Source organism: Hyaena hyaena, unplaced genomic scaffold, assembly GCF_003009895.1.
Source record: "Hyaena hyaena isolate Hyena2069 unplaced genomic scaffold, ASM300989v1 scaffold_50, whole genome shotgun sequence".
Lineage (NCBI taxonomy): Eukaryota > Metazoa > Chordata > Mammalia > Carnivora > Hyaenidae > Hyaena > Hyaena hyaena.
Window position 1 is genome coordinate 156,560 of NW_024080682.1, and position 69,921 is coordinate 226,480.

The 69,921-nt window shown below is 48.8% G+C and overlaps 3 protein-coding genes across 6 annotated transcripts; 2 read left to right on the forward strand and 1 right to left on the reverse strand.

The window, feature by feature from the left end:
- Window positions 1–6,774: 6,774 nt before the first annotated feature.
- Window positions 6,775–15,476, reverse strand: TMEM176B (transmembrane protein 176B). 2 transcript variants are annotated; one of them, XM_039230675.1, is made up of 7 exons: window positions 15,402–15,476; window positions 11,163–11,383; window positions 9,357–9,467; window positions 8,950–9,006; window positions 8,473–8,703; window positions 7,467–7,586; window positions 6,775–7,124 (listed from the first exon to the last, which is right to left on the reverse strand). In XM_039230675.1, the coding sequence occupies exons 2-7, from the start codon at window positions 11,373–11,375 to the stop codon at window positions 7,032–7,034; spliced, it is 825 nt and encodes a 274-aa protein (XP_039086606.1). In that variant the 5' UTR covers window positions 11,376–11,383; window positions 15,402–15,476; the 3' UTR covers window positions 6,775–7,031. The 2 variants fall into 2 exon arrangements, with proteins under 2 accessions (XP_039086606.1, XP_039086607.1); XM_039230676.1 differs by having other exon boundaries at window positions 11,163–11,379; window positions 15,402–15,454.
- A 432-nt stretch (window positions 15,477–15,908) lies between these two features.
- On the forward strand, window positions 15,909–20,869 carry TMEM176A (transmembrane protein 176A). Of its 3 annotated transcripts, none has more exons than XM_039230670.1 (7): window positions 15,909–16,020; window positions 16,737–16,938; window positions 17,634–17,744; window positions 18,839–18,895; window positions 19,066–19,287; window positions 19,824–19,931; window positions 20,286–20,869. In XM_039230670.1, exons 2-7 carry the CDS (start codon window positions 16,741–16,743, stop codon window positions 20,313–20,315), a joined length of 726 nt encoding a protein of 241 aa, XP_039086601.1. In that variant the 5' UTR covers window positions 15,909–16,020; window positions 16,737–16,740; the 3' UTR covers window positions 20,316–20,869. The 3 variants fall into 3 exon arrangements, with proteins under 3 accessions (XP_039086601.1, XP_039086603.1, XP_039086604.1); XM_039230672.1 differs by having other exon boundaries at window positions 16,741–16,938; XM_039230673.1 differs by lacking the exon at window positions 15,909–16,020 and adding an exon at window positions 16,103–16,160.
- Window positions 20,870–51,792: 30,923 nt separating this feature from the next.
- AOC1 (amine oxidase copper containing 1) lies at window positions 51,793–55,282 on the forward strand. The gene is made up of 4 exons (XM_039230662.1): window positions 51,793–53,377; window positions 53,979–54,264; window positions 54,588–54,720; window positions 55,013–55,282. Exons 1-4 carry the CDS (start codon window positions 51,793–51,795, stop codon window positions 55,280–55,282), a joined length of 2,274 nt encoding a protein of 757 aa, XP_039086593.1.
- The last annotated feature ends 14,639 nt before the right edge of the window (window positions 55,283–69,921 follow it).

Below are 69,921 nucleotides of genomic sequence, written 5' to 3' on the forward strand. Positions count from 1 at the left end.
CCAATGTAAACTGAATGTAAATGGCTCAAACAAACTCTATGCACAGCTAGAAAAAATAATTCATTCCATTTATTGATCCATCCAACAAATCTTTAGAAGCTGTGGTCCCAACTCTCTCTAATATCACTCTTGTATATATAAGACAGGAAGGCTTGTTTACCATTACAATTCACTGCTGACTTCCAAATTTACATTTACAAACCAAACTGTCCATCCACAGGAGAGTGGCTGAACTAAATGTGTTATGTGCATATAGTGGAATATTATTCATGCTTAAACAGGAAGGGAAATCTGACACATGTTACAACATAGGTGAACCTTGAAACAAGCCAGTCACAAAAGAACAAATATTATATGATTCCACTTATATAAGGCACCTAGAGCATAAAATTCATAGAGGCAGAAAGTAGAATCCCGGTTTCCAGGGGCTGGAAGCCAGGAGGCAGGGTGTGCATGTGGGCAGGGGTGGGTCGGGGGGGAGCTAGTGTTTCTTGGGGACAGAGTTTCCTTTGGGGAAGATGAGATGTTCCAGAGACAGAGGATGGGAATGGTCACACAACAATGTGAATGTACTTAATGCCACCGAACTGTACACTTGGTACTGATTAAAATGATTTTAAAAATTTGTAAATAAAAATAAATTAGATATTGGTGGTGAGAGTAGGTTAAGAGAAAACAACAAAAACTTCAAACCTTCAAACGTTGGTATTATTTCCTACAGAAAATAAAACAAATAAAGCAGTAAGCTTTTAAAGAAATAGAAGAGGGGCGCCTGGGTGGCTTAGTCGGTTAAGCGTCCGACTTTCACTTAGGTCATGATCTCGCGGTTCATGGGTTCAAGCCCCGCGTCGGGCTCTGTGCTGACTGCCAGCTCAGAGCCTGGAGCCTGTTTCAGTCTGTGACTCCCTCTCTCTCTGACCCTCCCCTGCTCACACTGTCTCTCTCTCTCTCCTAGAAATAAATAAAACATTAAAAAAAAATAAAGACATAGAAGAGATCCTCAGTGGCATGGCTGAAGGACAAGACAGCCAGAAGATTTGGGTCCCCTGCGTGGTTCAGTCAGTAGACTTGACTCAGGTCATGATCTCATGGTTCATGAGTTCGAGCCCTGCATCAGGCTCTCTGCTGTCAGTGCAGAGCCTGCTTCAGATCCTCTGCCCTTCCCCTCTCTCTGCCCCTCCCCAGCTCATGTTCTGTCTCTCTCTCTCTGTCTCTCTCAAAAATAAACATTAAAAAAAGAGAAAAGAGGAAGATTTGAAAAAGAAGTGAATGTAATGTCTAGAGATGTTTAATAAGAATGTTAAATGTAATAGAATAGTTAAAAGCCCATTGTTATAGGGATGCTTGGGTGGCTCAGTAGGTTGAGTATCCGACTCTTGATTTCTGCTCAGGCCATGATCTCGTGGTTCATGAGATCGAGCTCCTCTCCGTGCTGTCAGAGCAGAGCCTCCTTGGGATTCTCTCTCTCTCTCACTCTCAAAAATAAAGCAGATCGTTATAACTTAGGCAGTAATGAGTGAACTTGGCAAATAATTATGAAGCATGTATCCGGAATGCAACAAGTAGAAACAAAGAGATAAAAAATGGAAATCAAGAAGGGAACAGGAGATCCCTTCACACACTGGGGTGAGAAGGTTGAACGCATGTCTCATTTTGATTTCAGAAGCAGTTACAGGGGAGAATCCAGGAAAGAGATTGATCAAAAATGTAATTCAGACAGTCTGTTGTGTTTCTTAAATTCCATATAGGAATGAAATCATATGATATTTATTTTTCTTTGACTGACTTATTTCACTTAGCATATTTCACTTTCGTTTCATCCACATAGTTGCAAATGGCAAGATTTCATACTTCTTGATTACCGAGTAATAGTCCATTGTATGTATATACCATGTCTTCTTAATCCATTCATCAGTCAATGGACATTTGGGCTCTCTCCATACTTTGGCTATTGTTGATAGCACTGCTATAAACATTGGTGTGTATGTGCCCCTACGGATCAGCATTTTTGTACCCTTAGGATAAATACCTAGTAGTGCAATTGCTGGGTCATAGGGTAGTTCTATTTTTTTAAAAAATTTTTAATGTTTATTTATTTTTGAGAGAGAGACAGAGTGCAAGCAGGGAAGGGCAGAGAGAGAGGGAGACACAGAATCCGAAGCAGGCTCCAGTCTTCCAGCTGTCAGAACAGAGCCCAACGCTGGGCTCGAACTCACGAACCGTGAGATCATGACCTGAACCGAAATCAGACGCTCAACTGACTGAGCCACCCAGGCACCCCCAGGTGCCTCTATTTTTAACTTTTTAAAAATGTTTTATTTATTTCTAGGAGACAGAGAGACAGCGCGAGCAGGGGAAAGTCAGAGAGAGGGAGTCATAGACTCTGAAACAGGCTCCAGGCTCTGAGCTGGCAGTCAGCAAAGAGCCCGACGCGGGGCCCAAACCCACGAACCGCGAGACCATGACCTAAGCGAAAGTCGGACACTTAACCGACTAAACCACCCAGGCGCCCCTCTATTTTTAACTTTTTGAAGAAACTCCATACTGTTCTCCAGAGTGGCTGCACCAGTTTACATCCCCATCAGCAGTGAAAAAGTGTTCCCCTTTCGCATCCTCGCCAACATCCGTTGTTGCCTGAGTTCTTCATTTTAGCCATTCTGACAGATGTGAGGTGAGACCTTTACTTTTGAAGAAACTTAGAAAGGATGTAGCTCAAGAAGAAAAGCAATATCAGGAAGAAGGCCTGAATTACAAGAAGAAAAGGAGAGCATTCTGTTCTTAGTAAAAACATAAGCAAATCTGAACAAACATTGAGCACACCAAAAAAAAAAAAAAAAAAAGATATCCAAAGTATGAGATTAAAATAAATCAGGATTGAACTTAAAATTCAAGACAAGAACTTCATGTAGCCGGGAACACTCAAAAGGTATTGTCTTTTTCAGACAGAAGATAGGATACTGATCACCTTCTGGTCAAGTGCTCAAGTGTTTTGTTTTGTTTTGTTTCGTTTCGTTCCGTTTTGTTTTGTTTTGAGATGTCAAGGGAATCTACACACACACACACAAAAAAACAAAAAACAAACGAACAAACAAGAAATCATGCATGAGGAGGGGGCGCCTCAAGAGGGGAGAGGCAGAAATGACCTCAGCCAGAAAATACGGAAGACGGTCATAGCGGCCCCTAGCGGTGAAAACTAACAGTTGTCCTGTCTCCTTCCTACTTTTCAGGAGGAATTTTTAAAATAAAGTCAGTTTTTCCTAAACGTTCATTGCACATTTTGTGTGCGTGAGAGAGAGACAGAGACAGAGACAGAGAGAGACAGAGAGAGCGCAGTTCTTTGGATCCGAGGCTCCAGGGCTTTCTTTGTGCGGTTTGAGTTAACAGGGTTTGACCCCATTCCCGGAAATGTATCTGAAGAGACTGTGCTTTGCAGGGGCGAGAAACAGTTAAGGAAGATGGCCACTGCCTGAAAGCCTTCCCCTTCCCGCCCTCTCAGCGCTCTGTCCTTTGGACATTACTTTTCCAGGAAGTTTTCCCATTTACAGCTAATGGAGCAGAGGGCGGGGTGAATTGCCTGGTGCCTCCCAGATTGAGCAAGAAGACACCACCCACCACACGGGCCTCCGCTGGACCTCGCTGAGCATACGAAGTCCCAGCACCCTCCCCCTCCTGAGGAGGCTTTGCTCTTAGTCCCTCTTCCCTGTCCCAGGCGGGAGTGGGGTACACTTCCTTCCAGCCCCTCCCAGTCTAGCATCCTGGTCTACACTGGAGCAGGCAAGTCAAGCTCTGACGAGGGAAGTTTTTAAAAATGTGTAGTGGGGTGCCTGAGCGGCTCAGTGGGTTAAGCATCCAACTTTGGTTCAGATCATGGTGCCCTCATTCATGGGTTCGAGGCCCCATATCCGGCTCTGTGCTGACAGTGTGGAGACTCCTTGGGATTCTTTCTCTCTCCCTCACTCTCTCTCAAAATAAATAAACATTTTTTAAAAATAATAATAAATAATGAAAATGAACAAGACTGGGTCTTGAACATCAAATATGTTAGGTTTGTGCAGGTTAGGGAATCTGGGACCTGGTCCTGATGCTGAAGGACCTCATATCCAAAGGGGAAATGAGGAGTTGACAAAACACAGTTAAAAGCAGCGATTAGAAAATAAAAATAGAACTATTTCCTGTTTATACTCTGGTTTTAAATCCTTCAACAAATATAAATAAAGCCTGGGATTACTTGCCTGACCCCATGTCAGGGTCATGAGGTCATTTCCGTCTATCAATACAGTTTCACCACCAAGACCAAGCTGTGCAAATAGACCAATAGTTGTTGGTTTTTCTAAGTAAACAAAAGCAAGAGGAGAGGGATTTTACATCTGATTTCCTACAGAAAAGAAAAAGATTCAGAAACACCCAGGGCTAGTCACAGAGTGAGGAGAGGGAGGGGAGGGGAGACAGGAATAGAGGAAATGGGGAAGGGGAGAGGGATGAGATAGAGTGAGCACCACCCTCAGAGATTTGGCAACTTCGGGGGGGTGGGGAGAAGAAGTTGCCAGACTCCGACATTAAGAGACCATTTTGTGCAACAACATCCAAAAAAAAAAAAAAACCCACAACCCTCATCAGGTTGACATTTATTTACCAGAATGAAAAATGAAAAACACCTCTATCTGATCTGGCCATAAATGGACTGGTTTAGAAACACTGACACACAGAAGTTAATAGCATCTGACAAGCTCATACAAAGAATTAGAACAAAAAGATTAAATTCAAGAGGCCGTGTTCCACATCTAAGTTCTCCCCGGCAAGATGTCATTATCTATCCCCACGCTTCTCAAAATGTGTTCAACACATGAAACACCACCGGCACACCTTGTGAAAATATGAATTTTGACTCAGCAGATCTGGGGTGGGGCAGGGTTTGTATCTCTAGCAAGTTCCCTGAGTCGCTTACACCACAGGGCAATAAATCTGGAGGCAGATTAACACTTGAGGCAGCAAGAATATAGGCTGCTGGGCGCCTGGATGGCTCAGTCAGTTAAGTGTTTGATTTTGGCTTAGGACATGATCTCACAGTTCATGAGTTCGAGCCCCTCATTGGGCTCTGTGCTGACAGCTCAGAGCCTGGAGCCTGCTTCTGATTCTGTGTGTCCCTCTCTCCCTGGCCCTCCCTGGCTGTGCTCGGTCTCTGTCTCTGTCTCTCTCAAAAATAGATAAAAACATTATGAAAAAAAAGAGGAAGAAGAATATAGGCTCCCATCAATCACCCAGTAGAACTAGCCACTCTCCCCACTGTGGTCCCTACACCAGGGGATGGCAAGCTTTCTCTGTTAAAGGCCTGCTAATAAATACATTGGGCTTTGTCGGCCATTCAGTCTCTGTTGAGGCCATTCCACTCTGCCTGTGAAGCAATGTGTAAACAAATGGGTGTGGTTGTGTTTCAATAAAACTTTATTGACAAAAATAGATACAGACAGGACTTGAGCTTCAGGGTGAAACTTGCCAACCCCTGTTTAGTACTCTGAACATATTTCTGCCTCATCTCTGAGACTTTTTCTTACACAAGCTTATTTACAGACCTCTATCTAAGTACTAGGCGGGAAGGGGCCCTGGGGAGACAGACACCAGTCCTCCATTCTGAACCCCCATGCACAGGACCATGCCTCACCTGTTTTAGCAGCTCTGCATCTGTTCAGCACAGCCCAGTGAGGCAGCACTGTGTAGTGGGTGCAGGGGAGCCAGTCTGCCTGTTGTTGAAGACCAGTTCTTTCCCTGTGGTCTGCTAAGGAGTGATAAACCCTATGTCACAGAGATTTCATAAAGCCACATGGAGGTACAAGGCCACTCACTACGTTGGGAATCAGAAAAAAGCCAGAATTACTGCCACTTGTTAACTCTACAGACCATAACCTGCTTTCTTACCCTTCAGAAATGCTTGCATCTATATATTTACAATATATTTTTATAGGTGTATAAAGAAAATTAAAAAAATTTAACTGTTTTCTCTCCTTTTTATTTTAGAGAGAGAAAGGAAAAAATGCACAAGTGGAGAGAGAGGCAGAGGGAGAGAGAGAGAATCTTGAGCACGCTCCACACTCAGCGAGGAGCCCGATGCAGGGTTTGATCCCACAACCCTTAGATCATGACCTGAGCCAAAATCAAGAGTCAGACACTCAACCGACTGAGTCACTCAGGTGCCCTGAAAATGGAAGGAGGGAGGAAAGGAGGGGGAAAGAGAAAAAAGCCTTGTTCCAGGGGCGCCTGGGTAGCTCAGTCAGTGAAGCATCCAACTTCGGCTCAGGTCATGATCTCATGGTCTGTGGGTTCAAGCCCCATGTCAGGCTCTGTGCTGACAGCTCAGAGCCGGGAGCCTGCTTTGGATTCTGTGTCTCCTCTCTCTAACCCTCTCTCTCTCTCTCTCCCTCTCAGCTAAATAATAAAAACATTAAAAAAAAAAAAAAAACCCTTGCTTCAAGCCTGACATAGTCCTATAAATCCCACAGAAAGTTATAGTCAAAATTATAGGTGCTTAAAGACAAATTCAGTAGGTAAAAACATTCTAAGTACCATATATGAGAATTATTTTCACTTTACACTGAATAGAAGGAAATTGTAAAACGGAAGTTTGCCACTTAGGATATAGAGCAAAACATAATTAAATTTAGTCTCAATGGGACTTTGTTTCCATGTCACAAACTGGCCCTCACTTAATTCCATATGTATCAACACAGAGAAAGGTGCTTCACAGTGCACCGTGTACATAAACAAAGGGAGACCACATCCTTTCTGGGCAAAATGAGTTTTCCTGTTGTTTATGTTTAATTAGCTCTGGAGAAAATGCGACGACACCCGTTCAGTGACTTGAGGCCACTGCGATGGAACAGTGGGGAGAGAAGGAGGGCTGGGACAACGACCAAAAGAGATGCAAGTGTGAGGGGCAGGTCAGTGAAGGGCCCTGGGGAGTGGGTGCTGTCCTCCCCAGTGGCCCTGGGCTACTCCCGTCAGGGACATGCAGGGGCCCAGGCAGGGTCTTCGGTGGCTCACAGGATGATGGCTTCCATGGTCTTCTCCTTGGAAGGGGAGGGAGGCACTGAATTCTCCCCGAGTAACTTCTTCTCTGACCCTTCCTCATCCTGAAAAAACCAGGGAGACGTCAATAATTGTGGGAGAAAGATGGGGCCTAGTTAGCTTCATAGAACTTGAAATTGGGAAAGGAAAGAGGAAGGGAAGGAAAAGGTACAGAAGGGGGTGAGCTAGTCAGGAATCTGGGACAAAAAGGGTAAAAGGGGGGCCTGGAGAGGCAGAGGGCAGAAGCTATTCAGACACGGTGCTGGCACACTCTCCCTGCACAGCGAAGGGCCCAGCTGTGTGCTGGAAAGCAGGTGAGCTGTGCTCCCGGCCCTGATGATGCTCCCTGTTCCCAGAGCTTCACCACACAGACCCATTCCTTCCCCAGTGCCTCCCTGACAACTCACCAGAGGCCGAGAGCTCTGGCCACACAAGTTCCGAAGACCCATGCTCAGAGAAGCCAAGGATATGATGGCCTGCAGGACACAGACAGCCAGGAGCAGAGCACGGATTCCTAGGAACAAGTTCTAGAGATGAAAGAAGAAAAAGATATAGTCAGGAGGCTGCTCCCCTGATTCTGCTCTTACAACCACCTTTTCAACCCAGCCAGGTATCAGACTCTGTCCAACCAACTACTTCCCACCAAAGCAGAGTGCATTTTCCAACTACAGCTCCACCCCAGAGTTGTCTGCAATGTGACCTTACCACATCTTACGAAGAGGCGGGTCTATTTCTCCACCCCTAGAATCTGGAACAGCCTAGAATCGTTTTGAACAATAAAATACAGTGGAGGTGACGCTATGCCTGGCAGCTTCCATTTCCTACCTCTTGAAATATGCACAGTGGGATACTCCCTGTTGGAACCTAGTTGTCGTGCCATGAGAAGCCCAAGCCACAAGGAGGAGCCATTGTAGGCTCCCTAGCTGATGGCCTCAGCTGGGCTCCCAGCCACGTGAGAGCCATCTTGGAGATCCAACCCAAACGAGCTCTCAGATGACTTCATCCCCAACTGACATCCAACTGCAACTGCATGATAAACCCAAGTGAAAACTGGCTATCTGAGCCCAGCCAACCCACAGAAGGTGAGAAGTAATAATAAGTTATAGTTTTAAGCCACAACATGTTGGGTGTGGTGTTATACAACAATAGATGATGGGACAGGGGCACACCAGAAAAGCTAGAAGGGTGTTTCTTGATGTCCTCTCTTCAGTGTCTCCTCTTTGCTTCTCATTCCCTTTGATTCAGGGAATGCTTATCCATGAGGGTCTGAAATACATCTCCAGCTAAGTTAAAACCTCCTGTACCACAGACCTACGTCCACGCTCAAAGAGCCTACATCCTTGCCCTCCAGTGCCCTAGCTCCTTGGGAACAGAGTCTTGTGATGGGTCCCTGGAAGACTGGACTCTTCTCACCATCAGTATATGCATGTAGGTTCTACATCTATCCTTTCTCCAGTGTGACTCCTGACTTCTTGGCCACGACTTTTGGTACCCAGTGGTTGTGACAGCAGGTTCTGGGTAATCACACGCAGAGTCGATGTCATAGAAGCCATCACTTTGCCAGGTTAAGCTATTCACACAGAGGGCAACAGCAGCCATGGCTGTGGCGACACCAGCCAGCAGGAGCAGACCTGAAACATAGCCCTAAAAGGGAAAAGTGCAGGGCTCAGACCCTCTTCATTAAGGATAGAGCCATCAGGTCCTGGCTCTAAACTTGTCTCTTCTTCCTCACTTCCTGGCCCAGGAATCCCACTCCATCCCTACAGTAGCAAAGATCCCGAAGTATCAGGAGCCAAAGGGAAGAAAACAGAAAACTAGGGCAAAAAAAACCAAAAAAACAAAAAACAACAAAACAGACAAAGGAGAGGGCAGAGGACACCCAAGACTCACTGAAAGTTTGCCCCGGTGCTTCTCATAGACAATGGCCCCAGCTCCTGCTGCAATAGCCTGGAACGACAAGACAGTGAAAAAGGCCTCCAGTTTACTCTCCTGAGGTGACTCTTCACTCATTCCCAGGACAGCTAATTCAAAGCACAATCCGAGGGACCAGGAAAGAAAGCAGGCATATGGACAGGACTCCATTACTGCTGCCCTGTCCTTCCCAGCCTGCCCTTAGGGAGGAAAGTAGAGAGTAAAAGGATTTCGCTTGCCCCTTAAGGCAGCTTCCTCATGGCAAAGGGCATTTGTATCTGAGTCTTTGGTTTCTTCCCCCAATCCCTGACCCAGATCCAAAGGAACTTTCTCCTTGCGCATAACCACTTGCCTCCCACCGAGCTTCCAGCCCCTTCCTTACTCACCACAGTCCCTGCCCAGAAGGCGCAGCCTGAGGTGCACAGCTCTGTCTGGGGTCCTAAGCAAAGTAACACTCCAAGGGCACAGCTCAGAGCCCCTAACAATATCTGTGTCACCTGCGAGACAAGGTGAAAAGTCAGCTCCCTTTCCACCAGCCCACATGCCCCACGAGCAGCCACCCAGCTCTTACTGAGATGCCTACCTCTCCTTTTCCTATCTTGACCTCTCTGCAGCTCTGATTCTAGAGGATTCTGGCTCCTTCACATCCATGAACCAGCATGTTGTGGCTCCCCACCATCCCTCCGACGTGAATTCCCATCATTACTTTTTCCTAAATATTATACTTTGTCATCCCACCTTATGATTCTCACTTTTTTCCTCCTCATTCTCCCTTGGGAATCCAATCATCCTGTCCCAGATGGGACAAAAGAGTGTTTTGACTGACAGCCATCAGTGGTCAAAGGTCCCCTCACCTTTAAAGCCATGGGCACATTCTTTGGGGATGCCCACCCAGCCATTGGTGAAGCAAGGTGGTGGTACAAGGGCCACTTTTATCCAATACAGCATCCCATAATGGGCAGTTCTTTCTCCTGAGCCCTGTACTGGCTTGGCAGACACCTTGTCGGGCCTGCGTCATGATCTAGTGTCTCCTCTTACCCCATCTTTCTCCTTCCTTTTTCATTTCATAGCTGTCACACTGTGACATTGCACATTGAACTCTGTTTCAGTGCCTGCTTCCTGGAGAATGCAGCCATCACAGCCTCTTGGACATCACCATCTACATATCCCTGCAGCATTTCAGATCCATCGTGTCCAAGTTCCACACCCCACCTGCACCCCCAGTGTCTAATTCTCCTGAATTCCAGGGCCTCAGTCTCCTGGTCACCCACACTCCAAACCTCAGCATGTTCTTGGATTCCTCTACTCCTTTGTACCCCGAGCCCACCCACTCCCAAGTCATGAGACGTCATCTACAGAGGATGTAGACTCCTCTCTTTCCTTGTCATTTCTACTGTGGCCCAGGCAGGTGTAGACCCTCCACACTTCTTCCACAAGAAGATGTGGACATCTCTTGGCTGTGAGGCAGGCCCAGGTTCCTGCTCAGAAACCACCGACAGCCTTCCCACCACTGACGCTGATTCAGGTCAGCTTCTCACCCTGTCACTCAAGGCTCTCAGCAATTGGACCCTAGGCTGCATTTCCAGTCTGATCTGCCAGGAGTCTCATTCTCTTTACTGACAGGACTTGCCCAGTGCATACTGGCTTCTCCCTCCTTGCTCTTGCTGTTCTCTTGATGTGGGATTTTTTTTTTCTTCCATCTTTCACCTCTATCTGTCTACACCTGCTCTTCCTCAATGCAAGGTCTGGCTCAGATGTCAACTCCTGCAGGTCAGTTCCCAAGGATCTCACCTGCTCTACCTTTAATTCTAGCTATGAGTATAGTGATCTGATCCCTTCTGACTGATGTTGAGCACTTTTAGGTTACAGCCTAGGGATTCTCTCTGTAGTTCTCCTTGAAGTGTCTATCATATTGCCTCATATCTGCAGGCCCTCAGTTCACATGGGTTCCATTCAACTGAGCTAACAGCCCCCAGAGATTCTTCCACATATCCCCTCCAGCTGGGATGGCCCCTGCTGTACCAAAGAGGCCCATCACTCTTTTCCATCTAAATGTGTGGGGAGCCTACCAAAACTTTCTTTTCCCAAAAAAGATGGGATACCAATAGTAAGTTCTCCGAAGGAATCAACCCACATTTTTTCCATCCTATGGAAGGAGAGTTACCATCCTCTGTAGTACCTGCCATTCTTACCCCCAATGCCAGCTGCCCATAGCTCATCCTGGCCTTGGAAAGGCCAGTAAGGCCAGTGTCCCGAGGATGAGAAAAGAGTTCCTTCAGGGAAGCCCCAGCTTTGAGCAATTGTCCCAAAGCTGATTCCTGATAGATGTGGATGTTGATGTGAGTGGGCTGGGACAGTGTAGAGGCCACATCGATGCCATTCACAGTCACCATGTTTTGGGTCATCCTTCTGGCTGGGAAGAAGACATACAGAAGTGAGGTCTGGGAACCAAGTAAGATAAAAAGGAATATGTCATATGAGTGAAAGGAGAGAAAACAGTCCTTTGTCAACATCCAAAGGGTCTTCCCAGAGCAAGTATCAGTGTCACTGTGGCCTTAATCTGGGATGCAAATCCATATCACCTCTAGAATTCTTCACTACATATATTCTTGGGTCATTTCCCAGAATTGCCTGACACAGTTTGTCTAGGTCTTGGGTTGGACAAAGAAAGGAATCTGAATTATTTCAGGAACTTAATATACATATTTACACATGATACTTCCGTATGGTGAAAAAATTTGAAAGATACAAAAGGGTATACCTTTAAAACCCTCCCTCTCATCTTTCTCTCCCAATCACCTACTTGCCTTCTAGTCAGAGACTAATATTATCATTTTCTTATATATCCTACAATGACATTTTTTGCACACAAAAGCGTATAAAAATATTCTCCTCCTCCTTTGCCCACAAACGTCAGGATACTACATACACTGCACAATGATTTGTTCACAGAACTGTGTTTGAAAATGATCCTTTCTCACTCATTTGTCCAGCTGCAAAGTATTTCGTTGTAGGAATACATCATGATTTTTAAACAGTCTCCTATTGATAGACATTTATTTTCTCTTACAAACAATGAATAATTGTCTCTTACAAACCAGTGAATAATTGATTACAAACAATTGGCAGGTAAATGTGAATATGCATGTGTCACTTGAATAGATATTGCCTTCTACCCCATGAGCTACCCCATGAAATTCACATTCAGGAGCAAGATCAAAGAAGGTTCACTGCCCCTCTCCATGACCAGAGGAAGATGTCCGCAAATCTTTAAATCTTTTTCAAATGTATATCAGGAAAATTACATTCCAGTATAGATTTTAATCAGTTTTATGTAACCTACTGCCCCCTTTCCGGTGTATCTCAATGATGTTTGACAAATTCATACATTTGTACAACCCCAGCTACAATCAAGATAGAGAACATTTCTATGTTACAAAAAGGTCTGTAATGTTCCCTCCCCAGTAAGCCCCCTAACCCCTGGCCTGAGGCAACTACGGATCTGCTTTCTGTGACTATTCCAGTATCATTTCAATCCATAATTCTCTTATGATGAGTGATATTGGTCATTGTTTCCTATGTCTAAGAGCCGTTTTTTTTTTTCTCTTCTTTTGTGAGCTCTCTGTTCATATCCTATGTCCTTCGCGTTTTTACTGTCTTGTTTTGTATAGGAATTCTTTACGTATTCAAAAAATTGCCATCTGTGACACAATTTCCAAATATTTCTTTACAATTTGTGATTTATTTTTTGATTAAAGTTTCCATCTTTATTCTGATTTCTGGGTTTATATCATACTTAAAAAGGACTTTTCCACATCAAGATCATAAAATAATTCTTCCCTGTTTTCTTCTTCATAGTTTTATGCTTTCCATTTTCACATTTAAATGTCAATTCATCTGGGATTTATCTTGTAAGTTGGAATATATGGATCCAAGTTGTTGTGGGTATTTTCCCCTCAGATGGTTAACTGCTGAAGGATAAGGTCTGTTTGAAGAATATATTATCTTTGTCCTACTGATTTAAAATGTTCCCCAGAGCAAAAATGAAATTTTCATTGGAATCCAGGGCTATTCTAGTCTTTATACTCTGCCCATTGGTATGTCTGATGAGCCAGGCACCACTGCCACAATTTTAGTTATGAGTATGAGTTTATGGGGCAGCTGGGTGGCTCAGTCGGTTGAGTGTCCAGCTCTTGATTTAAGCTCAGCTCATGATCGCAGGGTCATGGGACTGAGCCTTGCGGGCTCCGTGCTGAGCATGGAGGCTGCTTGAGATTCTTTCTCCCTCTTTCTCTGTCCCCTCCCCTGCTCCCTCCCTCTCTCTCTCTTTAAAAATTTTTTTAAAAATTTCTTAATGAGGGGCGCCTGGGTGGCTTAGTCAGTTAAGCGTCCGACTTTCGCTTAGGTCATGATCTCGTGGTTCGTGGGTTCGAGCCCCGCGTCGGGCTCTGTGCTGACTGCCAGCTCAGAGCCTGGAGCCTGTTTCAGTCTGTGACTCCCTCTCTCTCTGACCCTCCCCTGCTCACGCTGTCTCTCTCTCTCTCCTAGAAATAAATAAAAACATTAAAAAAAATTAAAAATTTCTTAATGAGTATGGAGTAAATTTATTTTAAAAAGTAAATGAGTATGGAGTAAATCTTTTAAAAATGAGTATGGAGTGAAAATGAGTATATTTAATTGAGTTATTTCATAACCCCTTCATGTTATCTTTTTCTTTCATGGCCATTTTTGCTGGGTTACTTCTCCATATGCACTTTGGAATCAACTTGCCCATTTCCAAAAGCAATCCTCCATAGTAATTCCAATGGGCATCCTACTTCACCATCACTGATGGAAATCGTAGTTATATCAATAACAATCCTAACAACAGCAATGATGGCAAGCCTAAAGTCTTCCCTTTTATTCTATGTCCTTTTCTTTTTTTAAAAAAAAATTTAATAGTTTATTGTCAAGTTGGTTTCCATACAACACCCAGTGCTCATCCCCACAAGTGCCCTCCCCCATGCCCATCACCCCCCTTTCCTTCCCCCCACCCCCATCAGTCTTCAGTTTGTTCTCAGCATTCAAGAGTCTCTCATGGTTTGCCTCCTTCTCTCTCCCCCACTATTTCCCTCCTTCTTCTCCGCCACGGTCCTCCGTTAAGTTCCTCTTAATTGTCCTATACGTGCAGACATATGGTATCTGTCCTTCTCTGCACTGCTGGTTGGAATGTAAACTGGTGCTGCCCCTCTGGAAAACAGTGTGGAGGTTCCTCAAAAAATTAACAATAGATCTCCCCTATGACCCAGGAATAGCACTGCTAGGAATTTACCCAAGGGATGCAGGAGTGCTGATGCATAGGGGCACATGGACCCCAATGTTCATAGCAGTACTCTCAACAATAGCCAAAACATGGAAAGAGCCTAAGTGTCCATCAACTGACAGATGGATCAAGAAGATGTGGTTTATCTATACAATGGAATACTACATGGCAATGAGAAGGAATGAAATCTGGCCATGTGTAGCAACAGGGATAGAACTTGAGGGTGTTATGCCGAGTGAATTTTAAAATTTTTTTTAATTTTTTTTTTTATTTTTGAGAGAGAGACAGTGTGAACAAGGGAGGGTCAGAGAGAGAGGGAGACACAGAATCCAAACACAGGCCCCAGGCTCTAAGATAGCTGTCAGCACAGAGCCCAACGCAGGGCTTGAACCCACGAACCATGAGATCATGACCTGAGCCAAAGTCGGACGCTTAACCGACTGAGCCACCCAGGCACCCCTCTATGTCCTTTTCAAAGCAATGTCATACTTGCACCTACCTGGTCTTTTTGGAGGTATAAAGGACAGGTGTTTGACAGTTCTGCAGACACACAAGGAGGTTCAGACTTGTTCACAGACACACATAAGGAAGTCCCGCCTGATTCCAGCCAGATCTCCCCTGGGGTCCCAGGAGCCAGGGTCACAACAGCCCTCTGAGCCCCCTGGGAACCACCACTCCCCCCACCACACTCCAACCCAGCTCAGCTGAGCCCCCTGCTCTACTTCTGGACCAGGCCAGTCCTATGAGAATTCCCCTCCCATGCCACAGGAACCCTGCTACATCAGGCCCACCACTTTCCAGCTTCATTCTGAAGGACTTCTCACCACCAAGCCGCCTGAGCCACAGCCACCCCTCCAGGAATGAAGGTGGGGTGAGGCCTAGTGAGGTGAAAGAGAGCCAGGCTGCTGCAAGCAGCACATATCCCTCCCCTCCCCAGGTCCCATCTAGTTTAGAGCATCCTGCCCACCCCCCAGCAGATCCTATAGGGACTGGGAATGGGGGAAAGCAGCATCATGTGAGATAGGATGGGGGCTTTGGGAACTGGCCTTGGAGACTCCGCAAGAGAGAAATGTCCTGTAGTGAGAGGCTCCTGGGAAGGGACCACCCGGCCTGTGGGGTCCCTGCTCACCTGCTGTCCTCTGGGAGCCCCTGCCAGCCGGTAGAAAGGAGAAGAAGAGCAGAAGCCAGGGGTGGAGGGAGGAGGGCTTGATCATCAGCACTGCAACTTCCCAGAAAACAGCCAGAGGCAAAGGGGCCCCTCTAGGGGGATTCCAGTCTTGAGTAGATAACCAGGCTAGCAAGAGGTGGGGGGAAGGAGACTGCACTCATGGGAGTGCACACACAAACACACACGCACACACACAACACACACTCATACACATTCACAGCACTGGCAGATCTGTGTCCAGAAAGCACCTGCCCAAGTGGCCATGGGGGAGAAAAGAGCTTCCCAGGGTTCTCCTGGGCTGATCACTTCTATGGGCTCCCAGGCCACCCACCTTTCCCCCATGCTCTCCAGGCTGGAGCCCAAGGATGGACTGGTAGCTGGAAACCCCCCCCACTGGGGCCCTTCTGCCCTGGCGGTCATCCAGAGAGGCTGGGCTAAGATTCAGCCTGCCTCACCTCCACCCTGCCTTTCTGGTGTTCTATCAACCTCTTCTTCCATCGCCTGGTGCCCAGCTCCAGCCCCAGCCCTCCCTGCTGGCACACTCCCCGCAATCCCCCACCCAGGATCCCAAAGAAAGCAGGTGAGGCAAGCCCACAGCCAGGCGCCCCTTCCCCAGGACCCCTCCCCACCCCTCCCCCCTCACAAGCCTGGCCCAGAACTTGCTGAAGATGGTGGGAGGGAGAGACCAACGGCCTGTGGAAAATGGACTCCAGGAAGATGGTAGGAGCAGAAGGCGGGGGTGTCCCTGTTTGATACCAAGTCAGTCTGGCCTTGACCTCCACCTCCACACGCATGCAACTTGGTCCTTCCTTGTATATGGGGGACAGAGTGGGGAGTACAGCTTCAACAGGCCGTGCAGAGCTGAGTGGCCGTTGGTAGAGAGGGAGGTGTTTAGAGGTTGAGGGAGGTCCCCAAGCCCTTTGTGGAGCAGCTGTGGCAACAGAAGCTCACCTGGCAGCCCAGGAGCCTAAAGGCTTCAGGTGGGGCCTCAATGGCACACACAGGCTGAGAAAAGAATTTGGAGAGGTGAGGAATCCGGGGCACTGCTTGCTCCAGACCTCGTGAGAGGATGGGGGAACAGCAGGTTGAGGGTGAAGGGGGAGGCTCCAGTGGGCTCAGCAGTTGCCACAGCACCAGGAGAGCAGGGCTGTCCCGACAGGACACCTCGCAAGAAAGGGACAGGGATGTTGCTCCATGACCAGGGACCTCCACAAATCCCGAAGGCGTGAAATCTTTGGAAGCACTCTGCGAACCTGCCAAGGCTCTCCCTGACACTCCCTTCCTTCTCCCTCACAGACAGATGTCCACAGGCATGGGGACAGTAGACAGTGGTGAGGCGGCCCCTGGAGCTCCGCAGCCCACCCACATTGATGTGCACATCCACCAGGAGTCAGCTCTGGCCAAACTCCTGATAAGTGGGTGCTCCCTGCTTCGTTCCTCCACCTCCAGCGCCCTCTCCCAGACCCGGGGCGGGAGCCGGCTGCTGGTGGCCTCCTGGGTAAGTAGGGGCCCAGAGCGTTGCCCATACTCCCCACATCAGGAAAAGAAAACCTTCCTTTTGCTGTGCACACTCTTGGCCAGCCTCTCTGAATCAGACACTGAGCCAGTTTTATCTTCTTATTAGAAATCAAGATCTCCTGTGCTCCATTTCTGATGTTTTTACATACTTACTGGTCTTCTCCATAAAAGCTGTAGGTGGGGTGGGTTTTGGGCTAAAAGGGTGCAGGAGAGACATAGCCATTTATTTATTTATTTGAATGTTTATTTTTGAGAGAGAGAGAGAGAGACAGAGTGTGAGCAGAGGAGGGGCAGAGAGAGAGAGACATAGAATCTGAAGCAGGCTCCAGGTTCTGAGCTGTCAACACAGAGCCCAATGTGGAGCTCGAACTCACAAACCGCGAGATCATGACCTAAACTGAAGTCAGTCACTTAACCAACTAAGACACCCAGGCACCCTGAGACATGACCATTTAAAGTCCCAGCTGATGGAGCCCTGACCATCCTCTCCCCTTCTCTAGACCCAGCATGGCCTGGTTCTCCCTCCTCTCTTCTCCCTCCTCTTTTTCTCTTTCATGGGGGATTCCAACTGTGTATACCTGGAGTCCTCAAAGTTGCCTGAGACTTGGGGGCAGAGGGTTGCCCCTGGGCCTGGGCATCTGGAAGCCAGCTTCTTAGTTCTTCTTTTTCCTCCAGGTGGTACAGATCGTGCTAGGGGTGTTGAGTGGGGTCCTGGGGAGTTTCCTGTACATTTTCTACTCTTCCGCCTTGCGTGACTCAGGAGCTGCCATCTGGACAGGGGCTGTGGTAAGTGGGGCGGGGAGACGGTTGACAGGCCAAGAAGGGGCAGATTCACCTCCTATCAGACGTGATAGACCATCACCGTCACCATCAGCACCATCACCATCACCCACGGTACTATAAAGTGTCAGCAATTGAAAATCCCCTCCGTTATTCTCGGCTGAGAATACAGATAAGAAAACAGCCAAGGAAAGTGGTGGTCTGTCCAAAGTCAACAGGCCAGCTATCCTCGTTTCTGGGCCCGGGCTTCTCCCACCACGTGAGCCACTTCACCCCAATTCAGCAAACATCAACCAAGGATCTAGGTCACACTCATTTCCAGACACTTGCATTGAGATGGGGAGGAAGAACATACTAGAGAGTGTATACTCTACAAGATAATGTTGCCCCAATGCCTTGTGCGGGCTTTGTACACAGTGGGAAGCCAGTGGGGGGTCACTGAGCGACAGTGGTGAACATCAACAGATGGGTGTGTGCAACCAGGGATTGAGGGCAGGTCATGGTAACACTGAGGGGCCCTTTGGCATGCCCACACTCACAGAGTGATAGCAAAACACATGCATTTATTGAGAGAGGAGCCAAAAGTAATCATCCTCATGCAACCAATGGCAAAACAATCAGATTAGTTCAAGAATTGCCAGATAGGATTCGAATCCATCTGTCCACCATGTGGATGGTATACCAGACGTCCTGTTCTGTCAGCCCAGGTGGTGGGGTTGCTGAGGACTTGCTGGGAAAGTTGCCTGGACCAGAGGACACCCAGAGGCTCATCGTGCACTGAGAGCTTCTCCAATGTCCTAGGGCATCCACCATCTGGAACTTTTGCAAAACACCATTGCTTTAAAAGGAAGGTTTTGGAGAAAGGAGGGAGGGCTCTTCATTGTCCCTAAAACAGAGGGTCCTGCCACCTCAGGAGTTTGATGCTGGCCTAACCCTCGCCATTAGCCTACTATTGATGACAAAACTTAGCTCAAAACCTCAGGCCCACATGCAGTGTGCCAAGGAAGGGCTGGCCCATGGCTGGCTCTATCTGTGGGGGTTACTGGCAACTGGAAGGCTTGGATCTGCTGTTAGTCCTGCTCTCTTCCATCTCTCCCCAGGCCGTGCTGGCTGGAGGTCTTGCCTTCATTTACGAGAAACGGGGTGGCATCTACTGGGTGAGTTTGGGGAAGGGCAAGAGTGGACACCAGGCCCAGAAGCTGGAAGCCAACCAACCATGCCTCCTGCTGGGACACACATGGGCTACATGGGCCTGTCCCTCTCTCCCCAGCTGGGTTCCCAGGGAGACTGAATCTCCAAGGTCTCTCTCTGCCTCCTCTGCCACCAGGCTTTGCTGAGGACCCTGCTCGCCCTGGCAGCTTTCTCCACAGCCATTGCCACCATCACCATTGGAGCTGATAACTTCTATAGGTGCTACTTAGATTTTGAAGACTTTATCTGTGATGTCTCCCCGAGTGCCTGGTACGGGGTCACCCTGCCCCCCAGCACTCCGAGTCCAGAAGAAACCAGAAGGCTGCACCTGTGCCTCTCTTATCTGAACATGGTGAAGGTAGGGGGGCAAGAGGTAGGAGTGCGGGTGGGCAGTGGGCAGGGAAGGCCAAGATGGCAGACAAGAGTAAGGCTGTGTTACTTGTTCTATACCCAGCTTGACTACTGTCACCACAGACGTGGCATTAAACAAACTAGAAATAGTTCCTGGGGTGGTGGGTGTTATAGACTCATGGGAAATACAAACACGGAAATAATAAATGAACTAACCTTGTGAGTGTGCAAAGATGTTAAATGCAATTCTCCCTTGATCTTCTCAAGCCTTGGGGCTGCTGAGGCACCAAATTGTAGCCCAAGCCCGTCATTGTCAGAACAAGGACACCGAGGCCTGATGCGATGGGTTTCTGTCTGCTCTCTGCATGCTGGACTCGTTTACCCCTCCCCCCCACGCACAGGTTCTTCCTCAGCACCCCCCCCCAAGAAGCTACAGACTTGAGGATGAAGGGATAGAGAGAGACCCTAGGTTGGAAATGAATGAGAACACGGAGCACAAATGGCAACACTTTGGTGGTGACAGATTTGGTCCTCTGTCCCCAGGTCCTGTTCATAAGCTTTCACATCATGCTCTTGGCGGTTTGGGCTCTGCTGCTTCTGGCATCTCTGGTCCCCGTGTGTCTGTACTGCTGGAGAAGGCTCCAGTGTAAGGTGAGTCCCTAAAGTATGCCTCTGTGTTTGAGCGGTGGGACTGTCCAGAAGAGGCAGAGATGGCGAGCTCATGGCTTGGGGAGGAGAAAAGGGCCCTTACCGTGAGTCCCAAGGGGCATCGTGCCTGTCTTCCTACTCCAGTGGTGGCCCAGTCCAGAGAACCCCTGTCCCTGATCTACAACAAAGACCCCAGGAAGGCAGGGAAGTCCACACCCATGGTGGGATGCTGGGACTCTTTGCATCAGGTACCATGAGGCTGGCGTTGGATCTGGTTGACTCCAGAACTAAGTTGCCCTGGAGGAAAGAATTCATACCTTCTCTCCCTGGGCTATCTTACCCCTCTGCCTCCCTTAGGAAACAGAAGAAACTGCTGCAAGTGAGTGAAATCTAGCCCTGCTTCTCCTGAGTGCTCACGCCTGGACTCTTTCTGGACTGCATGTCCCTGCTTCTGGCTCCTGGGAGAAGGACCAGGCTGGGAAGGTCCAGTTATCCTGCCCCCACTGCTGTGCCCACTGCCCTGCCCCAGCGATCAGGATGGCAGCTCTCGCGGCTGGCTCACCTTCACTGTCCCGCGCTGCTTCACCTCCCCTCCTGAGCAGTGATGATAATAAATGACTTGTTGTTGCTCCGAGCTTCTTGCATAGCTCTCCCGCGGAATTTCTCTGTGCTGGGAGAGGCGGAGGAGAATGAGCTGATGCAAACCTATGATGCTCCTCCCTCTCCCAACCTCCCTTCTGGGCCATGAAAGTAGCCTGTCTTTGAGGATGGTTCTGGGACTGTATGTCCAAGTGCCTGTGTACAAAGGATGAAACAAGTGGGGACTCTGAGCCCTGCTCCCTACGATTCAAATTTAAGAGAGTGAATGCTGGGCAAACTGAGAATTAGATTTGTTTTTTGCCTGTTTGGAAAAAGTAAGGAATAAATGCACCAAGATGCCATCATTTTGGAAATCATTTTTTAAAGATAGACGATGATGTAGAAACCCTGAATAGTTGTCCCATGAAAAAATACCTAGAATTGCTGGAAACGATATGAATCATGTATTTTTAAATTCATGCCTAACTTGGATAGGCTACAATAAAAGTAGGAGCATGGATTCAGAGAGCTGAGTCTTGAAATTATCATCCACCTGTCTGGGACTTCCATGAGCACTCGCGCATCCCGCGTTACCTTGGAAGGATCCGTAGGACTCAGCACAAGTTTGTATTCATGGCTATGGTTGTATTCATGGCTACATTTTATTACAGCCAAAGGGTCCACAGCAGCATCAACCAGGGACAAAGGTGTATCAGGTGGATGTGGGAGGAATCTGGGTTCAGGCTTCTGATATCCTCCTACCAGTGAGGAAGGGACATTGACACTATTCAAAGGTGGGAGAAGGACAATCAAGTATCCCCGAAACTGGGAAGGCACTTTGAGACTGGAAAATGAAGCAGTCCACTCCATTGTGTTTACACAGAGTTTTCTTCAGGATAACTTACTGACTGGAGGTCCACGCAGCTGCAAAGTTACTCTCACAAAGTCCAAACCTTAGTCTACAGATTCTGTCATGAGATCAAAGGGTTCACATGCACCTCCAGTGGCTTGTATGCTCCTAATTGACAGCTACTCTTTCATTAGGTCTTGTGGCACCACCTGGCATCAGGAGAGGGAAAGACTATGTTATCTCTAACAGATTCCTGGGGGAGGGGGGCAAAACAAGTATCCCTCATCTCGACCTTGGCTGGCATTTCTAATCTAGCAAACATGAGCAAGATGGGGGCCCAAAGATGGAGTCACTATTGTTAGCACTCCTACAAACACATATACAGTGTTTCTGCTCAGGGAAGCCCACTGAAGACTCAGTGCCCAGGGTTTTTACTGGAGGCTGGTCACATAAGCACTCTCTCCACCTGCACAATGGCCACAGTTCAAGATACTCAGAAGAAAAGCAGGTGTCCACCTCAAATATCATTGTATAGTCCAGGCAAGCTGATACAGTGCAAGTCGGTGCTGCCAGCACACAAAACAACCGTATCAGCATAGGAACATTCCAAAAACCAACTTCTGAGAAGGCAGCCCAGAGCCAGCCCTTCAAACAGGGCCTTTCAAGGAGCAACCTCTATGTTAACGTTTCCTGTTCACTGCTCTGGGGGCATCTGTCAAACTCTGTAACCCAAAACTGCACTTGATAACCATGCTGAAGACAGCCAGCAAATCCTAAAGCCTTTGAAACTGGGGAGTCAAAGTGAAGACCCCTGTATATAAATCTGCAATTTCAGGAAACAGTTGGGGGGGGAGGGGAATCCACCCTATCAAAGGATGTGACAAGCAAACTCTTGGTGAAAGAATTGACATGGAGACCAATGAATGCAAGTCGACTCTAATATAGACTTGGGGCTTGAACTTGTACTGCTTAGGTAATCTAAGACCCTGAGAAAAGAATTTAAAGTCCTTAAGATGGTAGTGACCCTAGACACTTGTCAGAAATCAATTGCAAATTCTGTCAGGAGAAATTCACTTATACCTTGGACCTCTAAGAATTCCTAAAAACACTGTTTCATGGGGAAAGAAAGAAAGAAAGAAAGAAAGAAAGAAAGAAAGAAAGAAAGAAAGAAAGAAAGAAAGAAAGATGGAAGGAAAGAGAAAAAGAAAGAAAGAGAAAGAAAGAAGGAAGGAAGGAAGGCAGGAAGGCAAGGCAAGGCAAGGCAAGGCAAGGCAAGGCAAGGCAAGGCAAGGCAAGGCAAGGCAGGAGGCCGGCTCCGACAGGTCCGGGGATCCCTGAAGGATGGACGGTGTCGGCGAGAGAGAGAGTGAGAGAGATTCTTTCTGATCACCAGGCAGGCATCTCTGTCCTGTCGGTTTTTGTGTCTTTATTTAAAGGTTAAGCAACAAGATGAAGTCAGAGAAAGGAATTTCTTACAATGGGAGGCCTTTTGTGATAACAATAGTAGAATTATTCCGACCAAGGAAATAACAGAATGTTCTTAGTGAAAAATAGGATAACATATAGGTCAAATTGTATATAGATAAGCTAGGAGTATTTTGTCTGGCTCTCAAGAGGATGAATGTTTCTGAATTGGTTTGTTTGTGGAGACTAACATGGGGGCCCTGACTGGGTCAGTCTTTTGCCTCTGGGTTATGTTTTAGCTACTCTTATCTATCCTCATCCCAGCTGCCAGTGTAAGAGAGGGTGTTTGTGGAAAGTAGGCCTTGAGGAAGGGACTGTTATGTTTCACCAATTAGCAAAGATATATGTGGTAACTATGTTTTGCTCTTAACCCCAAAATAGGCCCTTGGTCTCAGGGCCAGGGTCAATTGTAATTCTTGTGTTCTTAACCCCCTAAGTCTCAGATCTGTAAGGCCCATAGGAAGAGCCTTTTGACAATCACCCATAGAACTTTCATCTAAAATCTCTTTTGTAAAGGCAGGAATATGCTTTTCCTTATGAGGTATCTGCATTCAGAGTATGGGTCTGATATGGAATATTGTGAGGCTTGGTCAATACCAGCAGACTTATATCCAACATGAGCCAATAGTAGCAGAAGGAGATACCAGTTTTCATTTCTCATGGCAGGAGCAGCAAACATTGTCACTTCCTTGCTGTGACTGCCATCCAGAGAGGCCGGTGCGGCTCCCTGCAAAGCAAGGCAAGGCAAAAAATAATAATAATAAACTGAAATTCAGCATAAATTTACAAGCATCAAATCAGGAACACAAATCCTTCAGTCATTGCTGTTTTTTTATATAAAATTATCATGCCTAATATATTTAAAGAAATTTTAAAAGGGAATTAAAGTATTGGCAAAAATAAGAGCTTAGCAAAAAATTATCAGATTTTTTAATCCCAAAGACAGCATCTAGAAATGAAAATTATAGTAATCAGAATAAAACCCCCAGTAAACAGATCAGACATAGCTGCAGAGAGAGATACTAAACTAGAAGATAGGTCTGAAGGAGTTATCTGAAATGCAGCTCAGACAGGAAAAAGAGATAGAAAACAGAGCAATTTAAGAGATATTTAGATCTGATGTAGGACAGAATTTTAAGAGGAAGAAATAGAGAGAAAGAGAGAGAAAAGTAAATAGAAAATCAAACATAAAGGCTGAGGAATTTTCTGAAAGAAGAAAGAAAACAGAAGAGGAATGCCTAGGTGATGCTCTCGCAGTTCATGAATTCAAACCCCATGTCAGGCTCTGTGTTGACAGCTCAGAGTCTGGAGCCTGCTTCAGATTCTTTGTTTCCCTCTCTCTCTCTGCCCCTTCCCCCCCTCTCAAAAATAAAAACATTTTTAAAATTTTTATTTTTTTATTTTTATTTTTCATTTTTAAAAATTTTAAACAACTACACATTTTATATATAATACAAATATTTTTGTTATATAAGAATTAAATTGCTATGGCTCTGTTAAAATCAGACTTTAAGGCAGAGAGCATTCCTACAGAAGTCGCTAGTGGTCAATTCAGCAGACCTGCTTCCTTCTCCCATTTTATCCATACTCTCCTGGAAGCAGGAATCTGTACTTCCAGATGGAAGAGCCATCTTATAACCAGGAGGCTACCGTCCACAGGCTGGAGATGGTGCAAACAAAGACCCAAGGAGCCTGTGCGGCCCACAGCATGACTGCACGTGCCAAACCCGCCTTGGATTGCTTACCTTTTAATATCTGTCTATGAGAAAAATTATTTCCTTACTGACTTAAAGAAAGAGATAAAATAACTTCTTAAAGAAGCCATTTACAATAACAAGGAAACTGAAAGTTACCTAGGATCAAATCTATATATTCAAGACATTACTAAAATTAATGAAACCTGTTTATGAATACCTAAATAAATAGAAATGCATACACCCTGTCAATAGAAGGGAGGACCCTGTTCTATAAAGATGGCTTCTCGCTCCAAAGTGAGTCATTAATTCAATGAAATTACAAACAAAATCTCAACAGACTTTCTTAGTACTTGCTTCACCAATTCTCAAATTGATACAGATCAAAAGACTAAGAACAGGGGCATCTGGTGGCTGTTGGTTAAGTGTCTAACTCATGGTTTCGGCGCAGGTCCTGATCTCACAGTTTATGAGATAGAGCCCCGAGTCAGGCTCTGCACTGGGCCTGGAGATTCTCTCTCTCCCGTTCTCTCTGCCCCTCCCCCCACCTCTCAAAATAAATAAATAAAATATTTTTTAAAAAGACTATCTCTCAGAGCAGAATCTGGAAAGCACAATTTGATTATAGCTAATTGAAAGCTGGTTTTATATCTTTTTGTATTTAAAAAAAATTATTGTTTTTTAAATTTATTTCTGAGAGAGAGAGAGAGAGAGAGACAGCGTGAGCAAGGGAGGGTCAGAGAGGGACGGAGATACATAATCTGAAGCAGGCTCCAGGCTCTGAGCTGTCACAGAGCCCAATACCGTGCTCGAACCCACAAATCATGAGATTATGACCTGAGCTGAAGTCGGAAGCTTAACCAACTGAGCCATCCAGGTGTCCCTTTTTGTATTTTTTTAAGTTTATTTATTTTGAGAGAGAGAGAGAGCAAGCATGAGGGGGGGAAGGACAGAGAGAGAGAGAGAAGGAAAGAGAGAATTCCAAGCAGGCTCCATGCCATCACTGCAGAGCTCTATGTGGGGCTTGAGCTCATGAACCATGAGATCACGACCTGAGCCAAGATCAAGAGTCTTATACTTAACTGACTGAGCCACCCAGGTGTCCCTGTTTATACATCTTTAAAGAAGCATTGTTTGGGCCTACGTGGATAAAATGAGTCATAGGAGAAAAAGTGGGATTTGAGTAACCAGCGTCAGACCAAAGACTGAGACAGTCGGGTTCTTATTTTACTTAAATTATCTGGACCCTGTGCATGCCCCCTTAGTATCCTACCACCTGGGTATGCCAAGCACAGACCTCTCAGCCCCTACAGAAGGGTTCTGCTTTGCTCTGCTCGAGTCCAGTGAGTGGGAGGTCAGCCATGGTAACCCACTGACCATACTCCTCCTGGCCCATAATACAGTCTTGCCAGCAACCTCAGATCTGGTGACTTCTACATTTCCCTAGACTTGCTCCTGACTCTGCACTGACTTCTGTCAGAAAGGGTTCCCATGACTTGCTGGAGGGCAACCCAGTCTCTGATCTTCATGCAGGGATGGCCGTCTTGACCATTCCTGACACACCTAGCTTCGTACTTGCCCCTCAGTACTTCAAAATAAAAGAATGTGTTATTTATACCTACATATCTCAAAACCAAAAAGAAAAACAGAAAGGTGGATAACAGGAAAATCAGGATAGGGGAATGAGGAACGGGGAGGGGGAAAGTGTGCCTACAGAGAATTGCATAGAGGTCTACAGTAGTGGTCACAGTTTCTTCTTAACCTAGATGGTAGATGCATTATGATTGTTATTATTATGAAAATTGCACATATACATTTTCTACCCTCTTCTCTATGAATGATATAATCGCAATGAAAAGTACACATCAGGACTTCATTTGTTTGAGCTAATTTCAAAACAATATGAAACAATGACTAGCGCAAAAGCCATTCAACAAATTTATTGGTGTAAAACCTATCAGCAAAATTTGAATGGACCTTTGTTCTTCAGGATGCCCAACTCAGAAAAGTATCAAAAGCCTGTGGGATGGGCGCCCGGGTGGCTTAGTCGGTTAAGCGTCCGACTTTCTCCCAGGTCATGATCTCGCGATTCGTGGGTTCGAGCCCTGCGTCGGGCTCTGTGCTGACTGCCAGCTCAGAGCCTGGAGCCTATTTCAGAGTCTGTGTCTCCCTCTCTCTCTGGCCCTCCCCTGCTCATGCTCTCTCTCTCTCTCTCCTAGAAATAAATAAAACATTAAAAAAAAAAAAAGCCTGTGGGAACAATGAGAGACAGCTGCCTGCTCAGGGGTGAGGAGACATAGGAAAGATGGGGATGACAGAGTAAGGCTGACCATGGTCCCAAAAACCACTTTATCTGTCAAGATCCAAGCAGAAAACAGATGGCAGACTCAAAGTGGATTGTTTGAGAACTGTTTGATAAAGGGGCTATGTACAAGTGTGCCAGCAAAATGTAGGGAACTATATGAGACCATGCCCTACTGGGGTCGGTAACCGAGGGGGATCAGGGAGAGTATCATTATCTCTCGGCCCAAAAGATAAGGAAAGAAAGGAATGACTGTATTTTAGCCAGAGACTGAGAAAGCGGATGGAGATGGTGCTTGATTTGAGCTGTCGCCTTCACAGAGAGGCACAGCCAGCCTGAGATGAACTTTCAGGGAAGAATCCTAGCAAGTAAATACTCAAAGTGCCCCCCTCCGATTTCTCGCTAGTGTTTCCTATTGGCCAAACTAAGCCGGAGGTCATAGAACATGAGAGCTTATTGGTGTGATCAATACAAGACTCTTCTTTGGGGCACAGGGAAGACTAGAGGAAGGTGGAAAGACTATCTGGAGAGGCAAATTAAAGCTATCCAGAAGAATGACTTTCGCTTGTGTGAAGAAATACGGTTGAAACCTTCCCAGATTTGGTGAAAGCCACAAACTTCAAGACTTGGGGAGCTCAGAGAACCCTACGCAGAACAAACTACAAGAAGTACAAAAACAGACATATCAGGATCAAACTGCTAAAAACTAAAGGCAAAGAAAAAATATTGAAAATGACCTAACAAAAATGACCCATTACCTACAGAAAAGAGTGATCCAAATTTCTGTGGTTTCTCATCAGGAACCGTGACGGCCAGAGGAAGTGGTATGACATTTTTTGTAATTGTTGAGTACAGGCACACTGTGCAACAGAAACATCTTACTGTGACTGAATCACGTGCGGTGCAAGGGAGCTTTGGGGGTGATGGTCCTATTCTTTATCCTGATCATGGTGCTAATTACATGAATCTCTGCATGCATTAAAATTCACAGAACTGTTCATAGGAAAAAGAAAAAGGTCACTTTTGCTATAATAATAAAGAGATAAATTTGAGATTATTTATCTATCTCTATCTCAAAGTCTCAGAGTCATTTCCAGAGGTATATCTTCATTTTCTCCATCAAAACAAACACTTCAAGGGGCACCTGGGTGGCTCAGTTGGTTAAGCGTCCAACCCTTGATTTCAGCTCATGTCATGATCTCACAGTTCATGAGTTCGGCCCTGCACTGGGCTCTGCACTGACAGTGAGGAGCCTGCTTGGGATTCTCTTTCTTTCCCTCTCTTCCCCTCCCCTGCTTGTGCATGCTCGCTCTCTCTCTTTCTCTCTCTCTCTCTCAAAATTACAATACAATACAATACAATACAATACAATACAATACAATACAAACCAGATACCTCAAAACTGACCTTAGCTGTATTTTCAAATAAACAAATTGCTTTTGGGTTTTGTTTTGTTTTGTTCTAAACAAAAGGCAGAGATGACATGACGTCTGATTTCCGGCAGAAGAGAAATCCAAAGTCCAGGACTCTGTGAGGCTGCTGGGCAGAAGAGGGGGGCATGGTGGGTGGGCTGAGGAAGAGCTGTGGAGGTGGCTTGTAGAGAGGCCAGGTTTTTCTCAGAGACTCAGATCTGCCAGATGCAATAAACAAAGGAGGTTGCCAGGTTCTGACAGTAAAAGACCACTTCTGTGCAGAAGGGCAAACTGAGTTAACATTCGTTTATCTGATTAAAGAATGGAAAGAATTTACATCCAGTAGAGCCATAAAAGGACTGATTTAGAAACACCATGGAAGAGAAATTCATACCGTCTTTAGCTTGAGGAAGAAAGCAACTCATCAGGGCCTTTATTTCAACTTTGCAAATAGTTCTTATGACAGCATGCTTTTCAAATTTAATGGTTGAGTTCAAAAACAAAATTAAAACAAGATTCAATTTAAATTCAAATCCCTGAAACGGAATTCCCCCTGACAAGCCACATAGATGTGATTAATCTCGCCACCTAGTGGCTACTAAAAATTTTGTTCAGAAGAAACTAGAAGAGGGGCGCCTGGGTGGCTTAGTCGGTTAAGCATCTGACTTTCGCTTAGGTCATAATCTTGCGGTTCATGGGTTCGAGCCCCGAGTCGGGCCCTGTGCTGACTGCCAGCTCAGAGCCTGGAGCCTATTTCAGAGTCTGTGTCTCCCTCTCTCTCTGACCCTCCTCTGCTCATGCTGTCTCTCTCTCTCTCTCTCTCTCCTAGAAATAAATAAAAAAATAAAATTTAAAACAAAGAAGAAGAAACTAGAAGAGAAAAAAATAACTTTTTTTTCACACAGTTCTTTGAAAACTATGAATGCATTTTTGAACAAATATCTACTAATACCTCCATGGGGCAGGCACTGTGGGTAGTGGAAGTGAAACTAAACAGGTTGGGTTGGGCAGTCCCCTGCCTTGTGTCACCCTGGTAACACTGAGGAATAAGAGCTAATATATCATGATGTTTTCCTCCTTTATCAGGCATGTCCTCACACCACCTGCTCCTCGTGAGCCAATTGGTCAGATCATGTTATTGCACTCCCGGCTCTCCAGAAATAGAGGGGGATGGGTGCTTCTGACTGCTCCACTGTCTCCAGCCAGTTCTTGTCTTGTCCTACGTCAAATGCTCCAGGGACACGATTCAGGAACTAGATATCACAGCTCTGAGCTGAACTCACCCTGTCACAGCCCACCCCACGGGAGCACCCACAGAGATGTTAGCTCAGTCCTGCCCCAAGTGACACACAGGTCTGCCGGCTCATTGAGAAGCCCTTCCACTCTCAGAAGAAAGATGGGGAAGCAGCCTTCGGGAAAGCTCTTCTTGGAAAATTGGGATCCATGGTAGAAGAACCTCAGGAGTGGCCTCTCACCCCCACCCAACCCAGCCAGGTCTTGGGTGTCAAAGGAATCTGCCCTCCCGACAGTGGAACCACCAGGTCCCAGAACAGAACGTCCTGAGAACACAGCTCCAAGCCCCCACAGTCTGGCCACCTGCACCATGAAAGACAAGAAGTGTTTTTCAAACAAGACATAAAAAGCACTAGCTGTGTAGGGGGGAAACTGATAAACCCAACTACATTAAAATTAGAAACTTCTGACCCTCAAAAAATAAATGAAGAAAACAAAAAGAGAAGCCATATAGCATGATAAAATATTTATCAATACATATAATTCACAAAGGTCCAGTATCCAGAATGTGCTCATAGGAAACTGCCTGTTTTGTAGGTAGAAAATAGTCAAATGCTGGAGATTCCATACAATTCAACCTAACATAAAGAATTCTTCCTTCTCTCTCTCTTTCTGCCTTTCTCTCTAAATAAATAAATAAATTCAAAATGGGGGGGGGGGAACCTGAGTGGCTCAATAGGTTAAGTGTCCAACTCTGGATTTTGGCTCAGGTCATGATCTCACAGTTCATGAGTTCAAGTCTCACACAGGACTCTGCCCTGACAGTGAGGAGTCTGCTTGGGATTCTCTCTCTCTTTCTCTCTACCCTTTCCCCCTGCCCCCAAAATTAATAAACTTAAAAAAACAATTCTTACAAATCATAAGGCAGACAACCCAATTTGAAAAATGGTCAAAGATTTGAGCGGACACACTACATAAGAGGAAATCCAAATGGTGAGTAGGCATACAAAACGTGCTCAACTTCATTAACATTCAGGGAGAGGTAAATTAAAGCCACAATAAGATACCTTAAAGTACTCAGCCATATTGCGTAAAATGTAAAAGCCTGACAATATTGGTGAAGATGTGAGCAAATAAAGTCTCCCACACCACTGGCAGAAAAGTAAACTGGCACTGACTACTTTGAAAAACATACGTGAGCTAGAAAAATTGAGATATATGGCTTATGGCTCCACCACTGTATTCCAAGGTATACACTCAGGTAGACATATCCATCAGCACAGATGTGCAAAGACCCTTATGGAAACATTGTTCATAACATTCCCAAACCGGAGACAAGCCTAATGCCTATCGTATCTATCGCCTATCATAACTATTGTCGGCAAAATGGAAATATAAATTGTTGCAAACTCCCAAAGTAGAATATGAGATAGCAGTGAGCAACCCAAAACTATATGAAAATGAGCGAAATGTGCAAGATACAAAAATATGCCTTCTGGAAGATTCTATTTATACAAAATTGAAACCAGGCAAAACCAATCTATAACCTCTAGGGACACACACATAGATAGCAAAACACTAGTCTGGAGAAAAGAAGTGGTTTGATAAGAGTCATCACACAGGTCTCTTGTGGAGTGAGGGAGAGAGGGACGCATCATTATAAAAGTATTGGAGATGCTTCTGGGGCAGTGAGCTATGACATGATTTAGAGGTATGTAAGTTTGCTTTAAAATGAATCACACAACCATATTTATATGTTTAATGTGTATTTTTATATGCTAGATTGTACAATTAAAATGAAAGATAAAGGGGTGCCTGGGTGGCTCAGTTGGTCAAGCATCCGACTTTTGCTCAGGTCATGATCTCAAGGTTCGTGAGTTCCAGCCCCGCATTGAGATCTGTGCTGACAGCTCAGAGCCTGGAGCCTGCTTCAGATTCTGTGTCTCCCTCTTTCTCTACTCTCCCCTGCCTGCTCTCTGTCTCTCTCTGTCTCTCTCTCTCTCTCTCTCAAAAATAAACATTAAAAAAATATTTAAAGAAAGATAAAGAAGGCACAATTCTGCCAAACTCAAAGCTCTTTCAACAAATCTTAACAGGAATGCACATTTCATTGAAGTGGTAAAGTGACCTGGCTAGGAATTTATAGATTATAATCTGACTTGAAAATTAGAAATATGACCCGAATCCGAGAGGGAACGCTAATCAACTACCTCCTTGAAGTTATAAAATCCATATTTTGGATGATAAATAGGGTTCAAGGTGTCCCTATACTGTGACAGATATGCATGCAGACACATCTAAATCAGGTAGTCTAGTTGTTTAGAAGTCTCAACAAACTGAACACATTCCCCAAAATTGAGAACCACAATCTTAGAGATGAATTCACACGTGGAGCAGCACTCTCATGGAGAAAAAAATAAAATCAACATCAGGGATGCCTCTACTTCCCAAAACGTTTGAAGCCAGAAAAGTAGGAACGCAGTGAAAAGAAGCTAGAGCTAGATGTAAAAGACTGAATGAAATGATATGCCACAGTAGCAAGAAACTCCTCATTCCATTGCTGAATTCCTAAAGAGTCGCGTGGTTTGGATGAAACGAGAGGAATTTAGAAGGGTGGTGGTACACCCAGTGGCATACAAGCCTATCCCTGCCATGCAGGGGAAGTCAGCCCCTGGCATAGTGCCTGCCCACGGTGGGCATGCATTCAACATTTGCTGAGTGCATCCACAACCAGAACAGAAGCATTTCCAAACTCCGCGAGGCCGCGCTACCCGGGCACGAGGTGGCGCTGTTCACAATCACAAGGTGGGAAGGCGGGGCTTAGAGCGCGGATGTGGCCATGTCCTCGTAGCCAATGGACAACCTGCCTGCTGCTCACTTTCTAACAGCCAATGAGCAGGGAGCTGAGGCCGCCAGAGAGGAAACGCCCCGACGCGCGGTGGGCTTTAATCAGACCCCGGAAGCGCGGGAGCCTCCGCACCATGGGACGCAGGCGCGACGTGATGTGGCCTTGGAGGAAGCCTCCACCCCCGTGGCCGTACCCAGACCCCGAGCCTCATCCCCCGCCACCGGGCCTGACCCGCGGCACCCTGCAGGACAGAACTTCCAACGGCTGCCCCGGCAGCACCCACCCCTCCCGGAGGGCCTGGGGTCAGGCGGGAAAGGGAAGACCTGGCTGCGCGCCCAGCTCGTGTTTGCAGTCACGCTGACTTCACCTCGACAGACTTGCCCCCATCTACGTCTACAACCCTTTCTCAAATAGGCGACCTTCCCTAGCTCAGGAAGCCCCCACCCGACGCTTGCACCCTGCGTCTTCTCTGTAGCCGCCCTACGTCCCCAACTAGAACGTAAACCTTGAGGTCGGGACTGGCTCAGGTGTGTTTGCATCTCCCTGCAGTCCTTACCAGAGAGTGTCCCAGGGAACGGGGCTCTTTACACGTTACCCAGCTCGGTAACTCCTGGGACAATGCTGGTTCCCTGGGCCAGATCAGAATAGAATGAGGCTGTCCCTGCCACCCCCATTACCCAGGAAAGAAAACTGGGATCTCAGGTGGTGCAGAATGACTCTAAATACTTCTGATTCTTGTCCATGATTCCGAGTATGACGTTTTCTGCCTGAAGGCGCATGAACTGAGTCCGCCTGAGGCACATGGGCTGAATTTGGGTGCTCAGAATAGAAGAAGTGGAAACCAATTAGGTTCTGCCCTCGAGACTTGGTTTAGGAACCTTCTTCCTAACAGAGGATGTGGCCAGACCTGAAGACAAAAATAAAACCGGGGTACTTAAAGTTTATGCTGAGTGGGCAGTAGAAAATGGACTCACTCATGACTACTGTGAACAACAGAAACTAGCCCCAGATTTCTTATGGCTTCAGAAGAGAACCCAGCTCACCAGAGGAAGGCCTCTGTGGAATTAGCTGGGAATATCCAGGAGAGCCTGAATATCAAGTGTCTGTCTCTCACATGCCTGGTGAGTGCCATGCCGGGACCAAGAATGGCTCCAGACATCCTTAATTGCCACTATGGTTTTTCTGGTTGAAAAAGGTGAAGCCAGAAGAAGAAAGGAAGTGCCATGTTCTTATGGATGTGAACGCCTTCCATCCTCCATGCTCTGTCTCAGGGACCTAGACCCAGTCTATGGACAGGAAACCAGGATTCCTAAGTGCCTATTTTCTTGATCCTCCAGATGTACTTCCCACCCTTTCCCCCCTGCCCTGTGCCCTGGCAGGGCTGCATTCATGGGCTCCCTCGTGCCATGGATCCAGTCTACAGGTGGCCCTTGGAGGTAAATGAGATCAAGGTATTTGGTCCCTGACTTCCTCCGTACAAGATCCTGGTTTGACATGGCAGTGTCCTTCTACCAAAGGCCACGGATCTTGTCAGGTGGCTCTGTCCTACAAGTCTCCCTCTTTCTAACAACCCTCCTTCAGGCCTAGAGGTGAAAATGGCTTCCAAATGGGGCATCTGGGTGGCTCAGTTGGTTAAGCATCTGACTCTGGATTTCAGCTCAGGCCATGATCTCACAGTTGGTGGAATCAAGCCTCGCACTGGGATCTGCTCTGACAGCACAGAGCCTGCTTAGGATTCTGTCTCTCCCTCTCTGTCCCTCCCCTGCTTACGTTCTCTCTCCCTCTCTCTCAAAATAAATAAATAAACAAACGTGTTTTTTTTTTTTTAAATGGCTTCCAACTGCAGCTGGCCTCAGGGTGCTTCACTGTCCCTTGATGATTTCCCTTAACCCGCCTCACCTTTGAAAATAGTCCCTTCTTTAAAGTCTCTTCATTCCCCCTGGGAGAATACCATCTGTTTCCTAACAGGCCCCTAGTTGACATGCTGAGTTTTCTTTTATTTCACCTTTACTCTCCTCTGATCCTGGAGTCAACCTCATTCACTAGACAAATATATCTACAATATGCCAGGGATACAAAGCAACACCCTGGGGTTGCAATGATGAAAGACAGGAGTTACAGACAGTCAATGTCAGGGATAATGACGGCTGCGTTGGAGGTCAGTGTCAGGCAGGGGCATAGCCTGGGATGGAAATGGTCAAGGGGGGCACCACAGACTCACAGGCAGCCAGGCAAAGATAGGGGACAGACTGGAATGGTTCCAAGCAGAGGCAGCATGAAGATATGTGGTGCAGAGGGGAGCTGCAGGCAGCAGGACATTTCAAGAGCGATCAGGAGGTCCCAGGTGGCAGTCACTGTAGAGGTCACAGAAGCCAACCTGTGGAAGCCCTTGGATCTCAGTGGGGGCCTCTGGAGGACTTGGACAGGACAGTGAATGATCAGATCTCCATTGTGGCAGAGACCAACAGATTGGAGGAGGCAATTTTGGGAGCAGGGAGGCCAGGGAGGGTCTCCTGCAGGAATGGAGGTGACCCGTAATGCCCGCACCAGGGGGACTGGAGTGCAGATGAGTGCTCAGGTGGCTGCTTGCTGCTCACAAGGCACACAGGGGTGGGGTCTGCCAGAGAAAGAGGTCCCAGTCTGGTAGGAATGTCAGTTGCCTGGCCGGGCCATTTGGGTGGACAGGGGGTGTCATTCCTATGATCAAGAAGGCAAGAAACCTGTGTGGATAATGTGTTCATCTTGGACTTTGTTGAGTTTGGGGAACCAATGGGATAAGCCAATGAAGACGCCTATGAGGAATCAGGATATAGATCTAAAGCTCTGAATAGCCTGGACTACAGTCAGACACTTATTAATCATTTTAAAGACATTGTATAGGTGCCTGGGTGGCTCAGTGTCCGACTTTGGCTCAGCTCATGATCTCACAGCTCATGAGTTCGAGCCCTGCGTTGGGTTCTGTGCTGACAGCTCAGAGCCGGGAGCCTCCTTCAGATTGTGTCTCCCTGTTTCTGCCCCTCCCCTACTCATGCTCTGTCTCTGTCTGTCTGTCTGTCTCTCTCTCTGTCTCTCAAAAATAAACATTAAAAAAATTTAAAGACATTGGAGACATAGTATAGGCCATGAGTACAGATAACTTTCCTACTGTGATGCTATTTGTTGAGAAGTGGATCAGTGAACAGTAAGTACAACAATGAATGTCTCTCCCACACTGGCTACACACCAGGCATTATACCAACTATTTCCTGGCGAAAACCTTTCCCTCACTTATGGTAACTCTCACAGTAACCCTATGAGGTGCTGACTGGTGTTGTCCCCATTTTACAAATGAGAAACTAACCTCAGAGAAGTTAGGTGACTTGCCCAAGGCCACACAGCTAGGAAATGCCATAACTGATGGTTGAATCCAGAGAGTTTGACCCCTGATCCTGGGCTTTTTCTCCATCATTTTCCTGAACGGATGCCTCTGTTACTCAGTGCATACCAGGATTTTATTTTTATTTCTTCATGCTGTTTACCTCCAAGAACAAGTAAGCCATAAAGATAAGGCTAGAATTGCCTGCCCTTTCTCTACAGACTGTGAGCTCTCAAATCTGTATCTGTTTTAGTTTTGCCACCCCGAGCAACTGAGGCAGACACAGCGGGAGGCAGCCCTTCAACTAATACTAACTTCTCTTCTAACTGCACTCCAGATGGTTTGTAAGTTCAAGTCAAGTAAACAGCTGTTCAGAAAACTCGGGCAGGGTGTGACTTGTGCAGAGAGAGGTAAAAAGGCAAACCCGCTCCTGTTACTCCCTGTTTAAAGCATCCCGTTGGCTCCTCATTGCCTGCAGGATGAAGTCCACGTCTGGCCCTCATCTGCCTCTCCAGCTGCGCCAACTAATCCCACCACAAATCCAACAACCTGGCTGTGCACACCTACTCACCGTTCCTGAACATTCCAGTGAGGGTCAAGCATCTACCTTTCCACCCAGTCTTTTACTGTGAAAACTGTCAAACAGCAGAAAGTTGGAGGGGAATTTACAGCGCATACTCACATATCTGCCACTAAGACTCTACAATTAACGTTTTATGAGCTCTGCCTTATCACATAGCTCTCTTTGTTTTCTATGCATTTTAAGGTAAGGTGTAGATATCTATACACAACCCCTAAGTACTTCGGCATGCATCTTATTAACTAGAGTTTCATATTTGTTTTTGGGTTTTTTTTCCCCTTCGAGGTAGAATTAACATACAGCAAAAGGTACAAAACCAAGAAGCATGTATCGGTTTTCTTGTTGCTGTGACAAATCCTCACACATTTAGTGTCTTAAAACAACACAAATTTATTCTCCTGTACAGAATTCTGTGAGTTAGAAGTCCAAAATGAGGGGTGCCTGGGTGGCTTGTCGGTTAAGCCTCCGACTTTGGCTCAGGTCATGATCTCACGGTTCGTGGGTTCGAGCCCCGTGTCGGGCTCTGTGCTGACTGCCAGCTCGGAGCCTGGAGCCTGTTTCGGATTCTGTATCTCCCTCTCTCTGTGGCCTTCCCCAGCTCTCTCTCTCTCTCTCTCTCAGAAATAAATAAAGCATTTTTTAAAAATTAAAAAAAAAAGAAGTCCAAAATGAGACTGGACTGAAGTCCAAGTGTAAGCGGCTTTCTCCTTCTGTAGGCTGTGAATAGACAATCTATTTCCTTGCCTTCTTCATCTTCTAGAACATTCCTTGGCTCGGGACTGCTGTGAATAGCTCCAGCCTCTTACTTTCACAGTCCTGCCTCCTCTGACCTCTCACCTCCCTCTTACGAGGACTCTGGTCACACCTGGGTAATCCAAGATTACCCCCACACACACCTCAGTGTCATTACTTTAATCACACCTGTACTGTTCCTTTTGCTACAAAGTTATTTATTCACAGCTTCTGGGGATTAGGATGTTGTCATTTAGGGGAGCCATTTTTCAGCCTGGCACATGCACCATTTAATGAGTTCTTACAAACGCATGTACCTGTGTAACCCAACCCCCTGTCAAGCCCTGGAACATCCCCATCTGCCCCAGAAAGTTCCCGAATACCCCTCCTCACCAGTCCCCTTTCCCACTCCCACTGCCCAAAGGCAACCACTGTTCAGATCTTTTGGCCTCTTTTAGAACCTCTTATAAATGGAGGTGTTTTGTCTTTTGTTTCCAGGTGCTTTCACTCGAACAGTGTCACTGAGACTGACCCGTGTCGCGGGTATCAGTATCAGTCTGTTCCTTTTTATTACTAAGCAGTATTCTGTCATATGAATCAGCCACGGCTGGTTTATCCATTCACCTGCTGGTGGACTTCGAGCTGTTTCCACTTTTTGTCTGCCTGTACTTTTGGACCAGCTGCTGACAGTGCTCCTTCGGCCCCGTGGTAACCGCCCGCCCCTGCATCGGCTCCTGTCACACGCAATCAGCGCATTTGCTGGCCTCCCAAAGACTGTCCTCTTTCAAGACAAGTACAGAAGGCTAGCCCCCTCGAGAGCCTTAGGTAAACCACTGCTTCCCCTCACCTCCCCCCCAGACAAGTGGTCCGTCTCTCTTCTATACCCCGGGAGCGCTTCGGTCTCCGCATCTGACCACATGTGACCCTTACTTGTCTACAGGCCCGTCTCTCCCCACTCAGGACCACATCCCCAAGAGCAGGAGTCAAGGCTTTCATAGCTGCACGTGGAACCATGCCTTTGGGTCTGCGTGATATCCTTCGGCCACTGTTTTCCCAGTGAGTGACATCTAGAGAGGGGCGTCCAGGCTGTGGCTGCCCTGCTTGGAAACCACATCCCTAAAGAACGTGACTGCCGGAAAGGATTTTCAAGGACAAGGCAGGTGGGACCGTCACTTGTGAGACCTGGGGGCGCCGTGGAGCTCACACCACTGGAGCAGGAAGACACTGGACAGCCTGTGCCCTTGGCCATGACAGCCCCAGGGCAAACCCAGGAAAAAGCCGAATGGTGGCCCATTCCTGAGCAACAGAAAAACCCAGAGATTAGAGAAACTCAGGGAAAATGGGGACCAGGAGCTTGAAAAGGAGGCCTACCGTGTGTGCAATCTGAATTTATCCAGGACAGATTCCGATGGCTTAAAATCAGAGATTAAGCATCTACTTGGGTGTACGACTGTCTAACCCTTACCCAAAAGAGCTATTTTTTCAGACTTGGGGCCTGCCTTCTAGGAAAAATTATCATGCCATTGAGATGGTAAGAGATATACTTGAATAAATGATATACTCAAATATTTGGAGGATTTTTTAAGTATACATAAACAATAGCATCAACATACTTGCCCGCGCAGTGGGTCTTTTTGCTCACACTCACCCCAACACAGGCACAAAAGCTTCTTTCCAGAAACCAACTCGGAAGGGCTCCCCATGCTGTTGAAGTGAGCTCGAGACAGGACTCGTGTACAGGACAGTGCCCATTGGCCCCTGATGGGGCTTGACACCACTCTGTCATAAGGAAGAACTGTCCCTGCAGGGGTGGGTCCCAGTCAGGAGACAGAGAGGCCCGAGTGAAAATCCTGGTTCTGCCACTGACCGGCTGTCCCTCAGGATGACGCCGATTTCCAGGATCATCTCCAGGATTAAGTAAGGCCAGGGCACGTGGGGTCCCCGGCACAGTGGAGCCCGGGCCGCCATGAGCGGTGGGCGTGATAGTAGGTATTCACGCATTAGTAAGACACAGGCCTTCCCACACTAATGCGAAAGGGATCCTCGTCACTATGGAGAGGAGCTGACCAGTGGTCTCTGTGTCTCCCATGTCATCTCCTGACTGCACTGCTCGCGGGCTCTGTGCTGACAGCTTGGAGCTGGGAGTCTGCTTTGGATTCTGTGTCTTCCTCTCTCTCTCTCTGTCCCTCCCCCACTCCTGCTCTGTCTGTCTCTATCTCTCAGGAATAAATAAATAAACATTAGGGGCGCCTGATGGCTGAGTCGGTTAAACGTCTGACTTCAGCTCAGGTCATGATCACGGTTCATGGGTTCAAGCCCCGCGTCGGGCTTTGTGCTGACAGCTAGCTCAGAGCCTGGAGCCTGTCTTCGGATTATGTGTCTCCCTCTCTCTCTGACCCTCCCCTGCTCACGCTGTCTCTCTCTCTCTCAGAAATAAATAAAACATTAAAAAATACTAAAAAAAAAGAAGAATAAAAAAGACATTAAAAATTTTTAAATAAATAAATAAATAAGTCTTGGGGCACCTGGGTGGCTCAGTCAGTTAAGCATCCGACTTTGTCTCAGGTCATGATCTCATGGTTCATGGGTTCAAGTCCCTCATCAGGCTCTGTGCTGACAACTTGGAGCTTGGAGCCTGGAGCCTGCATCAAATTCTGTGTCTCCCTCTCTCTGCCCCTTCCCCACTTGTGCTCGTGCGCGCATTCTCTCTCTCTTTCAAAAATAAATAAACATTTAAAAAGTTTTTTAAATAAGAAGTTTCTAAGCTGGGGCACCTGGGTGGCTCAGTCAGTTAAGAATCTGACTCTTGGTTTCAGGTTGTGATCTCATAGTTCATGAGTTTGAGCACGGCATCGGCTCTGCACTGACAGCTCAGAGCCTGCTTGGGATTCTCTCTCCCTCTCCCTTTCTGCCCCTCCCCAGCTCATTCTCTCCCCCTATCTCTCTCAAAATAAATAAATAAAATTTTTTTTTTAAGTTTCTAAGCTGGAGAGGAAGGACCCGGGGCACAAGTTCAGTGGGGGAGGAGCCTGACATGATCTCCTGCCTTTCCTGGTGCTGCTGCTGCTTACGGGCTGGAGCGTGGGTTCTCAAGCAGCCCAGGAGCTTCCAGATCCACATACTGTAACTCTGCAAGTGGGTGTTTGCTGCCCGGCACCCCTTGCTTCAGCAAATGGGGAGCTATACAGGAGGAATGGGGCAAAAAGTGCAAAGCAGTAAAAGTAATGAATTGGAGCCAGCAAGGGTCAGGCTCGGAAGCAGGCATCTGAGACTTTGGCCTCAATTACCTATTACAATTCTGCTGCTGCCACCCATCTGCCTGGAGCCTCTCTTCCTGACCCCTGACCTGGGTCCCTCTGCAATTTGGCCTCACCCCTTAATCTTATCAACCCTGTTCATCTACCTTCATTCCTGCACTGCGCTACTCTGGCTGCCCTCTACCCCTGTTTCCCTGCCCTACCCCTCTTTGGCCTTCTAAATGCAGATTTAACCCTTGACCCTCTAAAACTAGGACCAGCTGTATAAATTGCACAACCCAGTATCAAATTAAATCATGGGGACCTTGTTCAAGAGTTAAAAATTTCAAGACAGCGGTAGTAAAGCATAAGTTAAGAAGTGCGGGGCCCTTCTGAGTGTGGGACCCTGGAAGACTACACAGGTCATATGTCCTTGAAGCTGAGCTGACTCACATCTCTCTCAGGTGTGGTCAACCTAAGGGGCCTATGACATCATATAAAGATTCCCCCTCCAGTTGATCACCCCACACTCCACTTGTGTGCTCACCTTAACAGTAACCTGGTTGAGGGACTGTATCAAACTAAATAGCATTTCCACAGCAAAGGAAACCATCAACAAAATGAAAAGGCAACTTAAGGAACAAGAGAAGTTATTTGCAAATCATATATCTGACAAGGGGTTAATATCCCAAATACATAAAGAACACATACAACAACAAGAACAAAATCTGATTAAAAACTGAGCAGACTAACCTAAATAGAAATTTTTCTAAAGAAGCGCTCAACATTAGGGAAATGCAAACTGAAACCACAATGAGATACCACCTCATACCTGTTTGAATGGCTATCATCAAGAAGACAAGAGATGACAAGTGTTAGGGAAGATATGAAGGGAAAGGAAGTCTTATGCACTGTTTGGTAGGAATGTAAGTTGATGAAACCACTATGGAAAATAGTATAGAGGTTCCTCAAAAAACTAAAACTACAGGAGCACCGGGGGGGGGGGGTGTCGGTTGGTTGAGTGTCCGACTCTTGATTTCAACTCAGGTCATGATCGCAGGGTCATGGATCAAGCCCTACATCAGGCTCTGCACTGAGCATCAAGTTTGCTTGGGATTCTCTCTCTCTCTCTCTCTCCTTTTCCCTCTCCCTCTCCACCACTCGCACCTGTTTTCTCTCTTTCTCTCTCTCCCTAAATAAAAAAAAGATTAAAAAAGATAAACGTAAGAGGCACAACACCTCTTACACAGTAAAAGTAGCCAAGTTGTGGAAATAACCCAGATATCCATCACCAGATGAATAGATAAAGATGTAGGGTGTGTGTGTGTGTGTGTATGTGTGTGTGTGTGTGTGTAGACATGAAGTATTTTTCAGCCACATGAAAGAAGGAAATCCTGCCCTTTGTGACAACATGGATGGACCTTGAAGGCATTATGCTCAGTGAAAGAAATCAGACAAAGAAAGACGAATACTGTATGATCTCATTTATATGCAGAATCTAAAAAATCCAGTCATAGAAATAGAAAGTAAAATGGTGGTTGTCGGGGGTGGGGAGCAGAGGGAGATGTTGGTCAGGAGGTAAAGACCTCCAGTTTTTAGCCAGAACAAATAAGTTCTGGGGATCCAAAGCACAGTATTGGGATGATAGATAACAATACTGTACTATAGACTTGAAAGTTGATAAGAGAAGAGCTCTTAAATGTTCTCACCACAAAAAAAGCAGTGGTAGCTATATGATGCAATGTGGGTGTTAGCTAAGGATAGAGCAGTAATCACATTGCAAGATTTGAGTGTATCAAATCAAAGGTGTTGTGCCTCTTGAGCTTACACCATGTTATATGTTAATTATATTTCAATAAAGCTGGGAACAAATAGTATCCTGGCTGGAACCTCACCACAGAATAGGGTTTATTTCTTAGATTGCCAACAGCAATTAATCAAAATTCTTCTGCCCTCTGGACTTCTAACATGCCTTCCATTCCCCCTTATCCATATGATGTTTATCCATTCACTATGAAAACAAAACAGAAGAACCCACCGTATGTATGCCAGGCACTGTACTGGGTTCTGTAGATTTGAAGAAATGAAGATGCTTACTTGAGTCCCTGCCCTCAAGGAGCTGGCAGAGGAGGCCAACTTGTGACCAGAGACCTGCCAGATGACAGGAGAATGCACTAAGAAAGCCAGACACGTGCCCAGGACGCAAGAGGAAACCACAGCTGCCTGGAGGGTGTAAAACAGGTCAAGGGAAGGTCGTGGTGTTGAGCCGGACTGCAGGAGCTGGGGAGAACAAAGGGGCGAAGGAACAAAGAGGCAGGGGCTAGGACCAGCCCCCCTGTGCCAGGCTGGACTGCGGGTGCGGGGGTGGGGGGTGCTTCGGAGGTAAGGGGTGTACTGAGAACAAGAGGAAGAATGAGCTGGGCGGTGGGGGGGTGTTTCATGCCAATTAAATCGTTTACATGTTACCCAGTAGGCAGCAGGATCCCCCCTCTCCCCAAAGCAGGGAAAGGACCACAGTCAGAGTTGTGTTCTCACAAAAGCATGGAGGACAGGTTGGGAGATCCAAGTGAGAGGTGGGGGGTTTGGAGGCTGTCCCCACTTCCAGGCACAGATCAGGAGGGTTTAACAGACCAATGGCTCTCTGCAGGAGGGCCTTTTTACTCCCCGGGAGATAGAGGAGTACCTCGGAGATATTGCTGATGCAGTTCCAGACGACTGCAGAAAAAGCTACCACCACGACAAGGCGAGCGGAAGGGCCGCGCGGGTTTCCGGCGCGTGGGAGGTGCGTGCGCACGCGCAGGGGGTGGGAGGTGCGCGCCCAGAGACTCGGCTGCTGAAACACGCGGCCCAGCGGCTGAGTCCCGGCCCTCCTGCTGGCGAGGGTCCTCCCCGGGGGTGGGGTGACGGCTGCCCACCAAGCAGCGTGACGTCGGCCACGCCACGCGGATCGGCTCCTCCCGCCACGAGCGGTTTCCCTGCGGCGGGCGGGGCCGTTGGTAGCACTTTCCCCGGAGGAGAACTTCTTCCAGAACCCGCGTGTCCTCTCAGGCCTGCCGCCGCTTCGGCGACCAGGCCGACGGAACGTTCCGGATCCTCGGTGAGCCGCTCAGGCGTCTTCACAGCGTCTCCGCCGGGAGGAGACGCCATCTCAGGAACCCGCCCTCCTTGCCCCTCCTCGTCCGTCTGTCCGGGCTTCGTCCTGAGGTGCCGGCACCTGCGTCCCCTCGTCAGGCTCCACTTGCAGGCCGGGTCTCGTGCTGTTTCCGCCGCGTCCGGCCGCGGTGACCGCCGCCCCCGCGGCCCCGAGCCCTCCCGGCCGCCCAGGAGGGCCGGGGTCCCCTTCCTCCCGACTCCCGACTGTGTGGTCATTCCGGCCCCTCCGCGTGACCACGGACGTCCTGGCGGCACCCAGGACGGTGAGCCCTCGCCGGGGTTCTGTCGCCCTTGCCCAGACGCATCCGAGGAGCCACCAGGCGCGGCCGCCGTCGCCCGTGGAACGCACGCCGACCCCCCAGACCTGCCGGTCGGCAGGCGGCCTGGACCATGGGCCGCGGGACGGTGCGGTGGCCGCAGGCGTGAACGGGCCTCGATCCCGCCCGCCTCCGGCCGCGCGCTTGCCTGTGACCCGGGGCGCTGGCCGCCCGCAGCCTGTGTGGAAAGGAGTCCCTTTCGCTGAGCCGTGGAACTCGGCAGCCGACCTGCACGCTTCGGGAGGCCGCGGTGTGGACAGGCGCGCGTACGGAGCGCGGGCAGGGCGGACTTCGCAGGGGCCTCGGGGGCCCTCGGACTTGCAGGACGGTCGCCGAGCACCGGCCTCCGCCCCAGGTCACCGGCCGCGGTGGCCCCTGCAGGGGAGGCAGCCCGGCCGTTGCAGCGTTGAGGCCAGGCCCGGACGTCTGCTCTCTGGCTGTGACGGTCCCGGCCCGCCCCTCCCACGGGAGGCTGCCGTGTCCACGCGGTGCCGGCCCGTCGTCGGTGTTCCCGCTGCACCTTCCGGAGAACTTGCCGCTTGGCCGGCACCTCTGTGCTGTGGAGACGCCTCCTTTCCCCCGAGCCGACCTCCGCCCGCTTCAGGCTTCCCCTCTGCAGCCCCCTCCCCCCTCCGCCTTCACGGAGAGGGAGAGCGTTGGGGCCCGGCTCTGGCGTCCGGGAACAAGTGGCCGGTGGTGTCTTCTGTCCCGACCCCTGCGACCTTCTCCGGACCAGCAGGGGGCCCGCGCTGCCCTCCTCCATCCGTGTGGTCCCCCGAGGAGCGCTTTCCATTCCTTCGCCAGCGTCTCCTCTGCAGTTCACAGCTTGGTTTTCAAAATGCCTTCCTCGCTGAGCTCCGCCGTGTCTAGTTTTTTCATTTAAAGTGAGAGACGCAGGATCCTTCCTTTCACTCGCGCACTTAGGGGCCGCTGGGGGTGGTTAACTGGCCTGACTTCAATATTGCTGCATCTCAGGGACTAGGGAGGCCCGAGCAGAGGGGGGGGGGAGGGGCGGTCAGAGCACACCTGAGGTGTAGCCATTAAATCCATCTTCTCCTGTGGGTGCAACTCGTGCCCCCCCATAACAGAGCAGTCACATCCAGGATCGCTGAACACTGATCACCAATAGCAAATACAATAATAATGAAAACGTTTGAAATAATGTGAGAATGACCAAAATCTGCCACAGAGACACGAGGTGAGCAAATGCTGTTGGAAAAACGGCCCTAATAGACTTGCTCGATGCAAAGGTTGCCACAAACCTTCTGTTTGTAAAAAAACAAAAACAAAAAAACCGCAGTATCTACACAGGGCAATACGGCAAAACAAGCCTGTGTTTGTCAATGTCCCAAAACTTTTCTGGTCATCACAACTTGGGGGGGGGGGTGTCATCAACATCTAATGAGTAGAGGCCAGGGAGGCTGCTAAATGTACCACGGTGCATAGGACAGAATTCACAACACAGAATTGTCAGACTCAAAATATCAATGGTACCAGGACCCCTCATGACCAGAGACCCTGCATTTGGAAAGTGGTGGAATTTTCCCTTTGCAAACTCACCTTCCCTAACCAGAGATACAGCTTATGATGCTGGCTGCGCTAGCCCAAAGATCTAATCAAGGAACTCAGCTGCCCTCCCCCGCTCGCCTCCACCCTGCCCTGGGACCCCCAGCGGAGCTAGGGAGGCCCCCTGGGGAGCTCTGTCTTTCCTGTGGAAACAATCCCACTTTCTAGATTATCTCCAATTATCTCTGGTGTGCTGTGACTTTCTGGAAACAGTGTCAAGATTTAGCAATGGGAAACTGCGAACTGTATCTCTGGGCTCCCAGCCCCGGACATTAGATCCATCCTCACGTACTCAGCTGCCCCTCCCCACAGACTGGAACTGCTCTCCTCTACAGCTTCGTCCCCAAGGCCATCAGCTCTGCCCCTTTAAGAGAGGCAGGTGGCCCAGAACTTAAAGAACTCAGTCTTTGCCCAAGTGCTATCTGTAATAGTTATCAATCATTAACCCCAAGAAGAGAGAGACTTATTTCAGAAATCAAGGTCACCCACAACCTTGTGGTGGGAGGGACCAGCAGCCAGACACGGAGCATGATGAGCTGGGAAAAAGAACTGCTAGGAAAGAAACAAGCCCGAATTCCAGAACTTCACACCTCAATTCCCCCGCCTGAGTCAAAAAACAATGGCTTCACCCAGCACTTCAGCCCAAGAAGTGTTGGTTTTGTCCCAGGTTCCTTGGGGTCATTCCTAAAGGTGCCTCTGTCCCCCGTGGTCTCCCCTGCATTCACTCAGGCTTCTCCCCCCCCCCCCCACATTTTGACAGGAGTGCACATTGTGGTTCTCGCCCTGTCCACGCCACCTGGGACATCTCCACTGTGCCCCATTCCACCTCGAACCTCCACCCTGCTCAGAGTCCCAGGAGCATACTAAGTCTCAGCCTTGAGGCCTTGCTCCTCCCTGACCCCTGCCCAGAGCACCCTCCTCCTCCTCAGTCCCTCATACACCCCAAGACCCCACTCAGGCTCTTGTCTGTGAGCCCTCAGGTCGGCAGCGCAGAGCTCAGGGCTCAGAATTCACTTGGGGCGCCTGGGTGGCTTAGTCGGTTAAGCGTCCGACTTTCGCTTAGGTCATGATCTCGCGGTTCGTGGTTTCGAGCCCCGCGTCGGGCTCTGTGCTGACTGCCAGCTCAGAGCCTGGAGCCTGTTTCGGAGTCTGTGTCTCCCTCTGTCTCTGCCCCTCCCCTACTCACGCTGTCTCTCTCTCTCTCTCCTAGAAAAAAAAAAAAAAAAAAAAAGAATTCACTCACCGGCCGTGGACTGGCATCAACAAGGGCGGACGTGTAAAGAGGTTGTGCTGAATTGAAGCATCCCCCAAATATCATGTCCTTCCCAGAACCTCGGGCTGTGACCTTATTTGGAAATAGGGTCACTACAGATGTAAATAGTTAAGATGATGTAGGGCAGGCCCTTAATTAAGTAACTGGAGTCTTCGTAAGAGGAGGGACACAAGAGACACAGACCCACAGAGAACACCAGGTGACCGCGGGGGCAGAGATGGGGTGAGGGGTCTACAAGCCAAGGAAACCAGACACACCAAGGGTGGACGGCAGCACTAGAAGCTGGACGCGGCCAGGAGGGACCTCCCCGAGGGCCATCAGAGGGAGCCCGTGCCTGCCAATGCCTTCAGCTCAGATTTTCAGGCTTCGGAACCATACGCAAAAATATATTCTCTGGTTTTCGGTCCCCCCGGTTTGCGGTGCTTGGCCACGGCGGCCCTGGGAATATGGTGCGGAGGACATGGAGCCCTAGACCTGGGGGGGTCTTACAGTTCTGAGGGGCATCTCTTTCCAAACTCTGGCAGAGCTCACCATCGGGCATGGCTCATGTCACTTTTATTCTGGGCTCCCCTGTCCTGTGATTTATCTATTAATATGCACTCTAGGTAGTCCTTCAGACAAAAAGGGAGAGTCAGGCGTGAACGCCCCACCTCCCTGCCTGCCGGCAAAACTACTCTTCATCCTCATCCCTCAGGTGGGAGGCCTTCGGTGCTTCCTGTCCCCTCCACCGTCCCCTCCACCTGTCCACTTTACCTCTCCCCTCTACCTGTCCTCTCTACTGGCTTCTTTCATTTAACGTAATATTTTTAAAGACTTATCCATACTGTAGCATGTATCAATATTTCACTCTTCTTTTTTTTTTTTTTTGATGTTTTTATTTATTTTTGAGAGGGAGAGAGAGAGAGAGAGAGAGAGCAGGGGAGGGGCAGAGAAAGAGGGAGACACAGAATCCAAAGCAGGCTCCAGGCTCCGAACTGTCAGCATAGAGCCCAACACGGGGCTCAAACCCACAAAACATGAGATCTTGACCTGACTTCACTCTCTTTTAATGCCAAATACCATTCCCTTGTTTATCCATTCATCACACCGTGGACCTCTGGGTTTTTTCCCACCTTTTGGCCGCTATGAGTAACTGTGCTATGAACATCTGTTACAAGTTTCTGTGTGGACATATGTTTTCATTTCCCTTGGGTATTTACCTAGCAGTGGAGCTGCTGAATCAGATGGTAGCTCTGAGTTTAGTTGTTGGAGGAAGTGCTAACAATCTCCACAGTGGCTGTTCCATTTACATTCTCATCAGCAGTGCGTGAGCGTTCTGCTTTCTCCACATCCTCACCAACACTTGTTTTCTGGATTTTTGATTCCAGTCGACCTGGTGGGTGTGAGGTCATAACTCACTACAATTTTGATTTGCATTTCCTTGAAAACTAATGATGTATGAGCATCTTTTTGAGTGCTTTTTGGCCATCTGTGTATCTTCTTTGGAGAAATATATAATCATATCCTGTGCCCATTTTCTTCATTGAGTTGTCTTCTGATTATTGATTTGTAAGAGTTCTTTACATATTCTACAGACAACTCCTTTATCAGATATATAATTTGCAAATAGTTTCTCACATTCTCTGGTTGTCTTCTTCACTTTCTTGATGGTGTCCTTTGAAATACAGAAGTGTATGATTTTGGCAAGGTCCACTTTGTCTGTTTTTTTTCTTCGGTTGTTTGTGCTTTTGAGCCATGGCTATGAATCCCTCCTAACCCAAGTTCAGGAAGATTTACTCTGGGGTACCTGGGTGGCTCAGTCAGTTAAGCATCCAACTCTTTTTTTTTTTTTAATGTTTTATTTATTTCTGAGAAAGAGAGAGAGACAGTCTGAGCAGGGTAGGGTCAGAGAGAGAGAGGGAGATATAGACTCTGAAGCAGGCTCCAGGCTCTGAGCTAGCTGTCAGCACAGAGCCCAACGTGGGGCTCGAACCCACGAACCATGAGATCATGACCTGAGCCGAAGTTGGATGCTTAACCAACTGAGCCACCCAGGTGCCCCAAGGGTGCAACTCTTGATTTCAGCTCAGATCATGATCTCACAGTGGTGCGACTGAGCCCCACGCTGGGCTCCACACTGAGCATGGAGCCTGCTTGGGATTCTCTCTTTTCCTCTCCCTCTGCCCCACCCCTGCTTGCTCTTGTGGTCTCTCAAAATAAATGAATTAAATAAGTTTTTTAAAGAAGAACTCAAATAATGAAGATTTATACCTATGTTTTCTTCTAAGAATTTTATAGTTTGGGCTTTTACATGACATCTTTGATCCATTTTGAGTTAATTTTTGTGTATGGTATGAGCTAAGGGTCAAACTTCATTCTTTTATGTGTGGTGCCTCTCTCTTCTAATCTTTACAAGTATCTTTTCCTGATCTGTCCTGACCCCATTATCCTGGTTATGATGTCCTTTGTAGAATGGAAACAGACTGCACTTCTCAATGTCAAGTTGTTTCCATAACTCTATTCAGATCTTTTGTACATCCTCAAGTCTCCACGGTGCTGGTGAGCCCATAATGGAGACTAACCAGCTCTCAGTCCTTCAGATCCATGAAGAAGAAAGGATGTAAGAGAAGTCATTATATAAATCATTTTAACATTTAAAGCTAATCCTTTTTCTTGGAGACACCAAAGGCCTTCTGGAATGACAAACAAGTAATGGTTGACTAATTACTTTCTGCTTCCTTCATCTAGCTGCCAGTAAATACCAAAATGACTTGCAATGCAAGTAGCAGGAAGATAAAGACGAGAAATACAAAAGTCACATAATAATGAAAGAACAGGAAAGCAACACTTGGTGATGAGAGGGGTAATGACCTCTCCTTCCAAGCCTCACACTATTCCTGATTCTATTCTTTCCCTCTGACCAGGAGCTCCCTCCTTGGCCCACACCTACCTTACCATCTACCTGAGCCCCAGAGTGTTGCTCCCCTCTCCCACTCACAGTTTCCCCAGCCATCCTGAATGACCTTGTCCCCAGCCAGCTCCTCCTTCTTTTCCCCACAGAGATGGCTAGTAAGACCTCCTGACTAACTCAGTAGCTTCTTCCTCCCAAGCTATTCTGTCTCTGGTTCCCTATTCTACACGTGGGTCAAATTCTCTATTGTTGGTGTTGGTGTCTGTCTCTACCAGCCCCTGCCTTTATCCATATAACTGTTTCGGGTGAGCCTGCTTACTAGTTAACTTGCCCTGGTCTTTATCTTTGACCTCTGAAACTTGCCACCTACTTTAACAGATGATGGCATTGCATGCGCAGCTCAAGATAGAGAAGATAGCACGCAAGTCTTATGGAAGGTCCCTTGCTGCAGGAGGAATGATAGGGAGACAGATCTAGGACACGGTGATGTTTGGGAAACAGAAGTGGACCTTGGTCACTAAAGTGGTGAAGGACTGGGGAGTTTCCAGACTTGTTTCCTTAAAGGGGTAACAGGAGCCCTTGGGCAGCCAGAGCCCTGTACACGTCCTCCTGCTGCTGTCCATGACAACTGTGGAACCCCTGAGCAGCAGGTCCTCACCTTGGTCGGCCCATGCCTCACCCCGTCCCTCCCTCGAGGGCGGGGTCCAGAGAGCCATAAAGTTCAAGGAGTCAGAGACAAAGGCTGGCAGCGGAGGCAAGCCCACAGTCGAACACACAGGTGCGTTCTGATGGCGGGTGCAGGGGGAGGCATGCAGGGGTGATGGGTGGGGAGGGAAGCAGAGGAAGAAAGGCATGGAGAGAGAGGGGAAGAAGAAACACAGACACAAGGGGTGGAGGAGCCGAACCCAGAGGGAATGACTCCGGGGCACAGCACCGTCAGCTGCAGGCATAAACTGTGGGGGGCGAGATGGGAAAGGTACAGAGAGGGCGTGGATGCTGTTTGCAGGGTGCTGGGGGTGAGAAGTGGGGAAGGAGAGCATGCTTCATGTGTCCTCACCTGGGCTCTCACTGGCTGCCAATTCTCCCTCCTCATGTGGCTTCATTGCCATTGTCCACCTCACCTGCCGCCCGCTTGGACGTCAGAGTAGAAGATTGTACCAGGAAAGGTAAAAGCTAAAAGAACAGCCAACTTCAGATTAAAAGGACCACAGTTCTCCTCTGCATCTTACTCCTTAGCAAAGCAGAAAGAAATCTGGAAATAAGAGATTACTTTAAAAAAAGAAAAGAAAAAAGGGAGCCTGACCGAGAAAAGTCATGGAGGAACTTAAATGCATATCCCTAAGTGAAAGCTGTGCAAAATTATGGAGACAGTAAAAAAAATCAGTGGTGGCCACAGGTTCGAGGGAGGGGAGGGACGAACAGGTGGAGCACAAAGGGTTTTTAGGGCAGAAGAGCTGCTGTGTACGATACTACACTGATGGATGCGTGTCATTGTGCACTCGCCAAACTCCATCGAATGTACAACAGCAAGAGTGACCCCTAATGTCGACTGCGGACTTTGGATCACCATGGCGTGTCAGTGTGGGTTCATAGATGGTAGCAAGTGACCTGCTTTGGAGAAGGATGTTCATTGGGAAGCTGTATATGAGTAGGGTAGGAGGTACCCGGGAAATCTCTGCATCTTCCTCTCAATTTCTGTGATTCTAGAACTGCTCTAAAAAGTAAAATCTAGTTTTTAAAATAAGCAAGGAGACTTGACAAATTTAATAGCAGACCGCAAGCTCACCCCATGTCATTTTGTTGGGTCTGAATTCACCCAGCAGCCCCAGCAGCACAAGGTCCTGTGAGCCCCCGGGGCCTTCCCACCAGGGCCAGGGGAAAAGACAAGAATACCAGAGGCGGCTGTAGTGGCAGGCTGATCACAGTTAAGCGTCTTTGAACTTCGACACTAAATTTCGAAGTGTATCTACATAAAAAAAAATCATATTGTATCATAAATGTAGTTTTGCTGTCAATACCCAATGACACAATTAGCACTCAAGGTGGAGAGGTAAGAGCCCAAGGTTCTGCCCTGCTGAGCAAATACACAGAAAAGGGCAAAATGAGTTTATTAGGTGAGAAAATGCACAGGACTCTCAGAGGTCTGCAAACGAGCAAGGAGAGGGCAGAATTACAGTCAATGGGATGCACAAATCTGAACAGCGTTGGGTCCCCAGCTGCCATGGAGATCTAATCCCACTGAGGTGGGTAAGGGAGGGAGCTGAGTCTGCAGGAAAACCAATCGGCCAAGGGACATCGCTGTGCAAGGCTCCAGCCTAGGGGAAATTCACTTCCTCCCATAAAACAACTAAGTTCATCTCTACTACTCTGTTCCAGAGCCATGCAGCGAGGGAGCCTGGCCCTTGGCTGGGCAGTCGCCGCCATGCTGGTGCTGCAGACAGTGGCCACGGCCAAGTGCACCCCACGGACCGTGCACCACAAGGCCAGGGTGTTCGAGGACCTGAGTGCCCAGGAGCTGAAGGCGGTGCACAACTTCCTCTGGTCCCGTAGGGAGCTGAGGCTGGAGCCTTCCCAAACCCCAAACATGGCCAAGAACTCTGTGTTCCTCATTGAGATGCTGTTGCCCAAGAAGCAACACATACTGAAGTTCCTGGATAAAGGTGGAAGGCCTCCCGCTCGGGAGGCACGTGCCGTCATCTTTTTCGGAGCCCAGGAGCACCCCAATGTCACCGAGTTCGCTGTGGGGCCCCTGCCTTGGCCCTACTACATGAGAGAGCTGCCCCCCAAGCCTGGGCACCAGGCCACCTGGAACTCCAGGCCCATCACCTTGGCGGAGTACTCCCTCCTGGGCCACATCCTGCAGAAGACCACGAAGCCCCTGCACCAATTTTTTCTTGATACCACAGGCTTCTCCTTCCAAGATTGTCACTCCAGATGCCTGACTTTCACAGATGTGGCGCCTCGGGGCTTGGCCTCTGGCCAGCGCCGCTCTTGGTTTATCTTGCAGCGCTTTGTAGAAGGCTACTTCTTGCACCCCACTGGGCTGGAGCTCCTCATAGATCATGGCAGCACCAACGCCCAGGACTGGACGGTGGAGCAGGTCTGGTACAATGGGAAGTTCTACCGGAGCCCAGAAGAGCTGGCCCGGAAGTATGAGGATGGAGAGGTGGACGCGGTGGTTCTGGAGGACCCATCGCCCAAGGGCAAGGACGAGGAGAGCACAGAGGAACCACCCCTCTTCTCCTCCTACAAGCCACGTGGGCACTTCCCCACCCCCATCAACGTGACTGGCCCCCGCCTGGTCCAGCCCCAAGGTCCCCGCTACCGGCTGGAGGGCCACACGGTGCACTATGGCGGCTGGAGCTTCTCCTACAGGCTGCGCTCCTCCTCGGGGCTCCAGATCCTGAACGTGCACTTCGGGTGCGAGCGCGTAGCCTACGAGGTGAGCGTGCAGGAGGCGGTGGCGCTGTACGGAGGACACACGCCGGCGGGCATGCAGACCAAGTACATCGACGTGGGCTGGGGCCTGGGCAGCGTCACTCATGAGTTAGCCCCTGGCATCGACTGCCCGGACACCGCCACTTTCCTAGATGCCCTCCACTACTACGATGCCGATGTCCCCGTGCGCTACCCCCGAGCCGTCTGTGTCTTTGAGATGCCCACAGGAGTGCCCCTCAGGCGACACTTCAATTCCAACTTCAGCAGTGGCTTCAACTTCTATGCAGGGCTTCAGGGCCAGGTGCTGGTGCTACGGACAACGTCCACAGTCTACAACTATGACTACATCTGGGACTTCATCTTCTACCCCAACGGGGTGATGGAGGCCAAGATGCATGCCACCGGCTACGTCCACGCCACCTTCTACACTGCGGGGGGACTGCGCCACGGGACGCGCTTGCACACGCACCTGCTTGGCAACATGCACACCCACTTAGTGCACTACCGCGTTGACTTGGATGTGGCAGGTAGGACTTGGGCTCTGGAAAGACCCTCTCAGCCAAACATTTGCATCATAAAATCAAGAGCTTTTGCCTGGCCTGCTTCTCTGAACACTGCAGTGCTAGAAATCTGTGTGCCCCTGAAAAGCAGTGAATGTGGCCCTGGGTGGTGCAGTGGGACCCTGCCTTTCCCCAGGGTGGGGTGGGGGCTGCGGTGGCCCCTAGAGGGATGGATTAGGCAGAAAGGTGTGCTTGTAGACGGTTAGGATTGAGACAATGCCTAGGAGTGTAAGAAACGTCACTGCCCAGCACCCTGACTCCCCGTCTCCTGGACTGATGATGTCCCCATAGAATATGGCAGGGCCATGATGACACACTTGACCCGACATCAAATCACTATCAGAACAGGCCTAACTCGGAGTCATCTTCTTGCTCCTCCATTGTTTCTTGGTTTTAATCCCTTCCTTCTACCCCTACAGCGCTCAGTGTACACCCCCAACATCCCCTGTGCTCCTCTCCTTGTGGGTTGTCTTGCAGGGGGTCTGGGCTGGAGATGCCAGAACAGAAAGAGGGTATTTCCAGTCAGGGGGGCTTGATTCTCATTCTCCTTCTTCCTGCACACCTGTAGGCACGAAGAATAGCTTCCAGACCCTGCAGATGAAGCTAGAAAACATCACTAATCCCTGGAGCCCCAGACACCACCTGGTGCAGCCGACCCTGGAGCAGACGAGTTACCACCGGGAGCGCCAGGCGGCCTTTCGCTTCCGACAGCCTCTGCCCAAGTACCTGCTCTTTGCCAGCCCCAAGGAGAACCGCTGGGGCCATAAGCGCAGCTACCGACTTCAGATCCACTCCATGGCCGACCAGGTGCTGCCCCCGGGCTGGCAGGAGGAGCAGGCTGTCACCTGGGCCAGGTAAGGGAGGCCTGGGAGGCAGAGAAGGGCCCCAGGCTCCTCTCAGTGTTCAAATGTCTGTGTGCATCTGCGAGATTCTGAGTCCGCGTGCTGGTATCTCTGGGCCTGTGAGCACGTGTGTGTTTGGGGAGGGGGAGGTGTGGAGGGCCCTGCAGAGGGCGGGAGGCTCAGTAGATAGTCAGTCAGTCTGGCTGACGCCCAGGAGATGATCTCACATTTGGGGGAAGGCAGTAACTTTCCCCCATCGTTGACCCTGAAGATGTTCCCCGAAAGGCTGGGAGGCTCCCTGGTGCCCAGAGCCACCTGGCATCTCCTCTGGGCAGGTACCCCCTGGCGGTGACCAAGTACCGGGAAACGGAAGTGTGCAGCAGCAGCATCTATAACCAGAACGACCCCTGGGACCCACCTGTGGTCTTTGAGGAGTTTCTTCAAAACAATGAGAACATCGAAAATGAGGTACTGGCCCTACCTTCCTCGAGCCCTAACCCGAGACCAGATCAGTGCCTGGTCCCAGGATGGACAGCGGCCACTCGCCGTGTGGAGGGCAAGCTCAGTGCTCTTCCCTTTAGTGGCCTGAGGGGGCTGCCCACCCCTCCCCTCTCTGAGCCTCCCTGCACTGCCCACCCCTCCCCTCTCTGAGCCTCCCTGCACTGCCCACCCCTCCCCTCTCTGAGCCTCCCCTGCACTGCCCACCCCTCCCCTCTCTGAGCCTCCCTGCACTGCCCACACCCCCTCCTCTTTCCCACAGGACTTGGTAGCCTGGGTCACAGTGGGCTTCCTGCACATTCCGCACTCAGAGGACATCCCTAACACTGCCACACCGGGGAACTCCGTGGGCTTCCTGCTCCGGCCTTTCAACTTCTTCGATGAGGACCCGTCCCTGGCGTCCAGAGACACCGTGATCGTGTGGCCTCGGGACAGTGGCCCCAACTACGTCCAGCGCTGGATCCCTGAGGAGGAAGGCGACTGCTTGATGCCTGACCCTTTTAGTTATAACGGAACCTACAGGCCTGTGTGAAGGACCCCAGCTCACCCCACCTAGAAGCCCAAATGCCCCCCCAGGGACAGGCAATAAACCCCCAGGGCTCAGCTCCGTGTGCTGCTTCTTGTGGACGCACAGAGGGTGAGGCCATACAGCCAGCCATGCCCCGGAGACACACTCAGATGACAAAGCAAGTGGCCTTGACCTCCCTTCACCTCGGTCCACTGCACCCTAGAAAAGACCTCCTTTACTAGGGCAACTGACATTCACTGAAATACTAGGTGTACCTAACAGATTGGGTTTAAAGAATAGACGGACAGCAGCGTCTTGAAAGTCTGCAGGGGGTGTCGCTGGTGGCATGCAAAGTGGTACAGCCAAGGAGGACACTAGAAAGCACTTTACCCTGTGACACTCTGACCCAACTCCTAGGGCTTTAACGCAGAGATTTACCTACAAACACGGGAGGGGTGGGGGTGGAGGGGAGGAACACGCGCATGCGTGATTCACTACCTTAGCGTTCGTGATAGCGAAGTCCGGAAGCAGCCCAAATACCCATCCACAAGAGAGATCCCGCAAGTCTAATAAACAGTGCTACAGCCACACGATGCAATTCCAGGTGATTGTGAAAAACATGGATGGGCGAAGACATTCTCTGCTCCGGTGGGGAAAGGTCTTCAGGACACATATATGCCCTAGAAAGACAGGCAAGAAGATACTAATGAAATTGGTTGCCTGTCACACACCATTAGTGTGTAACAAAATGCCACGGAGTGGGTGCCTCGTAAACAGCCCAAGTTTATGGCTCGCAGTTCTGGAGGCTGAAGTCCAAGATCAGGGAGCCAACACAGGCAGGGGAGAGTCCTCTGGGCCGCAGATTTGATTTCTGGACGCATCCTCACTCAGAGGAAGGGAAGGGAGCCCCCTGGAGTCGCCTTTAGGAAAACCCTGATCCCATTCACGAAGGCTCCACCCTCCTGACCTAAGCACCTCCCCATGGTCCCAAGTCCTGATGCAATCACAGTGTTAGAATTTCAGTATATGAGTTGGGGGGTGAGGGGTGGGGATGAGGGACACACATTCAAACAGTAGCACCTGAAGGCAATGGGGAGAAATAGAATGGATGAGGCCAGTGGGTGAAGCCGGAGCCTTTGATGCACACATTTCCATATTGTTGTTGGGCTTTTGTGGGGTTTTGTTGTTGCTGTTGAGTGGAAAGCCTGTGGGGAGGGGAGAGAGGGGGCGAGGAGAGGGAAGGATGGGGAGGGCGGGGCAATGGAGGGGCAGGTCCCTCTCTGGGTTCCTCCAGGCCCTGCAAACCCCAGGGAGAGCAGGAAGTATGCACACAGCAGCCGCCAGGCTGCCTTCTCTTCCGTGCTGATTTGTTGTTGTGTTGTTGCTGACGTCTATTTTTGAGAGAGACAGAGACAGCGCTTGCAAGCAGGGGAGGGGCAGAGAGGGAGACACAGAATCCGAAGCAGCTCCAGGCTCCGAGCTGTCAGCACAGAGCCCAACACGGGGCTCGAACTCACTGACGGTGAGATCATGACCTGAGCCAAAGTCGGACACTTAACCGACTAAGCTACCCAGGCGCCCCTGCTGACTAGTTTTATTTTTTAATCCTGAGGCTATACAACCCATTCGAAACCATTAAAATCCAAATTTTAAAAGAGAAAGGGAGGGGAAACGGGAGAGACTCTTACTGCTCATTGATGGAACTGATGGAGAGAGCAGCCTGCTTCCTCGCCGGTCCCTACCTGTCCCCAGACTTTGTCCTCTGATCCCAAAGAGACCTGGGGAATGTAATCAGCCCACAGATGTGGTTCTCTCTTCCCTCCCCATCACGACTCTGAATGAGGAGCTGGGAGCTACCCCACCCCCCACCACCGGCCCATTCCTGGTCTTCACCATCCATCCAAAGGCAGGGGAGGGGCAGCCATCATTCTCTCCTCTCCCTGCCGAGCACCTCGCTGGTGGGAAGATCTGAGACTTGAGTTTGGGCTTTGGAGGGGCCCCCAGAACGGCCCCCCACCTCCCTTATCTGCTATAGTCTCCCATAAAGGGAAGCTGCATGGGCTCACCCACTAGGCTTGGGGGCCCACTCCAGCTCAACATTAGTGTGGTCTTGCTCTCCTTTGCCATATTGCTCCGGTTGCCTGATCCTACCCCGGGCATCTGGTGGGAAGGCATGGCTGTGGTCGTGGCAACATGAATCTGGGTTCCCTGGTGCCCAAGGGATGTTTAATTAAGCAAACAAACATGCATTGTGCTTAATATTCTGGGAATCCGGGAAGCTTTGATTTGCATGGCAGTAAAAAGATGAAAGAGGCCAAAAATATTCTAGGATTTGGACAAAGCTCTTTTATAACAACTGATACAATATTTAAAAGCAACAAAGTTTTTCTCAGTCATTTTTAAAATTGAGGGAGGAGGGGTTTGGAGCCTCAGTCAGGTAAGCCTCTGACTTCAACTCAAGTCACAACCTCACGGCCCAGGAGTTCGAGCCCCACATCGGGCTCTGCACTGACAGCTCAGAGCCTGGAGCCTACTTCGGATTCTGTGTCTCCCCCTCTCTCTCTGCCCCTCCCAATCCCACTCGCAATTCTTTGGAGGCAGCAATGCCTAGGAAACAGGACCAGTGGGGGTCAGATAGCGCCAGGGTCATCTGGACCGAAAGGCACATCCACTCAGTGGTCCTTGGGATGAGTCTCCCCAAGGAGGAGCCCTGACCACATCCTTTGGTGTAAGCAGACAGTTCTACCCAGATCATGAGCACATCCTATAATTTGCCTCTGTGTGGTCAGGCTGGCCCTAGGCCCTGGCAGCTCACAGACCCCAGAATACAGGGTCAGCGACAGAGAAACTCTCAGAGCTGCCCAGACATCTGTGTGTGTTTGGTTACGGGGGTGGGGGCATGGTGGACGTGCCCAGGAGGGGGACCCTTGTTACACACACCTCCATCCACGCATACTTGCCAGAGGCTATCACACTGGGAATAGGGAAATAGGACTGGTCCTATGCATTTTTCCCCCAAGACAGGGCCAAAATCCCAGCGCTTCCTGGAAAGAAGCGCTGGTGGGCACCCCCGTGCCAGGCTTGGCAGAGCTGTCAGAGCGGGAAAGCAACAGCAGAAGGAGAAGCACAGGGCTGGGCTCTGAGTGGGAAGAGACACCCCCACCCCGCCCCCAACCTTCTCTGCAAAAGCTACAAAGATCCCACAAGCTACAAAGATCCCACCCAGAGAAAAGAGAGAAAAGCAGATCTACTTACACCCCCTCCCCCCTCCTCAGCCCCAGCACATTTCCTTCGCGAATAAGACAATGATGTGTTCGTGGCTGCCCGGCTCCCAGGTGGAGATGCAAATAGAGAAAGCTTGGAGTGAATTTGGTTGCTTTACATAACGAAGAGGAAGCTGGACAATTTAGAGAAACAAGAACCTGTTGCGCCTGGAGGCCTTTCGGGGAAGGCAGCCTCAGCTTTGGGGGGGTCTGGTGGAGGGGGAGGGGGCACATAGAAACCCTTGCTTCAGAGCCAACGGGTATTAGGATTCCTTTAAGAATATTCTTATTGCTGTGTTTTTAAGAATAAAAAGGATAAAGAGGTAGCAGGAGCTTCCTGGTTGTCTGGACCCTGATCATGGGAAGTTGGACTCTAACCCCAGGGGCCCAGGGCAGGTTCAGGGCAGGTTCAGGGCCTGGCCTGGCCCCAGCTCTGCCAATACACGCCCACGAGTCTGCTTAAGTCCCACAACCTGGGAGACCCGAGATGCCAGGCTGAGTCCAAGCCCCTTCCTCCCAGTCCTGAGGCACACAGCTTCTGGACTGGGGGTGTGTTTCCTGCCTCCCCCACCCTGATCTCATTTCTTCTTCCAGCTCTATCTTCTTTTTTTGTTGTTTATTTTTGAGAGAGTGCAAGCGGGGGAGGGGCAGAGAGAGGAGGACAGAGGATCCAAAGCAGGCTTTGTGCTCACAGGCTGACAGCAGCCAGCTGGATGGGGGCTTGAGCTCACAAACCACGATCCAGGAGATTAGGACCTGAGCCAAAATCAGAGGCTCAATGAACTGAGCCACCCAGGGGCCCCAGCCAGCTCAATTTTCTTAACATCCACCATGCTGCTGCCCTTGACCCTGGGCCACTCTTTCTACCCTCTCCTCCCCTCCCCACCGCACTCCAGCCTTACAGGCCCCACCAGGGAAAACCAAGGATGTGCCCCGATCTGATGAATTCCACCACTGCCCACGCGGCACCTGCCTCCCCACCCATGGGCCACTCTGGGGTAAAAGCTGGAGAAATGACCTAACGCCACGTCCATCACAAAGGCGCCCGTTACAGCACCACTTCAGGGCTGGAAGGAGTTCTGGTCTCCCTGTGTATCCAGAGGAGCCCAGAGGAAGAAGGCAGACACCGGGTCACATAGGATCCAGTGGCCGATGGGGAGTAAACCTAGGTGCCGCGTACCCAGGTGCCACCAAATCACCAGAATTCCTGAAACTCCAAGATTTTTTTTTTCCAGTTTGAATTCGACTCTCGACAGTGTTGGCCGTTTCGGGTCTGCACCGGCGGTCAGCGGAAGGAAGCATGAATAAGCTCGCCCGCAGGAGCCCCCTTCGCCAGCAGCTCAAACGGCCACAAATCTATTTGTCCCAGTCCTGCTGCCAGGTTAGGCTCCCTTGGTGTTCATTTCCTGCTCCGTGAGTCAGTGAGTCATCGCCCACCCTCTCTCCTGCTTTAACTATTGCTCTGAGACCAGAGTCTGCAGAATGAGAGGTCACATGGAACCCTTTATTTAGTACAGAAGTCCTCAGGCTGGCGGGGGGTGGGGAGCACTGCCAGCAGGCCTAGCTGGACACAGTCCCCAGCCGGGTCTGAGAACACACCTGAGCAGACAGACTTCACGGCAGTCAGGAATTCAGTCCTGGACTTCCCGGAGGTCCACCGACATCCAGGACTCTTGGAGCCCTCACTTTGTCGCCGGCTACACGAAGACTTGGGGCTGAGATCAAATTAGCAAGTTGGGGTGCAGATCGCTGCCGGCAGAAGCCACACAGCCTGGAAAGAAAGCATCCCAATTCTTAGCTATGCGGTGTGCCTTCGTAGAAAGAGATGCTGCGCGCTATGTGTCCACCAGGTGGCGCAGCACGCCTTCGCCGTTAGCTCCGCAGCGTTTGAGTGTCCCTGTCAATCCCGCAGAGATGAAGGCAGCCGGCGGGTACAAGGCTGTAGCTTGACCACATACCGCAGAATCACAATGTTTTCATTAGGACTAAGTTCAGCTGAGTTTAACAGGAAAAAAAATGGCAGTGGCATCACAAGAGAGGGTTTATTTGTTTCTAGGTAAAAAAGCCGTCCAGGGCTGGTATAGGATCTCCAGGAAGGTGTTGGAAAAGCAGACTCTTTTCTCTTCACCCCAGCCACCCAGGAGATGGCTCTCTGCTTCCTAGTGCAAAGCGGCTGCCAGAGCTCCAGCCATCGCATCTGACTACCAGGGTAGTCAGAATAGAGAAAGGAAGAGAAAGGTATGGCCCTATGTTCTAAGGAACTTTCACAGAATTCAGAGACATTACTTTTACTACTTACAACTCATTGGCTAGATAGGGAGGTTGGTGACTGGAGTCTTTTACCTGAGCATTGCTGCCTCCAAACAATTTCAGGGTTCAGTTTGGAAGAAGAACGTGGGAACGGAGAGCTGAAAGGAACTAGCAGTATCGGCCACATACTATTGTATGCCACTAAAAACTCCTTTATACCAACTCAGCATATTTTCCAGCCCCTGGAAACTGGGGTGACTAGGACTCCCTCACTGCCTAGTGTAGCTGACATGACTCCCAGATGCACAGGCCCCATGTCCGCAGTCTCCTCCTAAACTCCAAGAACTGCATGTCTACAAGAATCTCACATCCAACATGTCCAAGCCAGCTCACCCCTCCCCTCCTCCACCCCCCATGCACCTGCTCCTTCTGCGCTCCCCAACTGGAGAATCTCATTATCATGTCCCTGTCACCCAAGCCAAGAGCCAGGAAGCTATCCTGAGCACCTCCCTCCCCTCCGCACTCCATCTCGTTGTCCCATAGACCACGTTTTTAATGTTTCAGGAATTCATGGCGCCTTCCCTTTCCCATGATGCCTCCCTGCTCATCATCCTGGGCCTGAGGTGTGCCCCAGCCTCGCTTCCTCCAGCCCAGACTCCACTGTGCTTCCAGAGGGATCCCTGTAAAATCTGAATCCAACCGTGTCATCCTCGTGATCAAAGCCTCAGTAGCTCCCCACTTCTCTCGGGGAAAATCCAAACACGAAAATCTTAAACATGACTTATCAAGACATTCAGGATATGGCCTGTCCTTGCATCCCCCCGATAATGACTGGCACCTAACGAGCACCCACTACCACATGCTCAGGCTGGTGCTCCCACCCCTCGTCCTACAGCAGCTCTCCGAGGCAGTGGCCATAGCTGGGTAATTAATTATTCAGCAAATATTCACGCTCCTCCAGGATGCGCTTCCCCATTCCACTGAAGCTGAACTTGACCACAAGACTTCCTTTGGCCAATGGAATGTTAGTGGACAGAAGAGAAACAGAAACATTAAATATGCTGGCACGGTGTGGCTCCTTGCTTGCTCTCCAGAACCCCGGGGTAAGAAGGGCTTCCTCCGGAAAGCCTTCAGCCTGTGCCCCAGAACAGGCAGGTGGATCACGCCTGAACTCAGTTCAAACCCAGTCCCCCTAGCCCACCCTGGATCAGCCAGGGTGATGAGCTATAGTCACCTGAGACCCTTGAGTTTGAGAATAAAGATGGGTTCTGCTATCAGTCACTGAGTGTGAGGACTATTTGTTATACAGCATTATTCTGATAATAGCTGACTAGCACAGGTAGGTATTCTTCTTCTTCTTTTCCAGCAGGACCAAAGCCTCTGGCCTTTTGTGTCTCCTACTGTCTCTTCCTGCTCTCTGCCCCACTGGCAGCCTGTGCTTGCCCAGCCACTCTCCACTCGGCGCCATTTTCATTGACTGCCTCGCTAGACTGAAGCTCAGGGCTCATTTTTACACCCCAGGGTACCCCTCCCAGGGCTGGAACAGAGCATGTACTTAATTGATGATGAATTTCCACTGCGCTCTGATATTTCCAGCTCAATGACAGGAAAGATCTCTCATTTCTGTGCCGGAGGGAGCTGTCCTCGGGCAGGACAGGGGGTCCCAGGTTGAGAGACTTCTTCAGAGATAAGACAGCTTTTACTCCTAAGGATAATGTCCTCCTGGCCTGGAGAAAAGCCTCCCACTCAGGACAGCAAAGCCCCTGCATAGCGTTAACCCTGGTACCAGTACTCACAGCCTGCCCGTCCACACAGCAGCCCAGCCAGCCAGCGCTCAGTAACCTTTCCTTCCTTCACAAACCCCGGGGGTTCCTTTGATATTTGCCAAGAACTGTGGCTCCCTGGCTCTAAACCACACTACCGAGGCCCCGGCCCTTGACACTCTCGTGGCTTAGTGGGAAGCACTGATTTCTGAGGAAATGACTGGAAATTGTGGTGGAAATGCAGAGAATCTTCCTCTCCAGGTACTTGGATATGGCAGGGGTGCAGCTGGCGGTGAAGGAGGGTCTGGCAGAGAGTCTGAATCTAACTGACAGGGCAGAATGGGCCAGGCAGGGACGGAAGGACCCAGAGGGCAACAGCCTGAGCGGAGACCCAGAGGAGAGACATGGCATATTCGGAGCAGGGGAAGGGCAACAGCCAGTGTGAGTGCGGAGAGGGATGCATCTGCTCGGCTCCAAGCGCCCCCGGACCCAGGACTGGAGCGTTGCCAGAGCTGGAGGCCCAGCCTAGTGCCTGAGCCCTCTGTGGTCACCCTCATCCGGAGGGCCCTCTCCACATGCAGGGATCAAGGCCCCCAACGGGCCTGCGGGCCCTGGCTGGGGACTCTGTCCCCGGTGCCAGTCTGCAAAACTCCGGGAAAGACACCTGTTGGCCAGAGCCGAGGGCCGTGGGGCAATGTGCAGGGTCTACAAGAACGGTGTGGTTTGGACTCAGTGTCTGGGTTGAGTCGGGGATGGACAGTGTCCAGACGTACACGCCAGCCATCGGTCACGAGAAAGGCAGTGGATAAGCCCTCAGGTCGGATGGGCTCAACACAAGCCCCCTCCCCAATCTGATACCCCTCTCCCTCCCTGTATCTGTCCCTCTGCCTCCTCTCCCTCATGTCCGTCTCCCTCGCTTCTCTCTCCCTCGTGTCCCCAGAGGGCAGGGGCTCCCCTGCATCGCCTGATCTGCTGTCACTATTTGTTCAGCCCTGTTTTCCTCTAGATTTTGAGCCCTTCAGCCACTTGCCACATTTTGTTCAGCCGTGACATTTAAGGGCCGTGTGGTTACCTCTGCCCAGGGCTAAACAAAACGCCAGAGCCGAACCCTGCAGTCCCGTTTGAGGTTCTGGACCCTGGATTCCCAGTGACGCGGCCGAAGTCGGCGCGAGCTTTCCTGGCAGCCTTCACAGCTGAGTCACAGAGTCATACTGAGTCTTTTGTTTCCATAAAACACGTTTTAAAGATTATAAGAGTAATCCTGTGCTCACTGGAGAAAAATTTGAAGACACCAAATAATACAAAGCAGATCATCAAAAATCACCTATAATCCCTCATTTCAATGTATTTCTCTCCCGTCTTTTTACCTATGCAAATGTATAAGCATCTTTACAGAAAGGTTGATGTAGTCTGTGTCTAACTTTCACTTAACCTTTTCTCAAGAGCTTTTGCATATCGTTCACAATTCTGCAAAACTGCTACTTTTGATGTGTGAACGCCGTTGCTTTTCTGGATTACTAAGACAAGGGCTGACCGTTCCTGCTCTCCAACAAATGCTTTTGTGGATTTCACGACCTGCCGGGGGCTTCCCTAGGAAGAGGGTACTGGTTATCTTCCCTAGTTTTACAAATGAGGAAACTGAGGCTTGGAGAGGCAACATGACGCGTCATAGCCACACAGCTAGTAGGTGGTGGTCCCGGTTTTGAAGTCAAGGCAGCTGGCGCACAGCCACGTTCTCTCCCCGCCGCCCTCCCATCTACACACCGTATCCCCCAGGTGCGCCCTGGTGCACCTGGGTCGAACAGCTGGGCGTCATCTCTCTCTGTCTGGGCTAAGCTGGGTGCTTCCCGAACAGTGATGGAGGATGCTGCCCATGAATGGGGACGTCCTAGCTGTAAAACCCCATATGATTTTAAAAACCTTTAAGTCATAGGGGTACCTGGGTGACTCAGTCAGTTAAATGTCCAAGTCTTGATTTCAGCTCTGGTCATGATCTCACAGTTTGTGGGTTCAAACCCCGCTTTGGATTCTGTGCAGACAGCATGGAACCTGCTTGGGATTCTCTCTGCCCCTCTCTCTGCCCCTGCCTCACTTTCTCTCTCAAAATAAATGAATGAACTTTAAAAAAAAAATTTTTTTTAACCTTTAAGTCATGAAGTAGCAGTGTGGAGCCCATGGTTAAAGCATGTGTGCCTCCACACAAGTTGGGGAGACAAGGGGGGGCATAAAGGACCCTTCCTCCAAGCGCCGGACTCTGTGCTCTGATGAGAATGTAGACACAGAGGCAGGAGGACGCATGGTGGCACCTGCCCAGCCCTGCAAGCCCAGCCCCCTCCAGTTGAAGTGACTTTAAGAGATTTAAATGGCAGACTCTCCATACCCCACCTTGAATTTTCACTTTTTCCCTTTTCAGAATCCAGACATTAAAGGCAAGGAAATTCAGAAACAACTGATATACAGAGAAAATTAGAACGTGACCATGTGTGTCCAGGGAAAGACCCAGAAAAGACCTGACAAAACATTAATTTATGCCTCAGGTTGGTCCTTGGCACAGACAGCCTCCAACAATTAAGAAAAAAAAACCCAGTAAAAACAAAAAACACCAGCAAATTGGGTTGATTTCCAGAGTTACCACATATTAGATTTAAATGTCCAGTGATCAAGAAAAAAACAAAAAAAGAAAGAAAGAAATCAGAAGGCACACAAAGAAATAAGACAGTATAGTAGAGTCCTTTCAAGGGAAAAGAATATCTGACAGAAACTGACCCTGAAATACACCTAAAGGCAAACATACTAGACAAAGACCTAAAAACCACTTGTCTTGAAGATGCTTAAGGGAGTCAAGGAAGACACAGGGAAGGACAGAAACCGATGTGCAGGCAAAATGGAGAAGCTTCACAACACTGGTTTTGGCTGTGATTTCTTGGACAGGACACCAAAGTCTCGGGTTAACAAGAGAAAGAATAGACTTCAGGAAAAATGTTTAACTTTGTGCATCAAAAGACACTATCAACAGAGTAAAAAGATTCTCCAGAGAACGGGAGAAAATATTTATAAATCATAAGTCTGATGAGGAATTAATATCTGGAATACGTAAAGAGCTCCTAAAATCCAAGAATCAAAACCACAAACAGCTTGGAGAAAGGACTTGAACAGACGTTTCTTGGAAGATATACAAATGGCCAATAAGCACATGAAAAGATGCTCTACATCACTTAGGGTTAGAAAAATGCCAACCACGAGGTACCTGGGTGACTCAGTCGGTTGGGCATCCGACTTCGGCTCAGGTCATAAGCTCACTGTTTGTGGATTCAAGCCCTGTGTCTGGCTCTGTGCTAACAGCTCAGAGCCTGGAGCCTGTTTTAGATTCTGTCTGTCTGTCTGTCCCTCCCCTGCTCACACTTTCTCTCTCTCTCTCTCTTTCCCTCTCTCTCTCTCTTTCTCTCAATAATGAATAAACATTGAAAAAATTAGCAAAAAAAGTTAAAGGGGCACCTGGGAAGCTCAGTCAGTTAAGCATCTGACTTTGGCTCAGGTCATGATCTCGCGGTTCGTGAGTTCGAGCCCCGCATCAGGCTCTGTGCTGACAGCTCAGGGCCTGGAGCTGCTTTAGGTTCTGTGTCTCCCTCTCTTTCTCTACCCTCTTCTACTCACACTCTGTCTCTCTCTCTATCTCTGAAAAATAAATAAACATTTTTAAGTTAAAAATAGACCTACCATATGATCCAGCAATTCTACTTCTGCGTGTGAACCCAAAGAACTGAAATCAGAGTCTCGAAGAGGTATTTGTACGTCCACATTCACAGCAGCAGTATTCGCAACAGATAAAATGTGCAGGCAACCCATGTGACCATCAGCTGATGAATGGATGAGCAAAACATGGTACATACGTAAGGTGGCATATTATTCAGCCTTAACAAAGAAGGACGTCTGACACCTCCAACGTAGATGAAACTTGAGGACATTACACCGAGTGAAATCAGCCCATCACAAAAAGGCAAATGCCATGTGATTCTACTTCTGTGAGGCACTTAGAGGAATCTAAATCATAAACACAGAAAATATAATAGTAGCTGCTGGGGGCTGGGGGAAGGAATATGGGGAGTTCGTGTTTATTGGGACAGCATTTCAGTTTTACAAGGTGAAAGAGCTCTGGAGATGGATGATGGTGACAATTGCACATTATGAATGTATTTAATACCACTGAACAGCACACTTAAGATGGTAAATTCTTATGTTCTGTGTGGTATTTTACCACAACTTTTTAAAAGAGAAGAATGCAAAAGAACAGAAAATCTCTCTTTCCTCTGATTCAGGAAGAAATGAAGGAAACGGATGTGCCAAGAAGGGTGGGGGGGATCCCACAGAAGTGGTGGGTCGGGGGATAGCCGTTGGCCATATGCCAACTACAATGTTTCCTTCCCCCGTGAACGTATGGGTTCTGAAAACCGCCACCAAGAGAGACTGGTACCCTAAGGCGTAGGAGGCGGTTGTACGAAAGATACTTCAAGTAGATCAGAGCGCGTGGATGCCAGGAGACGCGGGATGTTCTTTGTCTTTGTGTTTTACATCGTGTCGTTAGGAAAATCTGCACACTAGCGGCTACCCAACACCTCTGAGAGAATGGAGGAAGCCTTCTCAGGTCCCCTAATGAGGACAGGGACACTGAAATCCATTGTCGTCACTGTCAAGTCACCTTGGGCAGAAAGAGTGTAGGCAGCCAGCCTGGCTGGAGAAAAGCGGTGATGCGGTTAGAGCCACAGAGTGCCCTGCAGACTAGCCTCTTTTGTCGGTGTTTCCTGAAGGGGGCGGGGGGGGCGGGGTGCTGGAGTCCTGGGCTGAGGGGGTCCCCTCCTCAACACAGAGGCTGAACACAAAGGGCAACATCTGATTCTTACTGAATGTCCTCTTTACTGGAAAATAAAGGGCGTTTCGTGAGAAAGTCCATTCTGACTATTGATTCCCTCAGAAAACTGAGCCTTTTACAGAGAGCCTTATAAACAGAGCCCAGATTGAGCCGAATTGGGGTCTAAAATGAAGCAAACCTTGACTGAGAGTAGTCCCAAAAGGGGGGGATTCTGGGGGCTCTTTTTGTTTCCTAGGGCCACCAGGACAAAGTACCACACGCTGGGTGGTTTATACAACAGAGTTTACTGTGTTACCTTCTGGAGGCTGGAAGTTCGAGATCAAGGTGTCGGCAGGTTGATATCTCCTGAGGCTTCTCTACCAGCCTTGTAGATGAACCACTGCTCCCTGTGTCCTCACATGGTCTGCAGTCAGCGTGTCCGTGTCCCAGCCTCCTCTTCTTACAAGGGCACCGGTCCTATTGGCCTAGGACCCACCCACATGACCTCATTTTGTTTTAATAACCTCTTTAAGTCTCTGTCTCCAAATACAGTCACATTCACAGGGCACGTGGAGGCTCAGTCAGTTGAGCGTCGGACTTCGGTTCAGGTCATGATCTCACAGTTTGTGGGTTCAAGCCCCGCTTTGGGCTTTCTGCTGACCACGTGGAGCCCACTTCAGATCCTCTCTCTCCTTCTTTCTCTGCCCCTCTCCTGCTTGTGCGCTCTCTCTCTCTCTCTTTCTCTAAAAAATAAATAAACATTTGGGGTGACTGAGTGGCTCAGTTGATTAAGCATCCGACTTTGGCTCAGGTCATAATCTTGGGGTTCATGAGTTCAAGTCCCACGCCAGGCTCTGTGCTGACAGCTTGGAGCCTGGAGCCTGCTTCGGATTCTGTGTCTCCCTCTCTCCCTCTGCCCTTTCCCACCTCTCAAAAATAAACATAAATTTTTTTAATTTTAAAAATAAATAATTTGAAAAATAACAAATAAATAAATAAACAAGCAAACATTTAAAAAATCAGTATCAAATACAGTCACATTCTCAGGTCCTGGGCGTTCAGATTTCAACATACTAATTTGGAGGAGGAGGGACAATGCATCCCATAATAGGAGCTTAAGAAACGTGCAGAAACCAGAATAACCATGGAGGGACATATTGGAGAAAAGGTAGTGAGGACACCACCACAGAGCTGTATCCGCATCCACCTGAAACGAGAGAGCTCAGACATGTTGAGGACAAATCAGCAGAGATCTGTGACCTTCTCCAAATGACCTTGTAATACAGGGACAGCACAGTGGGCAGCCATGTGGGTGGAGGGCCTCTGCGAGGTCTATGCACCTTCATGACTCAGAGTCAGCACCCGCACTTCTAGAGATTTCTCCATAGGAAAGAATGAGAAAAGCTCTCAGAGATGTTTACCCAAGAGCTTTTCCAGAAGCCTCACGCATAACATCAAACATTAGATACCAGCTGAGGACTGGGTGGCTAAATTATAGTACAACTATTAAATAAAAACATTTAAATATTAAAACAGCTAAAATTAATAAAGCACATTGGATACTCTTTCCTGCTTTGTCAAAGATTAGTTGGCCATACATTTATAGGTCCAATTCTGAGTTCTTTATTCTATTCTATTGGTCTATGTGTCTGTTTTTGTGCCAATACCATACTGTCTTGATGATAACAGCTTTGTAGTAGAGGCTAAAATCTGGGACTGTGATGCCTCCCACTTTGTTGTTGCTGTTGTTTTTTTTTTTTTCAATATTGCTTTGGCTATTCGGGGTCTTGTGTGGTTCCAAATTTTAGGATTATTTTTTCCAGCTTTGAAAAGAATGCCGGTGCCATTTTGATTGGGATTGCATTGAATGTGTAGATTGCTTTGGGTAGTATTGACATTTTAACAATATTTATTCTTCCAATCCATGAGCGTGGAATGTTTTTCCATTTCTTTGTGTCTTCTTCAATTTCCTTCATAAGTTTTCTGTAGTTTTCATCAGGAAACATCACATGCTGGAGAGGATGTGGAGAAATGGAGACTCTCTTGCACTATTGGTGGGAATGCAAACTGGTGCAGCCACTCTGGAAAACAATGTGGAGGTTCCTCAAAAAATTAAAAATAGAACTACCCTATGATCCAGCAATAGCACTACTAGGAATTTACTCAAAGGATACAGGAGTGCTGATGCATAGGGGCACATGTACCCCAATATTTATAGCAGCACTTTCAACAATAGCCAAATCATGGAGTCTAAATGTCCACAAACTGATGAATAGATAAAGATGTGGTTTATATATACAATGGAATACTACTTGGCAGTGAGAAAGAATGAAATCATGCTATTTGCAACAACGTGGATGGAACTGGAAAATATTATGCTGAGTGAAGTCAGTCATAGAAAGACAGATACCATATGTTTTCACTCCTGTGTGGACCTTGAGAAATTTAACAGAAGACCATGGGGGAGGGGTGGGGGAAATTGTTACAAACAGAGAGGGAGGCAACCATAAGAGACTCCTAAGTACAGAGAACAAACTGAGG

Excerpts from the sequence above, each read along its gene's own strand:
- TMEM176B (XM_039230675.1), bottom strand. The coding sequence starts at position 11,375 with ATGACCCAAAACATGGTGACTGTGAATGGCATCGATGTGGCCTCTACA. Across the intron at positions 8,704-8,949 it reads AGCACCGGGGCAAACTTTCA|GGCTATGTTTCAGGTCTGCT; the intron begins GTGAGTCTTGGG and ends TTTCCCTTTTAG. Across the intron at positions 7,125-7,466 it reads GCCAGAGCTCTCGGCCTCTG|GATGAGGAAGGGTCAGAGAA; the intron begins GTGAGTTGTCAG and ends TGGTTTTTTCAG.
- TMEM176A (XM_039230670.1), top strand. The coding sequence starts at position 16,741 with ATGTCCACAGGCATGGGGACAGTAGACAGTGGTGAGGCGGCCCCTGGA. Across the intron at positions 17,745-18,838 it reads CCATCTGGACAGGGGCTGTG|GCCGTGCTGGCTGGAGGTCT; the intron begins GTAAGTGGGGCG and ends ATCTCTCCCCAG. Across the intron at positions 18,896-19,065 it reads AACGGGGTGGCATCTACTGG|GCTTTGCTGAGGACCCTGCT; the intron begins GTGAGTTTGGGG and ends CTCTGCCACCAG.
- AOC1 (XM_039230662.1), top strand. The coding sequence starts at position 51,793 with ATGCAGCGAGGGAGCCTGGCCCTTGGCTGGGCAGTCGCCGCCATGCTG. Across the intron at positions 53,378-53,978 it reads CGTTGACTTGGATGTGGCAG|GCACGAAGAATAGCTTCCAG; the intron begins GTAGGACTTGGG and ends GCACACCTGTAG. Across the intron at positions 54,265-54,587 it reads CAGGCTGTCACCTGGGCCAG|GTACCCCCTGGCGGTGACCA; the intron begins GTAAGGGAGGCC and ends TCCTCTGGGCAG.